The 72,089-nt window shown below is 48.6% G+C and overlaps 2 protein-coding genes across 3 annotated transcripts; both read left to right on the top strand.

Moving 5' to 3' along the window:
• The first annotated feature begins 16,151 nt into the window (after positions 1–16,151).
• Positions 16,152–35,218, top strand: LOC142302859 (E3 ubiquitin/ISG15 ligase TRIM25-like). 2 transcript variants are annotated; one of them, XM_075343966.1, is made up of 2 exons: positions 16,164–17,357; positions 34,449–35,218. In XM_075343966.1, the coding sequence occupies exons 1-2, from the start codon at positions 16,164–16,166 to the stop codon at positions 34,581–34,583; spliced, it is 1,329 nt and encodes a 442-aa protein (XP_075200081.1). In that variant the 3' UTR covers positions 34,584–35,218. The 2 variants fall into 2 exon arrangements, with proteins under 2 accessions (XP_075200082.1, XP_075200081.1); XM_075343967.1 differs by lacking the exon at positions 34,449–35,218 and having other exon boundaries at positions 16,152–20,626.
• A 2,521-nt stretch (positions 35,219–37,739) lies between these two features.
• Positions 37,740–54,962, top strand: LOC142302854 (E3 ubiquitin/ISG15 ligase TRIM25-like). Its single transcript, XM_075343962.1, has 3 exons — positions 37,740–38,010; positions 48,931–49,057; positions 50,146–54,962. Exon 3 carries the CDS (start codon positions 50,148–50,150, stop codon positions 51,747–51,749), a length of 1,602 nt encoding a protein of 533 aa, XP_075200077.1. The 5' UTR covers positions 37,740–38,010; positions 48,931–49,057; positions 50,146–50,147; the 3' UTR covers positions 51,750–54,962.
• The last annotated feature ends 17,127 nt before the right edge of the window (positions 54,963–72,089 follow it).

The raw sequence follows: 72,089 nt of genomic DNA, 5'->3' as shown, positions 1-72,089 counted from the left end.
CTCAAAGGGGGCACAATAACAACAGGAACCTTTCTAGAAGCAGCCCAGGAGCTGCAGAGGGGAATCTTTTATTTTTATTGTGAAATTTCTGCTGACATGTTCCCTTTAACTGGTAGAGGAGCCAGGATAAAGCAGAGCTGAAGCTGTTGGGAAGCTAGGACCCAGCAGCTCTGCTCCACAGGCAGGAGACCACTGATCGGTAACTAATAGAAGCCTGCAGATGCCACTCTGCATAGGTTATTGTCACTGCTATCTGCAGGAGATAAGTGCTGATTGCACGGTCTCCTCAGCTTCCTGACTCCCCGCGTGTCTGCAGCAGTGAGAAGCCGCACACAGGGAATCAGAGAACAGCTGCAGACAAACGCAGGCTCCGGGACTGGGGGGGTCGGCTCTGGTGCAGAGGGGGGGGGGGGCTCTGGTGCAGGGGGGTGGGGGCTCTGCTGCAGGGGGGGGTCGCTCTGCTGCAGGGGGTGATTCATACCTCAGCAGCAGTCACAGGAGTAGGTGCGCGCTCGGCTCTGTAATGAATAGTAGAAGGGAGAAACAGCGAGGCGGGGCTACAGTGGGTGGGTGGAGCCGTGACAAACAGCCTCACGGGCGGGACCCGGGATCAAAGGCTCAGAAGAGGGACTGTCCCGCTGTATCCGGGACGGTTGGGAGGTATGGTCACTGCTCCCGCTCCCGCTGCTGCTGTGTGCACTATAGACATACAGTGCAATCTACACAGCGCTTTAGGGATTAGGGACTACTTGTAATTTCAGCCCTTTTCATGGCTGCATTACAGCCGTTCATAGCCATTGTTGCTAGGCAGGTCTGTGCCAACGCTGTGCAGGGGTTTATATAACAGCGTCTGGCTACATCAGCTCAGGCAATTCCTTGGGGCATTGTTTCATTGTCTGGGATACTAACTTAGTGTTCCTTTGCTGTGCAGATAGCTACAGCACCTGTGTATTCTACACACCCGTTCAATTTTGCTATGGAATTTTAATTGCAAACAGTGCTGACACTTTTAGGGGCTTACTAAAATTGTCTGGGATACTAACTTCGTGTTCCTTTGCTGACCAGCTAGCTACAGCACCTGTGCATTGTACACACCTGTCCATTTTTGCTACGCAATTTTAATTGCAAACAGTGCTGACACTTTTAGAGGCTTACTAAAATTGGGATAATACCTTAGGGTTTCTTTGTTGTTAAGCAAGGTACACCACATGTGCATTCTACACTCCTCTCCATTTTTTCTATGTAATTATTAACTGCAGGTAGTCCAGCCAATCTGTGAGGAAGGTGCAGGCGTGGATATAATCTTGCCTTCATCCAAAGGTGATTCTCTCGATGTCTGAGAGAGCTCAACACCACCAGCTGTTTCCACTTCCAAAACAACTGACGACATGACAATCACACTGGCTGTTGCGGGTAAAGGGGTGTAAGGTCTGCGTCAAAAAGCATGTGTGACTTCTGTCCCCACAGTCACAGAGGATGAAGATCACGCAGATGCCATTGATGGGGCAGACGGTGGTAGCACCGCCACGCTAGCTCGCATTGTAGCATAGTGACCTTTCCACAAAGACTTATGCTTCCTTTTAAGTCGTGTGCAGGATGGGCTCCCCAGTATACAGCAAAACCACGCAACAGGAAAAGGACTCTAGGCAGTTGGGTTGATAAATGATTGTTTAACTTTCCCAAAAGAAACAATAAGAACCATGCATAAAACTGAAAGAATAGAACAATATATTCACAATTCCAAAAGCCTACACCCCTATGCTGCGGCACTCGTAATGGTGATTTATACCCCCTGCTCACCAACTTTTGCCTAACCAAGGGACTGTCTAAACAGTTGCCTACTACCTGGTAATCCCTCTGCGTAGCAGGAGTAATTGTGTGTGTGTATGTTTGTGTGTGTGTGTGTGTGCGAACACGACTTACCAGCGGCGCTTCACAAGAGCTTACAACTTATCTACCTAAACATAGACAAAACCCATTACCCCCCCCTGAATACCCTTGTTAGCTGAAGCCTCACAGATAAGGCAGATGATAACAGTGTGAAGGCAAACCACACAGCTCAGCAACACAGTCCTGGAAATCTTGTAAAGCAACAATCAATGCAAACATGTGTCGCTGTCCCTCTAGGATTTTAACTGTAACTGACAAATTGACAGAGCAGAGGCAGCAAGTCTTATTGTCTATATAGTCGGCCTAAGCAGAACAGATATATGTTTTGCTAAGAAAACAAAGTATTGCATGCACGCATTACTGTCTGGTCCCAGCCTACCGTACCCCGGCACTGTTTTGTCCAGTTGCCATAAATACAGAGTTTACGATCCTCTCCCGGTAAACAGTATAGACAGCACCGGAAGAATGTCGGTCTTCGGCACAGGATGCTGCTCACAGGAGTTATGGTCCTCCTCACCAAACTCCAACACGAGTCCCCTCACAATTCATCGAAGTGTTTCCGTGGTGGCTCCTTGCTGTAACGCACACCTTTAGCTTTTCCTTCACTTCACAGACAGCACCTCCTCTGCTCTTCAAGTCCATAGCCGAAAACCATTTTGCTATTGCAATAGTGACCAAACAATCAAAGGCAGATGCAGAAAAAAAGCAGCAACTTGTGGGTAGTCTGCAACAATGCATGCAATAAATGGCAAATAAGCATGTTGCATTCACAGTGGATAAAGCTTATCAATACACCCTCACGCTATCACTTCATATCCATGTGACACTTCAAGAACAAAGTACTCAAAGTAGTGAGTTTTTGGCCTCTACTTAGAAATTGGTGACAAATCTTACAGATGACATGACTTGGGTGATCTTTTGTGATGTAAAAAAAGCCCCAGGTTAGGCAAGGCTTACAGCCCATGCGACCTGCAGAGCCACTACGACTTCTGCTCAGAGGCAGAGTTGTGGCTGAGGATTCAGTTGTTGACGTGCTTTCAGTACTTTGTCTCTGTCCAGGAAGACGCAACGTAACCTCGTCGTCAGTAGCATCCTCCTCCACCTCCTCTGCTGACCTCATCGACTGGGTGACTTTGGTTTGACAGTAAGTGGGGTCTAAAACCTCATCATCACCCTGTGTGTTTTCACTCCCCTCGTCCTGACTCCTCCGAGCCAACCTCTTCCTGCCCTGACCGAATAGTAAAGTTGTCGTTCCAATCAGGAACTGGTGGAAACTTGAGAGCTGTTAGGAAGCAAGTGCAATTGGGTTGACACCACAGAGGAATAGAGTATTTGGGGTATTGAAGTTGAGGTGGAGGAGAGGCCACTTGATGGAGCACTTGAGATCCATCGAAGCACCTGCTCTTTTAGTGCCTCATCTACATTTGGTAGTGATGGTCGTGTCTGTGAAAAAAGGGATCATATCAGATTATCCACGGGAAGAAGTAGACCTCTTATTTTGGCTGGTAGTTGGTGTTACGAATCGGTGCCGCCGTAGACGCAAGCAGCCTGCTGCGGTGTCAGTTGCGCCCAGGCGTCAGCTGCCATTTTTTGCCTGTGCGTCGGGTCGTCCAGCTGGCTACTTTCTCCTCCACGTCTAAGTGTGGAGAGACGGCTAGTGCGCGTGCGTGTGCCGATTTACCCCAGATACAGCCTAAAGGGGGCTTTACACACTACGACATCGCTAATGCGATCTCGTTGGGGTCACGGAATTCGTGACGCACATCCGGCTGCATTAGCAATGCCGTTCCGTGTGACACCTATGAGCAATTTTGCATCGTTGCAAAAACGTGCAAAATCGCTCATCGGTGACATGAGGGTCCACTCTTGATTATCGTTACTGCAGCAGTAACGAAGTTGTTCCTCATTCCTGCGGCAGCACACATCACTCCGTGTGACACCGCAGGAACGAGGAAGCTCTCTTACCTGCCTCCCGGCCACAATGCGGATGGAAGGAGGTGGGCGGGATGTTACGTCCCGCTCATCTCCGCCCCTCTGCTGCTATTGGACGGCGGTTCAGTGACGCTGTTGTGACGTCGCTGTGACGCCGCACGGACCGCCCCCTTAGAAAGGAGGCAGTTCGCCGGTCACAGCGACATCGCTAGGCAGGTCAGTATGTGTGACAGGTCTGGGCGATGTTGTGCACCACGGGCAGCGATTTGCCTGTGTCGCACAACAGATGGCGGCAGGTACCCACACTAGCGATATCGGTACCGATATCGCAGTGTGTAAAGTGGCCTTAAGTCCAGTGTTTCACCTAGTGAGCATGCTCAGCATGACTGTGCAATTCCCGAGGCTGTCTTCAGTTCGTGCTACTGAACATGCTCCCACACTTAGTGAGAAAAGCCTCTTTGCACAGGTACTTGGACTCCGTGCCATGTCTAAGTCCTGTGTTGGACCTACAGAGCATGCAGAAGCTGATAGTCTGTTTTCTGAGACTGTTTTTCAGGCTAATGAGCATGCTCAGGCACTTAGTGCATCATAGGCTAGGTCCATTAAGGAACTCACTGGCCATGTCCGTGAGGTGGCAGTCCATGATAGTCCAGAGGGCATCAGTGTCCTGATGATGTGGCCACTCCGGACTAGCTCGCAGAGGCCAGCCCCTATGATTTGGCACCTCATCATTGTTCATCAGACGATGACTGGTGAGGTGTTTGGGGCGTGGTTGCCATGAGGTCATCATTGAAGTGGCGGTTCCGGATAGGCCGCTGGTTATGTCACTGATGACGTGGCACTCTGCTTTTGGCTCCTGGAGGTGCATTGTGGTCCACCCTGGGTTGGGGCGGACCCAGGTTAGAAAAGGGGCTGGAGACAACAAGGAGGTACGCAGTCTTCTATTATGCTCAGACAGAGCACACCTCCATGTGTGGAACCCATTGTTGCTTTAGGCCAGAGGTAGGCAGGGATAGGGCGTCGGTGCAGGACGCCACCACACTTGGTAATGCAGAATGGTTACAACCAACTCCTGTCCTACCAGTCCTTCTACTGCAGCACAGTGGCATTAACTGGGCTGCTGCTGCTGCGCCTGCTGTCCACAGGTGTGCCCCCTACGCACAAGGACAGCGTACCCAATGGCCACTGTGTTGTTAACAGGGAGTTCCTGGGCTGGGTGTGTGGAATCTGTGACGCTAACAGGGTTCCCAGTCTCCAGATCCGAGTGTCGTCTAACTCGGTTCAGGCTACTATTTGTTTCAGAGCCACCCAGCTCTGTATCCTCCGCCTAACCTTCGGGTTGCCAGCATCTACTTTTCCATCTAGGAGCATGGTGGACCCTGACTGCCGATTGGGATACATACCACCTTAACCAAATCTGCCAGTCCCCCCCGTAACAGATGGTGTTTCGTCAGCAAATGTTACTGTTGCTTAAAGGGAACCTGTCATCAGAAATTTAGCTATAAAGCTAAAAGTTTCCCCCTCTGCAGCTCCTGGGCTGCATTCTAGGAAGCTTCCTATAGTTTTTGTGGCCCCTTTTATTCCAAAATAAATACTTTACAAACTTGTACCTTTTCGTATGCAAATTTCTTAAATCTTCCATGGGGGCAGGCTGCCTGATGTACGTTGCTGTCCTGCTGCCGATTTACGCCGCCCCCAAACGCTGAATTTCAAACCTCAGGACGCCGCCCCTGGGCGCCCGTGGTCCCGCGCATGCTCTGTGCTACTGTAGCGGTGCCGTGCACTGTGTGCACGTGTGACCGCTAGTGACACTTTGCGCGGGTACGAGGTTATGGGCGGCGCTGTGTCATCAGCAAGTGCCGCCCATAACATCGTGACCGCACTTTCCCCTCTTCCTCCAGCGTTCTGCGCAAGCGCTCGCCGGCCAGATGATCGGACGTCACCTCCTTCCCATCCTGCTCAGCAGCAGGAAATAGATGGGAGGAGCGGACGGAGCAGTCGGTGCCCGCGCAAAAGCGTCACCAGCGGTCACACGTGCACGCAGTGCACGGCACCTCTACAGTAGCACAGCGCATGCGCGGGACCACGGGCGCCCAGGGGCGGCGTCCTGAGGTTTGAAATTCAGCGTTCGGGGGCGGCATAAATCGGCAGGAGGACAGCAACGTACATCAGGCAGCCCGCCCCCATGGAAGATTTAAGAAATTTGCATACGAAAAGGTACAAGTTTGTAAAGTATTTATTTTGGAATAAAAGGGGCCACAAAAACTATAGGAAGCTTCCTAGAATGCAGCCCAGGAGCTGCAGAGGGGGAAACTTTTAGCTTTATAGCTAAATTTCTGATGACAGGTTCACTTTAACCACCAAACCCACGGACACAAACGTTTTCCCCTTTCCAACACACCTGTTCCCCTTTCCACCAGCATATGGCCTTTTTCCACTCATTTTGTAGATGACCAAATTTGCAACTCTGCAGGGACACCCTACTCAGCACAGCAGCCAGCCCTCGGTCCCTCAGATGTGGACAAGTGAAAGACCATTTCCTCCTAGCCATGACAAAGCGTTGAGATTCAGTCTGTGCAGCACTGGTGTTTAGTGTAAAAGCCAAACTAAGATTGCATACCAGCTTCTGCTGATACTCCTGCATACATGCATCCCTTTCTATGGCAGGACTTATTTTGCCAAATTTTGTCTTGTAACGGGGATCTAAGACTGTGGCAACCCAGTAGTCAGCATTACTTCGAATTAGGAAAATCCGAGGGTCATGTTGTAGGTAGTGCAGCAAGAAGGCGCTCATGTGTCTTGCACATCCATGAGGACCAAGTCCTTGCTGTGTTGGTGTTGGTGGCGGTGAGGTGAGAATCATGCCTCCTTCCTCTGCCCTTTCCCCCCAACCTCGCACAACAGAAATTTGAGCAAGCTCTCCCTTATCTGCTGAGTCTTCCATGCCCATCGCCAGTTCGTCCTCCATTTCTTCCTGGGCTCCTGCACCTTCCTCAACAGTTTGCCCTTGTTAATCCCTCTCCCCCACCGTCCCATGCCTGCCGCCTTGGTGCTGCTGACCGTTTGGACCTTGTAGATCTTGTTATCCCTTCCGCATATGACTCCTCCTGTACTTCCTCCCCTTCCTCTTGTCCCACTACCTGACTATGAATACTGTTTAGAGTGTGCTCCAGCATGTAGATGACCGGAATTGTGATGCTGATAATGGTAACGTCAGCGCTAAACATCTTCGTCGACATTTGTAAACTGTGAAGAAGGGTGCATAGGTCCTTGATCTGAGACCACTCCATCAGCGTGATCTGCCCCACCTCTGGATCTCGTTAGCCCAGGCTATACGTCATAACGTATTGTAGCAGGGCTTGCCGGTGCTGCCACAGACGCTGCAACATATGCAGATTCAAATTCCTGGGTGTTGGCACATCGCATTTCAGGCGGTGAACAGGCCGACCGAAAGACTTCTGGAGCGATGCAAGTTGTTCAGCTACGGGGTGTGACTGGTGGAAGTGAGCACATAGCGAGCGTGCCCTCTGCAGAAGGCCATGTATGATGGGATAGTGGTTTAAAAATTGCTGGACAACCAGGTTCAACACATGAGCCATACAAGGCACATGTGTCACATTGTCACGGCGAAGGGCCGCACCCAGGTTTGCATCATTGTCGCACACGGCCTTCCCTGCCTGCTGGTTGAGTGGAGACAACCATTGATGAAACTCGGTCTCCAGAGCTAACCGTCCACAACTCCTCAGCGGTGTGACTCACATTTCCCATACATTTCAAAGTAAAGATTTGACCGCCTGATGGAGTTGAGCTCTGCTGCCAGCAGAGCAAAGAGGTGTGCGGGATTCCTTGTGCACAGTTACAACACAGGTGGCCTTACCAAACAGGTTTTGAGCGGAGGTTGAGGACCTAGACGAGGTTGAGGAGGCAGAAGCAGTGGAGGATGTTGAGGAGGACCTTTACATCAAATACTTAATTAACCTTTTGACAAGGGATTGTGGGAAATATATCGATTTGCCTTACATAATTCAGGTTTCAGATCATATACATGACACAGATATAAAGATGGCCACCATTTCCTGTTATCCACACCTTGCTTGGAATGCAAGGAATGTCCAGATGAAAGAAGACCACCATATAAGGGAAGATCCCTGGTCAAGCTAGAAGACATCCCAGACCAAACCATCAGCATGGATGCACCAGATGACGTCCCTCCCATCGTCATGGTTTCATCCACTGGAGTCAGACCTGCCCATCAACAGCAACACGGATCTCCCCATTCGCTAGCCCATGAACTGTCCCACTAAATGGGCATATCTGAACTTGTGTACGCCCCTAGCCTATATCAAGAGGATGCATGAGTCTCCTCTGTCTGTTTTGGTGCCATTTTTCTACTGTGACCAAGAAGAGACTTCATATCCGACTGTGTCTGGTGTGAATTCTTTTATGCATGCACTTGGCCAATATCAATTCGGCCAGGCAGTAGGCAACTAGTGATCTCTGGTTAAGAGTTCACCTTAACAGAGGAATTTCTACATACAGAGGAAGGATTGACACACAACTCGTGGGGACGGCAAGACTTGTACAGCAGATCCTTCTCCATCTCTCACCATAGTTACCCAGTGCCCAGTCAGCGACATGTAACGCCCCCTGTCCATGCTTACTGGTCCACGTATCTGTGGTGAAATGCACCCTGTCACACACAGAGTTTCTCAAGGAAGCGGTGATGTTGTGTGCGACATGCTGGTGTAGCGCAGGCACACTTTTCTTGGAAAAGGAGTGGCGACTGGGCATCTGCTCTTGGGGCACTGCAATGGGCATAAGGTCTAGAAAATCCTATGTGTCAAAAGGGTGGAAAGGCAGCATTTCTGTAGCCAACAGCTTTCAGATGCTGAAAGTCAACCTCTTAGGGGTACTTTACAGCTAGCGATATCGAGCGCGATAGCACCTGGCCTCGACGCACGTGCGATATTGTGTGATAGCTGCCGTAGCGAACATTATCACTACGGCAGCTTCACACGCACTTACCTGGTCGGCGTCGTAGCTGTGACTGCCAAACAATCCCTCTTTCAAGGGAGAGGTGCGTTCGGCGTCACCGCGGCGTCACGAAGCGACCGGCCAATAGAAGCGGAGGGGCGGAGATGAGCGGGACATAACATCCCGCCCACCTCCTTCCTTCCGCATTGCCGGTGGACGCAGGTAAGGAGATGTTTGTCGTTCCTGCGGTGTCACACATAGCAATGTGTGCAGCCGCAGGAACGACAAATAACATCGTACATGCAGCAGTAACGACATTATGGAATGGAGCGACGTGTCACCGATCAACGATTTTTGCCGTTTTTGTGACCGGTGATCGACGCTCCTAGGGTTTACATGCTGCGATGTCGGTAACAGCGCCGGATGTGCGTCACTAACGATGTGACCCAAACGATACATCGTTACCGATGTCGCAACGTGTAAAGCCCGCCTTAGGCATGTCATACCCCTCTAAAATCATGTAAAACACAGCAAGGGGACTCCAACCACAGTCTCCCTCTTTTCCAAAAATTGGGCCACACACATCACTTCACTGGCATCAGTTGTCCCTCAGTTGCAAACTTCGCCTGTTGATTTGCATGAAGCACTATCAAAAATCCACCAGCCTTTCGTCTCCCCAGGATGACACAGGGGTAGAAAAGTCCTCTCTGATCCATGACTTCTTCATCTTGGTTCATTTTTTTAAAAAAAGGGGACTCCAACCACAGTCTCCCTCTTTTCCAACAATTGGACCACACACACCACTTCACTGGCATCAGTTGTCCCCCAGTTGCAAACTTCGCATGCTGATTTGTATGAAGCACTATCAAAAATCCACCAGCCTTTCGTCTCCCCAGGATGACACAGGTGTAGAAAAGTCCTTGTGGATCCATGATTTGTTCATCTTGATGAACGTTAGTCTGTCCACATTGTCACTGGACAGACGCGTGCGCTTATCTGTCAGCACACACCCAGCAGCACTGAATACACGTTCCGAGAGAACGCTGGCTGCGGGACATGACAAGATCCCCAAGGCGTAAGTGGTGAGCTCAGGCAATTTATCCAGATTGGAAGCCCAAAATGAGCAAGGCTCAAGTTGCACAGTAATGGCATCGATGTTCACTTGCAGATACTCCTATATCTGTGTCTCCTTCTCTTTTAACTCGTCCAGCTCTTTTGTTTTCGCATGAGTATATGTCCTTGTCACTTTTCCATGTGTTTGTGGTGTCTTGTGAGTTGTTTGTCCCCTTTTGGACACCTTAGAAGGTGTTTTCTATGTGTTTGTATGTGTTTGTGTTTGCCTGCCATTGTTTCCAATTGGGTTCGAATGGGTTCATCGAACTTGCCCGCCGTTTGACGAATCGAACTTGAACGGTAGAGGGGTGGCTTATCTCTAGTGATGTACCTAAAAAAATGGTTTTGTAACTTTTGTTGGAAAAATGAGAAATTGCTGAACTCTGAACCCTTGTAACTTCTTAACAAAAAAAATTGTTTCCAAAATTGTATTGGTGTAAAGTAGACATGTGGGAAATGTTATTTAGTAACTCTTTTATGTGACATACCTCTCGGATTTAGGCCATGTGCGCACGTTGCGTTCAATTCCGCAGCGTGTAAGTCACTGCCTGTGCGTCTCAGAACGCAGCCGAAAAAGCTGCGTTCTGAGACGCATTCGGCAGAACGCAATGTGCGCACATTCCTGGAGAATTCATGTGTTCTGGATGCTTTCTCTGCCATAGTCAGAGTGGGAAAAGCATCCAGAACGCACATTTTTCACTGTGCGGTCCCACTCGGCTCTGCAGCATCCCCATAGACTTGCAGCAGAGCCGAGTGGGACCGCACTGTCAAAAAGAGCATGGCTGGCTGCGAGACAGTGCCGCGCGATCAGAATGAACGCGGATGAACTTCACCCGACTTCATTGTGATCGCGCGGCTCTGTGTGCTGCAGCGTGATTTGCGGTCACACATGAAGGACTCACCTGTGATTTCAAATCCCCTGAGTTACAGCAGTGAGCCGCGCGATCAGCTGTGCTTTCACTCAGGGTAAGGCGGCGTCACACGGTACACTATATCGTGTGATATGTCGTCGGGGTCACGGAATTCGTGACGCACATCCGACATCGTTAGATTTGTCGTACCGTGTGACACCTCCGAACAACTGTTAACGAGCAAAAATACTCACCTTATCGTTGCTTGTTGACACGTCGTTCATTTTCTAAATCTCGTTCCTCCTTCTGCGAGCCAGTTGTTCGTCGTTCCCGTGGCAGCACACATCGCTCCGTGTGACACCTTGGGACCGACGAACACAGCTTACCTGCGTCCCGCTGGCAATGAGGAAGGAAGTAAGTGGGCGGGATGTTACACCCCTCCGCTTCTATTGGCCGGCCGCCGTGTGACATCACTGTGACGCCGAACGTCCATCCCACTTCAGGAAAAGGATGTTCGCCGTCCACAGCAACGTTGCTAGGCAGGTAAGTACGTGTGACGGGGGTTTAACGACTTTGTGCGCCACGGGCAATGAATTACCCGTGACGCACAAACGACGGGGGCGGGTGCAATCACTTATGCGATCGCACGACATATCGTCCCATGTGACACCGCCTTAACTCGCGGCCACAGTTGCAGTCCTCCACCTGAGAGCGGTGGCTGCGAGTAACCTCAGTGAGCACAGCTGATCGCGCGACTCACTTTAGTTGCTGCATGGAGCTCACAGAAGCGGCGGTGTTCTACTGCCGCTCCTGTCAGCTTCCAATGTAGAAGAGCTGAAAGCGTCGTGGGACCTTGCGTGGATTACGTCGGACCTGGAGTTTTTTTGACGGGTTAATAAAGTGGTGAAAGAGGGTGTTTTTTTTGTCTTTCATTCCAAATAAAGGATTTTTTGAGTGTGTGTGTTTATTTTCTTTAACTTACAGGTTAATCATGGAAGGTATCTCGGGGAGACTCCTGCCATGATTAACCTAGGACTTAGTGGCAGCTATGGGCTGCTGCCATTAACTCCTTATTACCCGGTTTGTCACCGCACCAGGGCAATTCGAGATGAGCCGGGTAAAATCTCGGGACTGTCGCATCTAATGCGGTAATTCCGGGCGGCTGCTGGCTGATATTGTTAGGTTGGTGGGCTCCCCATAACGTGGAGCTCCCCATCCTGAGAATACCAGCCTTCAGCCGTGTGGTTTTACCCTGGCTGGTATCAAAATTGGGGGGGACCGCACGTCGTTTTTTTTTTTTAATTCGTTATTTTTTTTTCTGCTCGATATAGACACGCCCACCGGCGGCTGTGATTGGTTGCAGTAAGACAGGTTTCACTCAGCGTGGGGGCGTGTCTGACTGCAGCCAACATAGACGCCGGTGGGCGGAGGAAGCAGGGAATACGAGATTAATGAGCGGCCGGCATTTTCAAAAGAGGAGAAGCCGCCACAGTGTGAATGCCGTGCAGCGCCGCGCCGGTGATCGTGGCTCGGTGAGTATGAGAGAGGGGGTAGGAGGGAGAGACCGACATGGACAGAGAGAGAGATAGAGACATAGAGAGAGACGACTGACAGAACGACCGACAGAGAGAGACCGAAAGACCTGCGCTTATTATGTCAAAAACACATGCAGTTCGCTTGTAAAAAGTGAAATGCATTCTTTCTTGAAAAATATGCGTTTTGACATTTCACATTTACTTCAATGTTATTAAAACGCTGCCAAAATGGCAAAAACAATTGACATGTTGCTTCTTCAAACGCAGAGGGTTTTTTTTGACAAATTTTAAGCAACTAAAACGCTGCGTTTGTAAAAGCATCGTGCACACAAAAAAAAGCTCTATTTTTCCATAGACTTTGCCTGGAAATCAAAACGCAAGCAATTTTGCATTAAAACGCTGCAGCTCAAAACGCTGCTGAAAGGCAGGAAAAAATGCAAAGTGCGAACATAGCCTTATGGGTAGAAAATTGCAAACTTCTGATATTTTTACAAATAAATGCTAAAAAATAACAGCGTAAGTTTACAGCTATCATGAAGTACAATATGTCATGAAAAAACATTGTCAGAATCTCCGGGATCCGTTGAACCGTTCCAGAGTTAGAACCTGTCAAAGTGACACTGGCCAAAATTGTAAAAAATGGCCCGGTCATTAAGGTGTTTTCAGGCCCGGGGGGGAAGGGGTTATTTTTTTTTCCTTCTGTCAGCCGCCAAAATTTAAAATACTTCCTTGAAAAAAAAAAAGCCCTAGTACGGCTGTATCAATAGAAAAATAGTAATCTTCCCTTTACTACACATGAAATCCTAGGTGCCATCAAAATGACTAAGTCTAACTCTGCCCCGGGCCCCGATGGGCTGCCATACGAATATTACAAACAATTTACATCCACTCTGTCCCCCTTTATGTCAAAAACCTTCAATTTTTGGCAAAATAAAGGGTCAATTTCCCCAGACAACTTAGAAGCGATAATTATCACGCTACCAAAGCCAGGGAAACCTGCAGACACCCCGGGTAATTTTAGGCCCATTTCACTCCTAAATTGTGATGTTAAAATTTATGCCAAACTAGTGGCAGATAGACTTCATAAAGTGATCCCGACCTTAGTGGCTCCAGACCAAGTTGGGTTTGTGACAGGGAGGCAATCTAAGGATGGCACCAGACGGATGCTTGACTTGATTGGACTGGTGGAGATATCGGGTGAACCCAGTGCATTCCTGTCTCTTGATGCTGAAAAAGCCTTTGACAGGGTGCACTGGGGATACCTGGAGAGAGTTCTAACAAAATTCGGGTTCTTGGGGAACATCAAGTCATCCATTCTAGCCCTCTACTCTTACCCAAATGCGTCAGTGTTGGCATCGGGGTTTCTGTCATCTAAATTTCAAAGAAGTAATGGCACCCGCCAGGGGTGTCCATTGTCTCCCGCTATTTTTGCTTTAGTGGTAGAACCTCTGGCGGAAGCTATACGAAAAAACATAGCCATTTCTGGTATAAGAGTTGGGGAATTTGAACATAAACTTGGTTTATACGGAGACGATGTGATCATTTCCTGTTCTAACCTTGCAGTGTCGATTCCAGCAGTGGTGAACACATTATCAAACTTTTCTAAAGTGTCGTATTATAAGCTTAATGCGGCAAAGTCTTTGATACTGCCGTTTAATGTACCGGCGGAGGCCAGGAGTGCGCTGGAGGGGGCCTTTCAATTCAAATGGTGCGACAGGGGGATACCTTATTTGGGTATTAAGCTGACACCATCGCAGATGTTAATTAAAGAAAATTTGGAACCTCTGATCCAAAATTTAGAAAAGGAATTGGGAAGGTTTGAAAAAATATCATTGTCCTGGATGGCCAGGATACAGTCCTTTAAAATGGTTTTCTTACCCAAAATATTGTATGTGCTCAGATGCCTTCCCATCAAAATTTCTCACAAAACCCTGATGAAACTTCAATCGTTGACTAACAAATTTGTCTGGGGTAATAAAAGGGCTAGGGTCGCAGGTAAAGTGTTATACCCCCCATATGACTTAGGGGGATTGGGCACCCCAAACATAACGGCATATTATAAAGCCTTACTAATTGAATCACTAAAGGAATGGTGGCGTCCAGGTAATTCACATAGATGGGCTCAGATTGAAAATTTCCTGTCCCGCCAGGGCTCGGTCAGAAGAATGATGGAAGCAGAATATTTGAGCCGTTCACGGTTCTCCCCGTGTGTTCCCACCATGTCAGCCTCCCTGGAGGTCTGGCGAAATGACTTGATTCATAAGATTCAGATTCCTCTTTCAGAGATTTCCCTCAAGTCGTTGGAATCTCAAATCCCCTTTTTGAATCTGGCCAGGTGGGAGGGATCGGGCATTACAGTGCTGGCGGATCTATTTGGGTGTTAACCCCTTTAATGAAATAGTACGGGAACACCCCTCTTTAAAGGGCTGTTTCTATCAACACATCCAAATTAGTCATTTTCTGGCCTCTAAATTTCCTCCAAAGTCAAAGCCTCTGTTACCTACAACAAAAGCTTTGGTATTTAAAAAGATAATTAAATCCAAAGGTATCTCCTCGACATACAAATGGCTCAATAACCCCCCCGAAGAGCAAAAATCTCCTTATATGAATAAATGGGACGTGGAGTTGAGTGTCTCTACCTCACCTTCAAACTGGCACTCGGCATCAGCAAATATCCAAAAATATTCCAAGTGTATAAATCATCTGGAGCAACTGAAAAAAGTACACCTGCGATGGTATCGGTCCCCAGCCAACTTAGCACAGTTCCTCCCAAATTATTCGCCACATTGTTGGAAGGGCTGCCTCCAAAGGGGTACTCTTGGTCACTGCTGGTGGGCTTGTCCCAAGGTTTTCTCGTTCTGGTTGGAGGTGTTTGGCCTGATGGGTGAGCTGACAGGCAATCGTATTAATCCGAATCCGGCTCTGGCAGTGCTAAACGTGGGTATAGAGGAGTTCTCTTGGGAATCCAGGGGTTTATTAGTTCACATTCTAGTAGCTGCCAGATATTGCATAAGTTTGCACTGGAAATCCCCAAAGACGCCTACATTAGTTGAACTATATAACCGAATTAATCTCCAATGCCAATACGAGTTCTGTCTGGCTCACTCCATCCGCGCCAAAAACAAAATACTTCAGATTTGGGACACGTGGTTAAACTCTGTATATGCATCCCCTGTCAGGCATCTGTTTCCAGGGCAAACTGTTGATAATTAAAAACGGGTCAAATAGGCTCAAAGTGTGTGTTACGCAGGGAGTTCACCCATACCACATGTCAATAGTCAAGGTGTTTAAATCTCTGTTGTTGTTACTGCTCGGGCTACCCCAAAACGCCATCCAATTCCCTCCCTCCCCCTCCCTGGTTGCTTCCTTGCAACCATCCATGGTTCTCCCCCTCTCCCCCACCTCTCTCTCCCCTCCCTTTTCTTATCTTCCTTTCTTACTCTCTGGTTCTGGTTGTTTGGATCCCTCATTTTGAGGATTAAAGAGTAAATTGGTAGGTTGACTCTATACGTATTGGGTATTGATTAACCTAAAAAAGTTGCAACTTGCATCAGACATGATTGGTGGTGGTGTGACAGGAAATGTGAATCATAATCAAAGGTGATACTACCACATGTTACAGCGTTGTTTTCTTTGTGTATTATTGCCAATGATACCTGAATTTCTCCTTTTTTGTAATGTAACTTCCTACAATAAAAATTGATTGGATTAAAAAAAAAAATAGAAAAATAGAAAACTTTGGCTTTTAGAATGCTGAGATGAAAAAGAAATGCTGCAGCTTTAAGGGGTTAAGTGAATGGGTGTAACTACAGTTTTCTTGTTCCGGATCATCCACTTTCAGTTTCATTTCTTCCTTCTTCCGTCAGCCATGGCGTCTGCTATTCTGAATGACGAGCTGCTCTGCTCCATCTGTTTATCTATTTTTAAGGATCCTGTAACGCTGAGATGTGGACACAACTTCTGCCGGGTCTGTATTGATCGTGTGCTGGATACACAGGACGGGTCTGGAGTTTATTCCTGTCCTGACTGCAGAGAACAGTTTCAGGAGCGGCCGGCGCTGATGAGAAACATAAATCTTCATAATGTCGCAGAACGTTTCCTGGTTACTCAGCAAGAACAAGAGATCACCGGGATCTGCTGCACTCACTGTGTGGACTCTCCTGTACCTGCTGTTAGATCCTGTCTACACTGTGAGGCTTCTCTGTGTGAGAAACACCTGAGGGTTCACAGCAAATCACCAGAACACGTCTTATCTGACCCCAGCACTTCTCTGGAGAAAAGGAAATGTTCTGTTCATAAGAAGATCCTGGAATATTACTGCACCGAGGACGCTGCTTGTATCTGTGTGTCCTGCAGTTTGATTGGGAAACATAATGGACATAAAATGGAGTCACTGGATGAGGCCTCAGAGAAGAAGAAGAAGAAACTGAGAAATGTTCTCCAGAAACTGATCACAAAGAGAGAGAAGACTGAGGAAAGAGTCCGGAGTCTGGAGGAGCAGAGGAGCAAAGCTCAAGAAAATGCAGCTGGAGAAGCCGAGAGAGTCACTGCCCTGTGTACAGACATCAGGAGACGGGTGGACGACCTGGAGAAGAAGGTCCTGAGTGAGATCTCCAGGCAGGAAAAGGAAGAGTCACTGTCACTGTCTGCTCTGATCCATCAGCTGGAGATAAAGAAGGACAAGCTGTCCAGGAAGATGAGGCACATTGAGGAGCTGTGTAACATGACTGATCCACTGACCGTCTTACAGGAACCAGACACCGGGGACTTGTGTGATCCTGAGGAGGAGGGAGGTGATGAGGACACAGGGGGACATGATAAACAGCTCCATGATGGAGATGACCTGGATGTGGCTGTGATCTCACACACATTACACACATTATGTGAGGTAATATCAGGTATAAGGAGCGGGACCTATGTGGAGGATCCTGCAGACATATTACTGGATGTAAACACAGCTGCTAATTATCTCCTTATATCAGATGAACTGAAAACTGCGACCAGCACAGAAGAGAAGCAGAAACGTCCAGAAACAGCAGAGAGATTCCAGAAATATCATCAGGTGATGAGCAGGAGGGGATTTACCTCAGGACGACATTACTGGGATGTGGAGAGCAGTAGATCAGGGGGGTGGAGTGTGGGGATGTGTTACCCCAGTATAGACAGGAGGGGAGATCAGTCACTGATTGGCTATAATAACAAGTCCTGGTGTTTGAGGAGATATAAGAATCAGTTTTCAGTGATACATGACTGGAAAGTGATCCAGTTAACTGACAAGATCTCCAGTGATAGAGTCAGGATCTGTCTGGATTATGAGGCCGGGCAGTTGTCCTTTTATGAGCTGTGTGACCCCATCAGACACTTACACACCTTCACTGCCGCCTTCTCCGAGCCCCTTCATGCTGCGTTACGTGTAGTTAGGGTATATATTGATGATCACTATGTATATAGCTGGGTGAAGATTAGAACATAACTGGAAAGAAACATCAGAAAAATCCCAATTTTTAAACTAACTTTCTTTCTAAACATTTTTCTGGTTTTCTATGACATAAAATACATTTCCCTCCGGAGCCTCCTGAAATCTTCCTGTGTTTCCTGACACCACTGACCTTAACAATAGATTTTCCACAGAGATCACTTCTCAGCAGTCTCATTATCAACACAGGAAGGAAATTAAGTGTAAGGTAACACCTCTGGTATAAAGCTGGTATAAATCCACCATTGACAATAACTGATGGACACAGCTCCCCCTCCCCGCACAGGGATCTCTGCACAGGACACAGAGCTTGCCCACAAGTCCTCTCCTGACGATGGTCTCCTCCATCCATGTGTCTGCTCTGGAGCAAATCTTTGAGTGACATTAACAGAAAATAGCAGCAGCTCAGACAATATGGCCGCCCCCATCATCATGTACAGAAGATAAAATATAAAAATTACAATCAAATGTGAAAATCAATAAGAAAAAGAGAAAACAGATCATATGTAATAATAGCGTCTAATCCTTAGATAATGCAAATTTAGGATTATTCAGATTTAATCCTTTAAACCTACAATTTAGATTTTTGCATTATAACTTTTTCCTCCCAATTTTCTAATTCTCATATCTTTCTTATCTTTCCGTCACCATAGACGTATAAGAGCTTGTGCGTTGTGAGACTAGTTGTAGATTTTGACACCATTCATTTTACCGTATAAAGTTAGGAAAATGGGGAAAAAAAATCCAAATGCAGATTGTTCTGATTAATTTCAATATATATGCATTTTTATTTTCTATTTTTTAATTTTTTACATTTCTTTATTTTTAACTTAGGAAAAGGAGGGGGATTAGAATGTTTTTTTTTCTTTTTTAATATCTTAAGTTACTTTTTTTTAACGGCCTTGACCCTGCGATCGCTTGTTCTATGTACAGCAATGCTCCATTAATGTTGTGTAGAATAAAAATCACAGTTTATGGCTGAACATCACAGGAAAATCAGCTTGACCGGTATGTGGACTTTACGTAGGTCCTCGGCCGTCATGGTAGGTCATCAAAAAAATCCAAATGCAGATTGTGCTGATTAATTTCAGATTTATATATAATTTTTTTTTTCTATTTTTGAATTTTTTACATTCCTTTATTTTTAACTTAGGAAAAGGAGGGGGATTTGAATGTTTGTGTTTTTTTTTCTTTTTCTAACATGGTAAGTTGCTTTTATAACGTGCTTGACCCTGCGATCGCTTGTTCTATATACAGCAATGCTCCATTAATGTTGAGTAAAGTAAAAATTATGGCTGAACATCACAGGAAATCCCCGGCTGTCATGGCAGCCCATCGACACCTCATGGTCATACTGCAGGGAGGCTAATGGGCCCCGGAACTAACGCCTGAGCCGGATCTCTGGGCTCTTAAATACCACTTTTAGTGACTGACAGCAACATTTATTAAGTTCACAGTTTGATTGTTTGCTAAATGTAATCTGTCAGCAGGTTTTTGTTATGTAATCTGGGAGCAGCCTGATGTAGGGGCAGAAAGCCTGATTCCAGGGATGTCACTTACTTGACTGCTTTGTGTAGTTTTGATAGAATCCCTGTTTTTGTTCCTGTAGAGGTAGCAGAACTAGGAATGCTGAGCTGTGTATAACCCCGCCCACACCACTGATTGGCAGCTTCCTGTGTACACTGTATATTGTCAGCAATCTGCCAATCAGTGCTGGGGTGGGGTTACACAGACTAGCTGGACTAGCTGCCACATGGGACCTAGTCCTCTAGTGATAATCTCCTGCTGATAAAACACTGATTGAAATTACAGCAAGCTACTGAGCAAGTGACACGTCCCTGGAATTAGACTTTCTGCCCTTACATCATGCTACTGTCAGATTACATAACGAAAACCTGCTGACAGATTCCCTTTAAAGACAGATACTGTGGAAAAGACCCAACATTTCCCCTGTATACAACAGGCTCAGCTCCGGTGTTAATTATTAGAAGATATAGATGATATATTCCCCTTAGGCGAGATCTCCTGATGATCAGCCGATCACTGCTTCTGCTTCCATTTAGTAAATGTTTGTTGTCTTGACTCTGACAATTGGATCCATTTGCTGTTATGATGACATGAGTTGCTGGTGACAGATCCTGTTATTTTCATCCTGTGTAGTCAGCACATTGAGCACATGAAGGTGGCGTTTTCTGAATATTGATATCACTAGTAGCATAGCAGAGTACTATGAGGCCGGAGTCACCGCTGCCGGCTCCTGCCTGTACCCTGATAGCTATAGCTGTAACAGCCGCTACTTTCAGCCATTACGAAGGGGAGATCACGACGTAAAGATTTATACAGCTGTCATTAAAGGAGATTTCCACTTCTAGAAAAGTGATCCCTAATCCTTTCCCAGCATGTAAAATCACAAACATAGACAGTACTCCCCCTCCCCCGGTCCAGCGTCAAGTTGCAGCGATGTGCGTTGCAGTCATGGTGTCACCGCTGCAGCCGAAACACAGAAACCAAAGCTGCGGTGGAGAACTGGTGCGAACAGCGGGAGGGCAAGTACTAACTGTATGTTACAGGTTGGGAAACGATTGGGAACCATTTTTCTATAATTGGAAAACCCCTTTAAGTCCAAAAAATGCTGCAAAAGTCTTTAAACATTTAGCTCCCCCTAGTGGTGGCCAGAATTACCGTACACCATCATACAGTTATAAGAATTCTCATAAAAATATGAGGATCTGACAACAGCTTGTTAATGGTTTCCAGATGGAAAAAATTAAAATATTTTTACTGTAATAAATAAAATAAATGACTAATTATAAGACAAATGATTGTATAACTACAGATAAAACTGCTGATAATAAATGGTATATTATTTCACATTACTGCTGGTATTTTTTATTGTGTGTGCGGCTCGGTGAACTGGGGGCAATTTTATAAAAATTTCTCCTTACTAAATGCTGCAGTAGTCATCTGGGAGGGGCGGCTTCAGGGAAGAAATATATTCACCTAATGTAACTACAGTGGGATATGATTTCTCTAAGTACCGTATTTTTCGTTTTATAAGACTCTCCGGATTATAAGACGCACCCCAAATTTGAAGGAGGAATATAGGAAAAAAACATTTTTACTGTTAAAATTAGGGTCCGCCTTATAATTCTAGTGCGTCTTATTTTAGCTATCCAGGGGACAGCGGCAGTGTTGTCGCAGCTCAGAGAGGTCACAGGAGGCAGGGTCGGTGATGCTGTGGGCTCGGAGGAAGGGGTGTCCCGGCTCAGGAGGGTCAGTGGCACGAGGGTCGGCAATACAGCGGGCTCGTGGGGTGTCGCGGCAGCTGGCGCCATTGATCTGCTGGTGGGCTGCAGGCTCCGTGGAATCTTCGACTGTTCACACAATGGAATTCAAGAAAATGGCTGCAGAGCGAGCGCTTGCACAGATTGGCCTCTACTTCCATTTTCTTGAACTCCATCGTGTCAACTGACAACTCAAAACAGCCAGCAGCCCGCTGGCAGATTAATGGTGCCCGCAGCAGCAACACCCCACGAGTCCGCAGTTTCGCTGACTGTCCACTGACCCTCCTGAGCTGCTCCGCTGCAGTGACACCCCCCTCTCCGAGCTCTCAGTATCTCCGACCCTGTGACACCAGTGCCGGTAAGGCTAAGTTCACACTTCCGTTGTTTTGCATCAGTCACAATCAGTAGTGTAACTGATGCAACGGATGCGTTGCGTTGCAGATAGTGGCACAACTGATGCTGCAAAAAAAGATCCTTTGTGTTTTTTTCTTTTTTACTGGGTTTTTTTTTACGGCCGCCGGGCGATCAGCTGATCGTTCACAATAGCCAGCCACCGGGCGATCAGCTCATTGCTCACAATAGCTGACCAACCGGGCGATCAGCTGATCGTTTCGGCCGCTGGAACTGAATTTACAGTCATCATGGTTTTTTACTGTGCGCATGCTCACAGTAAAAAAAACAATCAGCCGCAGACAAAAAACGTTGCTCCCGCCGGATGGTCAGTCAGTAGACGACTGATCCGTCACTCGGCGGATGCAACGCAGTGCTATCAGTCACAATCCGTCGCTAATAGAATTCTATGGGGGAAAAAAAAGGATTCCTGCAAAATATTTTGCAGGATACCGTAATTCCTCAAGGCGGCGGATTGTGACTGATGCAAAACAACAGAAGTGTGAACTTCGCCTATACCATACCCGGATTATAAGACACACCTCCATTCTTCCCCCAGTTTTGGGGGGAAAAAAGTGCGTCTTATAATTCGGAAAGTACGGTACAATGTGCAAACAAACATCTAAGAAAACTATGGGCCGGATTCATCATTTGTGATTTCATGAAGCCAATTTTCTTATTTTGTCTTTTTTTGACGAATTTATTTTGCCCCAAAGTTTTCAAAATTTTGCACACAGTTCATGAATTTAGCAGAAAATAAAAATGCTCCATTTATTGCTTTAACTAGTATTTGTGACTAAAAAAAAGTCACGAAAATGTGTCAAGGGGAAATCTTGTCTAGGAACCAGGGACTAATGCCGGCGTCACACGGTACGATATAACGGGCGATATGTCGTTGGGGTCACGTCGTTAGTGATGCACATTTGGCATCATCAGAGATATCGTACCGTGTGACACCTCCGAACGACTGTGAACGAGCAAAAATACCTTATCGTTGCTCGTTGACATGTCGTTCATTTTCAGAATGTCTGTCCTCCTTCTGTGCTCCGGCTGTTTATCGTTCCCGTGGCAGCACACGTCGCTCCGTGTAACACCTCGGGAACGACGAACACAGCTTACCTGCGTCCTGCCGGCAATGCGGAAGGAAGGAGGTGGGCGGGATGTTACGTCCCGCTCATCTCCGCCCCTCCGCTTCTATTGGCCGGCTTCCGTGTGACGTCGCTGTGACTCCAAACGTCCCTCCCCCTTCAGGAAGAGTGTGTTCGCCGCCCACAGCGACGTCGCCTGGGGGGGTAAGTGAGTGTGACGGGGTTAACTACTTTGTGCGCCACAAGCAACTAATTGCCCGTGACGCACAAACGACGGGGGCGGGTGCGATTGCTTATGCGATTGCACGATTTATCGTCCTGTGTGACGCCGGCATAACGTGAGATGTACCATAAAAAAAGCAACATCCGGCTGGAGCTCTTTTCAGGGGCCTCTGTATCCCTCTTTAGTAACCTTTAGGGTAGGATTCCACTTGCGAGAAACTCACGCATATCTTGCACTGCATCACCTGTCATGGCCTACTTCTCTCGACAGGAGCGGGTCGGCTTCTGTATTTCTATGCAGCTGACCCGCTCCTGTCAGGAAAGAGGCAGGCCGTGCCGGGTGATGCGATGCGAGATAAGCGTGAGTTTCTCACAAGTGGAATCCTACTCTCATAATGAGTGTTGCCTACCCTCACTTCCTAGCTAGCTAAGTCACAAGCCTTTCTCCTAGGCTCCACAGCTTTTTCCTCCTCTGCCTGTCTCTATGTGTCTATTGCCAGGAAATGGGAAAACTATGCTCCCTATGTGCCGTCTGGTGCAGGGTATAGCGACGCCAGGGGGGAGTGCTTGATTAATCAGTCAAGAAATCACACGAGTCTCTGGTAAAGTAAGGTGCTGGTGGCCGGTGCCGCGGCCGGTTGCATTCGGGTCCCCCACCCAGGCTGGTGGTCTCTATAATTTTCCTCTGCACTTACTTTGTGTAAGATGGACTTCCTAGTCTGGAACTCATGAGTCCGCTCCCGGCTGGATGTGGCCTAAAGAGCCGAGTCCGCAGATGCTGGCCCGTGGGATCTATGGGCCCTGGCGGTGACCTCTTATTCCTTTCGGTGGGCTGTTGTCTTCTATCAGGGACTTTGGGTGGGACAGGACCTATAATCCTGGCCTTAATCGGTTGGTTAACCAAGCCGCTTATTTCCGGTCCTGGTTTCAGGGTCCGAGTACCCTCCTTTGTGCTCCGGTTTCTGGGTCTGTTCCCTGTGTCGGTACCGGCGGGCTACAACCCTGGCCCGGTACACCTCTGTTCTGCCAAGCCGTCTTCCCGTCTCCTGCTGACGGAGACCACCGTCTGCCATCTAGCCAGTGGCACCAGGGCTCCTACCCTGGCACCGTTCAACTTGAACTTTCTCTGCTGGAGCTACACTTAGCTTCAGCCCACACTCCTCTCTCCTTGAACTCCAAAACTACACTAACTACTGTTTTCCCACCCCAGGCTGTCTAGACCCCTGGGTGGGCTTGTCCAACGGCCTGGTCACGCCCACTGGTGTGTCTATCTTTTCCTAAGGGCCCCTTCACACGAACATGAAAAAAGGTACCGTTTTTTCACGTACGTATTAAAGGGGTGGTTTGCTCCCAGTGTACCGTGTTTGTGGCACATGCGTGTTCTCCGTGTGTTATACGTAATAAAACACGGAGAGCGGAAAGCCCCGCCTTACCTGTGTCTTCCGGAGCTGTCTGTGGTGCTGAATGACAGTGTCCGGCACAGGCCACGCCCTGCTGACTCTGCTTCCGGCCCCCAGTGAAGATGTGTGTCAGAGTTCCGGGATTTCCAGTTCTCTTTTGAAAGAGCTTGCCCTTTGTTAACATGGAGTTTGCTGTTCTGTTGCCCTACTTCCTGTCCATCTGTTTAAAAGGCCGCCCCTAAGCTTAGTCCAGTGCCTGAGTATACTGCTTGCTGTGTACTCCTGCTTTGCTGCTCTTGGTTCCTGATTGATATTTGGATCCTCTTGAAAAACAACCGACACCGACTCTGGACTTCACCTGGTCTCATCAAGCTGTGCCCGGACTCCGTCTGCCGTCTTTGGTCAGCACTTCTGCCTGGTTCCTTCCGGTTCGTAACCACTCTGGACTCTCATCTTGTACGGACATTTTTGGACTCTCCCTATTGCCCTTTGTGTCCCGGCTGCTGCGCATTTAGGCCTTCTGGGGTGATTGCCAGACAGTCCCTGTATAGGGGTTCGCTCTTGGTGGTCTCCCTGGGGGAGTCCGGTGCGTGGCCCCGGGAATTCCCCTTCGCTCCGATCCTGGAAGGTATTTCCTGTGTTTTATGTTCTACTGTGTTTTTGTTCCGTTTATGTACATATTGTTGGTTACATCTTATAAACATCTTTGCACCAAGAACTCGTCTCTGGTTGTCATTGCCCTAACGCAGTCGAAATCCTCAGTACATATAATAGTATTACATTATACTCAGGCCAATAAGAGGATTTCGCTGGGGCAATGACTGAGACACGAGTAGATCAGCTGTTTTCCATGATTAACTCCTTGCAGCAGGAGATGGAGGCGGTGCAAACTAAGCTTAGAGATGTGGAGGTACAGCTGGGCCATGATCACCAGGTACTGGGTCCGGCTATTCAGGATTTGCAAACCAGAGTGGAGGCTCAGGAAGCCGCCCCCACTACGTCCGTATCAGCTGCCGGTATGCCTAGGTTACCCCCATTTCGTTTCAGTGGTGATCGTAGTCAGTTTTGTGGATTTGTTAACCAGTGTATACTGTTTTTTGATGTACATGCTGATTATTACCGTTCTGACCGGTCAAAAGTGTTATGTATAATCATGTTGTTAACCTCACGAGCACTGGCTTGGGCTAATCCTATGATAGAGAATCGTGATATCCGTTTAAATCATCTGGATGACTTTCTAACAGCAATGGCGCAAATCGATACCCGCTTGACGGAACGTAGACAGGAAAAATGGGCAGCTGTAAACCGGGTAACCAACTTTGCGTTTCCTTCCAGAGAACCCGCTCTCAGGACGCCACGGGAGGCCGAGGATGTTCCTATGCAAGTGGACTCTCTACAAAAGCGAGAGACCAACGAACGTCGTGAACACCGGCTCCGTGAGCGTTTGTGTTTCTATTGCGGTCAATCAGACCATTTTCTGATTGACTGCCCAAAACGTCCAAATCGCCCAAATAAGGTATTGGCAGCCATGGCAGAGTGTGACAACACGGACACAGAGTCCGATATCTCTGAGGCAAGTGGACACCTGGATGCTGTATTTCCCTTGACTGTAATGTCAACTTCACCTAAGGACTCAGAAGTGAAATACACCCATTGCTCGCTTCCCATTCAGATACGGTGGGAGGGACAGTTAATTCCTACATCTGCTATGATAGACTCTGGGGCAGGGGGAAATTTCATGGACTCTTCTTTTGCCAGGAAACACGGTATCCAGACTCAACAAAGATCCTCACCGGTTACCATGGAGACGGTAGACGGTTCTCCATTAGTTTCTGGACCAGTTGATCGGGAAACAGTACCCCTAGAATGTGTGATGAAGCCAGGTCAGCAGGAGACCCTTGTTTTCATGATAATTTCTTCTCCCCATTTTCCGATAATTTTAGGAATTCCGTGGCTGCGGTCTACAAATCCAGTCATCGATTGGGAGACTAAAGAAATATCCTTCCCACCGCAGAGTGGTCCGACCATTAGTCCAACTGTACCGGTTCCAGCAACACCGAATGCGGAGGGCACTGTACAGGTACCTGTTCTACCCCCGGTATATCATGACTTCGCTGATATATGCGACAAAAGAAAAGCAGATCGGCTTCCCCCGCATAGACCGTATGATTGTCCCATAGACTTACTCCCAGGGGCAGAGATCCCGTTTGGTCATGTCTACCCGTTGGCGGCACCTGAGGTAGAAGCACTAAAAGATTACATTGATGAAAGTCTAGCCAAGGGATTTATTCGACCTTCTACCTCACCAGCAGGGGCACCCATCTTTTTTGTGAAAAAGAAAGAGGGGACTCTGAGACCTTGTATCGACTACCGGGAACTAAATAAGATAACCATCCGGAACCGGTATCCGTTACCGTTGATTCCTGAGCTATTGGAGAGAGTCCAACAGGCAAAGATATTCACTAAATTGGATCTCCGTGGGGCATATAATCTACTCCGCATACGTCCCGGAGACGAGTGGAAGACAGCGTTCAGATGTCGGTATGGACATTATGAGTATCTAGTGATGCCTTTTGGACTTTGTAACGCTCCTGCGGCTTTCCAACACCTAGTCAACGATATTTTTAGGGATATAATGGACCAATTCATGGTCATTTACCTGGATGATATCTTGATCTTTTCTGATTCCCTACAGGAACACCAGGAGCACGTCAAGACAGTACTTGCCCGACTGAGGGATAACCACCTGTATATTAAACTGGAGAAGTGCGAATTCCATTGCTCAAAAATACAATTTTTAGGATATGTCATCTCTCCTCAGGGACTGAACATGGAGTCTGGCAAGATACAAGCAATTCTAGACTGGCCGGAACCGGGAAACATCAAGGAGGTACAACGCTTTGTCGGTTTTGCCAACTTTTACAGACGCTTTATCCGTAACTTTTCAGAGATCGTCCGTCCTATTACTCTGTTAACCAAGAAAGGACAGAAGTTTGTGTGGTCCGCCCAGGCCCAGGAAGCTTTCAATCGTCTCAAGGTTTGTTTTACCTCAGCACCAATACTAATACACCCGAATCCCGCACTCCCCTTTATTGTGGAAGTCGACGCTTCCGATTATGCCTTAGGGGCTATCCTTTCCCAAAGAACTGGGGACAAGAGTCTCTTGCATCCGTGTGCTTTCTTTTCTCGCCGGTTGTCCCCTGCAGAAAGGAACTATGACATTGCGGACAAGGAATTGTTGGCGATTATTGCAGCTTTTAAGGAATGGAGACACCACTTACAGGGAGCAGCGCAGCAAGTGATAGTTCTCACAGACCATCGTAACCTGGAATTCCTTAAATCTGCCAGGTGCCTGTCTCCACGGCAAGCCCGTTGGAGCCTGTTCCTTAACCAGTTCAATTTTATCGTTACATACCGTCCAGGTTCACGTAATGGGAAAGCCGATGCCTTGTCCCGAATCCACGCCATGGACTCCGTGCCTGGAACCCCGTCTCAGACCGTGTTATCTGATGCCAATTTCGTTGGAGTAATCCAGGACCAGGACTTGTGGAAGGACATCAAGCAGGCCTATGATGGTGACGTATTTCTTGCTGCCCCCCCGAATGATGTGACTCTTGTCCTTCGGAATGGTGTGTGGTTGAGAGAGCGACGTATTTATGTCCCGGAGGCTGTAAGACTTCGGGTTCTCAAATTGGTCCATGACTCCGTGTTGGCAGGTCATAGGGGGGTACAGAAGACGCAGGAATTTCTGAGTCGTTTTTTTTCTGGTGGCCAACCTGTTTAAAGGATGTGGAAGACTATGTCCACTCATGTGTGGTTTGTGCCCGGTGCAAGGTCCCTCGTGTGGCTCCTACGGGACTCCTTCAACCGTTACCCGTTCCATCTCGCCCTTGGGGATCCATCTCAATGGATTTTATCGTGGAGTTGCCAGTCTCAGGCGGTAACAATACCATTTTAGTGGTGGTAGATCGGTTGACCAAAGCTGCTCACTTTATTCCATGTACCGGTCTTCCCTCAGCCGCAGAGACAGTGGATTTGGTTATCCAGAATGTATTTCGATTGCATGGGGTACCAGATGAGATCATCTCTGACCGGGGCGTGCAGTTCACGTCTAAATTCTGGAAGGGGTTTTGTTCGGCACTCCGTATTGATGTCTGTTTGTCCTCTGCATACCATCCTCAGACAAATGGGCAAACCGAACGGACTAATCAAACCCTGGAGCAGTACCTACGATGTTATGTCAGCCATCTGCAGGATGATTGGTTGAAGCTGCTTCCTTTGGCGGAGTTCTCGTATAACAACACTCAGAGCAGCTCCACTAAGGTAACGCCCTTTTTCGCTAACTTGGGTTACCATCCGAATGTTTTGCCTAGGTCACCGGTGGCGGTTTCGGTGCCAGCGGTGGAGGACAGAGTGACGGAGCTACGACAGAATCTGGAGGTTTTAAAGGACACTTTGGCTTCGGCTCAGGAGCGTTACAAGAAGTCGGCAGACACTCACCGGAAACAGGCACCCATGTATAAGGTAGGGGACTCGGTGTGGTTATCCACCAAAAATCTGAAATTGGGCGTTCCTTCGCAGAAGCTGGGGCAGAAATTCATCGGTCCGTTTAAGATCACCGGGATCGTGAGCCCTGTTGCCTGTCGGCTGAGGTTGCCGCACCATTTGAAGGTACACCCGGTCTTTCATGTTTCTCTACTCAAACCTGTCTCCCCTAATACGTTTCATGGTCGTATCGTGCCTCCTCCTCCGCCTGTGATGGTTGACGGCCAGGAGCAGTTCGTGGTTGAGGACATTATTGACTCCCGGCTCCATCGGCATCGGCTTCAGTATCTGGTACGTTGGCAGGGGTACTCCCCCGAGGACGATTCCTGGGAACCTGTGGGTAACATTCGAGCTCCCCGGAAGGTTGCTCAGTTTCATCGACGGTACCCGGACAAGCCAGGCCCTGATCCGTCCTGAGGCCGTTTCTGGGGGGGGGGGGGAGTACTGTCAGAGTTCCGGGATTTCCAGTTCTCTTTTGAAAGAGCTTGCCCTTTGTTAACATGGAGTTTGCTGTTCTGTTGCCCTACTTCCTGTCCATCTGTTTAAAAGGCCGCCCCTAAGCTTAGTCCAGTGCCTGAGTATACTGCTTGCTGTGTACTCCTGCTTTGCTGCTCTTGGTTCCTGATTGATATTTGGATCCTCTTGAAAAACAACCGACACCGACTCTGGACTTCACCTGGTCTCATCAAGCTGTGCCCGGACTCCGTCTGCCGTCTTTGGTCAGCACTTCTGCCTGGTTCCTTCCGGTTCGTAACCACTCTGGACTCTCATCTTGTACGGACATTTTTGGACTCTCCCTATTGCCCTTTGTGTCCCGGCTGCTGCGCATTTAGGCCTTCTGGGGTGATTGCCAGACAGTCCCTGTATAGGGGTTCGCTCTTGGTGGTCTCCCGGGGGAGTCCGGTGCGTGGCCCCAGGAATTCCCCTTCGCTCCGATCCTGGAAGGTATTTCCTGTGTTTTATGTTCTACTGTGTTTTTGTTCCGTTTATGTACATATTGTTGGTTACATCTTATAAACATCTTTGCACCAAGAACTCGTCTCTGGTTGTCATTGCCCTAACGCAATCGAAATCCTCAGTACATATAATAGTATTACAATGTGTTGTTCAAATTCACTGGGGGTTGGATGGAGGTGACAGCCGTGGCAGAGACTGCAAAGCTGGTGGAGGTATGTGCTTTTTTATTTTTAAAATGACACGTGTGTTTCTCCGGCACGTGTCACATGGGCCCATATCTACACTACATCCGTGTGGTACGTGTGCGGGCCGCGTGACACCCATGCTGCCGGAGAAAAATGGACATGCCTCTGTATGGAGCACACTGGCACACGTCTGCTCCACACGGAGGCACGGGCCAATGGCTGAACACGTGCGTGCACATAAACCCATTGATTTTAATGGGTTTACGTGTGCCCGTGTCTCCGGTACATGCGGGCACTGACCTAGCACGTACCGGAGACACCTGCGTGTGAAGGGGGCCTAAGGGGGGGGTGACTAGGGTTTCAGGTCGACTGTGTGTTTCCTAAATGAGGGAAGATGTTGTGCGGGGGCCTATCTGTGACTACCTAGTTTTGCCAGGGCGTCACACCTATACTATCAGGCAGCATGGGTACCCCATTCAGAAATGCTCGATCTAGCAAAATATAAAATCAATTGATCTGATTGTCACACAGCGTGGCGAGAAAATAATCCTAACTGAGCTGCGCCTATGCTCTGGAACACACTACCAAGAGCAATCCGATTAATTCCCAACATCCACAGCTTTAAGCGGGCCCTAAACATGCATTTCTTTAGACTAGCCTATCCCCTCACCGCCATGATCTAATCTAGTCCCTTTCTGCCCTTCATAACAAAATTTTTACTTCCAATTCTTGTCCCCTGTAGCTGTATGAATTCTGGCCGATGACAGGTCCATGCACCTGGTTTTGAATCCCCTATTAAATCGATGGCTGGACCATATATGACGAGCTTTTCTCCCCCATTCACCTTTTGTGCCTTCCCTATTACCTCATAGACTGTAGCTTACGAGCAGGGCCCTCGCTCCTCCTGGTATCTTAATAGTGTGATTTTGTATTGTCTCATATTGTCTGTACATGTCCCCTCTGAACTGTAAAGCGCTGCGGAATATGTTGGCGCTATAGAAATAAAACTTATTATTATAACTCAAATAGTTTTTTTTTGGTCGCAGAAACATCCATTAAGATGCAAAAACAGGCGATCAAAACATCTCATCTGTGCAAATATTGTATAAGTAAAAATGTCAGCTCAAGACGCAAAAAAAGAAGCTGTCCCTGAGCCCCAGATCCTGAAAAATGAGAACCCACAGGCCTCGGAAAATGGCAACAAAAGCACAATTATTTTTTTGGGCAAAATTCTGAATTTTTTTCACCACTTAGATAAAAGTGAAACTATCCATGTTTGGTGTCTACAAACTCGTACCGACCTGGGGAATCATAATGCCATATAGTGAACATGTTAAATACCCCCCGCCCCACCCCCCCCTGCAAATAACTGTGGATTTGCACTTTTAATATTCTCTTTTTTCAGTACAATATATGGTTAAACGAAAGGTGTCATTCAAAAGTACAACTCGTCCTGCAAAAAAACAAGCCCTCATATGGGTATATTGACATAAAAATAAAAAGGTTATGGCTCTTGGAAGGAGGAAAAAACGGAAAATTGCCAAGGGGAGGTGGTTGAAGGGGTTAATAGTAATATTTCTAAAGGGTATGAACTATCCCTCTTTCGTACACTTGTTAGTAACATATCTGGCTTTGGGAAAGCTGGGTGATTACTGTACCTATTTCTCGGCTGACACAGATTTCCCGGTGTCCGGATTAGATGCGGGGCCCAGGATCCTGGGGTGACTGTGACTCCTGCACCCCGGATAGTTATACCGCTCTCTGTAATATCTGCTTGGTTCAGTAGCCGATGTATCAGTCTATATGTAATACACAGATATTTCCTTGTATATTGGGGCTGTTGTATTATTATGTGTGTGTGAGTGTAAACTCCTCAAGATTTGCAAATTAAAAGGTTTATGTCTGAATCTATTTCTTTCTTCTCTATAGTAGCCCGGCCATATCTCCAGATCCTCACTGCGTCATTCCTTACATTTCTCTGGCTCCATCTCCTCCATACACGTTTCTGTGCTCAGTGTGAAGTGGGCGGTCCTTCACTGGTGGCCATGTGACCTCTATAAACTACATTTCCCACAAGCCCCGGCTTCTTCTCCAGACTCACTGCTCTCATCCGTGTAAAGCTATATAAGCTGCTCCTCCAATGCTTTGTGATAGGAGTTGTGATAGGAGGTTCTGTGTATAGGCCGACCGCCCTCCATCCTACAATTCTGTATGTGTATTAGATATTCTCCCCTATGTGTTTACAGCTCTGAAGGATCTCCATATTTTCTCTCGCAAGGTCTTGTTGAAAAAGTTACATTCTAAAAACCCTTTGTCTTACAACCCTATTGACCGGGCAGAAAAGGAAGCTCTCCAGGCTTTGGAAGACCTCCTGATTGAACAACAGGTAGACCAACAAGGTGGTTTTCCACCTTCTATCTTACCACGATCCACACGGTTTCCCCCCTTGTCCCTCTGTTCCTCTGTTGAGATTTTTACCAGACTTGTTTCTGATGAATTCAAAGTCCTATCAACAAGACGTAGATTTGACAATCTTAACCATGCACAGAGGAGAGCACTTCGTGACTTGCAAAATCTGGATGATGTCCAGATAAAACCGGCGGACAAGGGAGGCAACATTGTGGTCTGGCCCAATAGCCTATATGAGAAAGAGGTATATCGCCAGTTACGCGATAGACGAACCTATTCTAGATTGGAGTCGAGCCCTCTGGTCCCCTATTCCGATCTACTCCACCGGATACTGCTTGGAGCTTTCGAGGATGGTATTATTACTAAAAAAGTCTTTGATGGCTTAGTTGTAACCTTTCCTAAGATTCCGACATTTTATCTTCTGCCCAAAATCCACAAAAGTCCCAAAACCCGCCGGGGCGTCCGATCGTGTCCGGCATTGATGGTCTTTGTGATCCAGTATGTCGATTTATAGACTATTACTTAAAGCCACTTGTTGAGACCTTACCATCATATGCCAAGGACACGACGGACGTCTTGAATAGGGTTGACGGGATTTTTGTGGATACTGATACCCTTTTGGTGACAGCAGACATCGAGGCCTTGTATACGAGCATTAATCATGAGGACGGCTTGGAAGCGGTCCGCTTCTTTCTGGGCAACACCAACCGGGATGGCCATTTCTGTGAACTTATACTCGAGCTGCTCCGCTTCATTCTTACACATAACTTTTTTATTTTTAAAGATCGTTTTTATTTACAGACACGCGGCACTGCGATGGGCGCGGCCTGTGCGCCTTCGTACGCCAATCTGTTCCTCGGCTATTGGGAGAGGGGCATTTTTGGCGACGAGGGCGTCCAGGCGGCTGCCCATGCGCAGTGCTGGATTAGATACATCGACGATGTGTTTATTCTTTGGCAGGGTACAGCGGAGCAGCTCACCACATTTATGGATACACTTAATCAGAATTCCATTAATCTCAAACTCACATTTAAATTTGATTTACAGCAGATTGATTTCTTAGATATTTCCATTGAAGTTGACCCATGTCGGCAACTACAGACCGATGTCTTTAGGAAGCCGACATCGGTCAACTCCCTTTTACATGCTTCATCTTCCCACACTTCTAGTACTATTCAGGCTATCCCGGTTGGTCAGTTTCTCAGGATGAGGCGGATCTGTTCTACCTCTGACAACTTCAAGGCCCAGGCTGAAGCTCTTAGCTCTAGATTGGTTGCTAGGGGCTATAGTCACCGCTCCATTAAAAAGGGTTACAATCGGGCTCGGAATACCCAGAGGCGGGAGCTCCTACAGTCTTCCGGTCGAGGGGATAGGGGGTTCGGAGAGGTTCGTTTTATTTCAACATTTAATCATGAGTGGTAAACTATGCGCGATATTCTTAACAAATACTGGCCAATCCTGAAGAGCGACCCTAGCCTGAACTCTCATTTACCTGACCATCCACTTATGACGGCACGACGTTCCAGGAATTTGAAGGACTATCTTGTGCGCAGTCACTATGTTCCAGCTGTGTCCCATCCTTTTGGCCAAACTGCCCCCTTACATGGTTGTTTCCCATGTGGCCACTGTCTTGCGTGCACCAATGTCTCCCGCAGCAAGACCTTTATGACTGTAGATGGCAGCCGCACTTTTGACATCAGGTGTTACATTTCTTGTGCGACCTCGAATGTGGTGTATTATGCCACCTGCGGCTGTCCGAAGGTCTACATAGGTCTGACTTCACGGGAACTCCGAATCAGGGTCCGTGAACATGTGAGGGACATTGGTGCGGCCAAGACGGTGGTGGATATTTCTACCCTTAAAACCCTGCCCCGACATTTTCGTAGTCATCATGACTGTAACAGCAAGTCACTTATGATTAAGGGCATAGATGTAATTCATGTTGGCAGCAGAGGTGGCAATATTAGGAAAATTCTTGCCCAGAAGGAAACAAAGTGGATTACCATCTTGGGTTCCATGACCCCAGCTGGCCTGAATGAGTCCCTTAGCTTTGCCCCTTTCTTGTAGTTCCTCCCTCCCTCCCTTCCCTCTTTTTCTGGAGAATTTGCCTTTCCTTTATTATCCAGGACTGGCACATGTTCCAGAATTTTATGTTTTTAATTGTTCTTAATTTTTCTTATTTTTCTATTTTTCATAGTTCTTTTTCTCCGTCCTGTGTGATCGGCATGCAACCACCACTGTCGGTTTGAAGAATCCACTTCTGAGTTTTTTGGACTCTGTATGTGTACTCGCCACGGATATCGAACATCATGCCTACTACTCTATGCATTGATTCTCACTCTTATGATTGGACCAATTCTTATATGTTTTTATGTGGCCTACTGTTGTTGCCCGGCGGGTATCATCTATGTCTTTATACTTAGCACATTATCTTTAGTTGTTATCTTCCTGACGTGGATGGTGTGTTTGTGCGCATGCGCGGTCTGCGCTTGGCGTCCTGGCTTGCCCGACGGCGTCTCCCAGGGAACGGCGTACAGGATTGGGAGCTATGCCTCCTCTCGTGCGCGCCCTGCCTGACGCCGTGCGCGCATCCCCGGCCGCCTGCGCCGACCGCGCATGCGCCGACTTCTTCACCATTCATTGGTTAGTAAAGATCATGTGACTGGTCACCTGGCCTATTTAGCACTTCCGGTAACGGAGAAAACCATATCCCTCACGGTCTGATGAAGCGTGTTACTCCTTACACGCGAAACGCGCGTTACCCTTCCTAGGGGGGTATCCAGACCTCTGTCCTCTGCACTACTGGCACTTTATTATTTTTCTACTCCTGGTTAAATTGGCTGCACTGGGTATGTTCTTTAGACTGACTATGTATTTATGCTGTTATTGTATTGCAATTTACCAGTTCAGCCATTTGTGCAGTCTTTTGTACTAACTGTGATATTATCCATTGTGCCAGGTTGTTTGTCATGCCTTCTCATCTTCTCCACGACATTTTTTGTAATGAATTGCTTACTATTTAATAAATACTTGTTACCTTTTGCATATTAGCCACTCTTTGTCCTCCTGTTTTTGAATTCTGTATGTGTATTAGATATTTTCCCCTGTGTGTCCTCTCCTATCTCTTTGCTGCCCATAGCAACCAATCACAGCGCAGGTTTCATTTTACCAGAGCGGTTTAAAACATTAAAGCTGAGCTCTGATTGGTCGCTATGCGTAACAGAGACAGTTTCTCTTTCAGACAGTGTGGATGAAGGCCCAGTTGTATTTATATTGTATGTATAGGCAGGAGGCGGCCATTATAACAAATATTCATGCTTTATATGAGGAAAAAACATTAGTGGTTTAGTTGCTGGTATGTCTGTGCTCGTTCGGCTTTACAGCGCTTTATGAGAGGATACTATTATGTGTGTGACAGGAGCGGGCGCACAGAGTCAACACGGGCACTGTACGAAATGTGAAATGTGCGCACTATTGGATCCAAAGACCTCAAATTTGGACTCATCAGACCAAAGCACAGATTTCCACTGGTCTAATGTCCATTCCTTGTGTTCTTTAGCCCAAACAAGTCTCTTCTGCTTGTTGCCTGCCTTAGCAGTGGTTTCCTAGCAGCTATTTTACCATGAAGGCCTGCTGCACAAAGTCTCCTCTTAAAGGGAACCTGTCACCTAAAATATGCGTTCTGACCTATCAGCAGACGCATGTGTGCCCTAATTACACCTTCCTACCCATCCCTGTCTTATAAAATTGTATAATATGAAAGTAATAAAAAACGTTATTACCTTCATATTTCGTATGTAAATAGCAGGGAATATGGTCACAGGGGCAGCGCCTTGCCCCTGCATACTTTCCGTGGTATCACGCCCCTGTGGGCATGATACCATGGAGTCACATGAGCAACGTCACCGTCTCTCATTCTATCCTGCACGCGTTTACACTTACTATTGCCGCAGGCTTCCCTTCCGGGTTCTCCTTGTCAGTTTCAGACGCGTAGTGCGCGTCTGAAGCCGGTGCGTGAACACCCGGAAACGAAGCCTGCCTCAATGCACGCAGGGGTGTGATACCACGGAAAGTATGCAGGGCAAGGCGCCGCCCCTGTGTCCATATTCCCTGCTATTTAGATACGAAATATGAAGGTAATAAAACGTTTTTTATTACTTTCATATTATACAATTTTCTAACACAGGGATGGGTAGGGAGGTGTAATTAGGGCACACATGCGTCTGCTGATAGGTCAGAACGCATATTTTAGGTGACAGGTTCCCTTTAATAGTTGTTCTAGAGATGAGGTGTAAGCTGCAAAATACGGTGTGTGTGTGTGTGGGTGTATACACACACACACCGTATTTTGCAGTTTATAAAATGCAACGGATTATAAGATCACAAGTTTAGATAAAAAAAAGGGGTGTCCATCTTACAATTCGGTGGTGTCTTACCGTGAAGGGGTATCAGCCGTGGTGGAGCGGGAGTCACAGGAGGCAGGGGCGGTGGTGGAGCAGGGCGGTGGTGGAGCGTGGGTCACAGGAGACGGGGGCGGTGGTGGAGCGGGGTCACAGGAGGCAGAGGCGGCGATGGTGGAGCAGGGCGATGCTGTGGCGGTGTGGAGGGGGTAACAGATGCTTGCTGCGGGTGCTGTGAGTGAGGCAGGAAACATCCAGACACTTTCGGCGGTGCGGGCTTCAAAGAAATGGCTCCTGGCGTCTGCGCATGAGCAGATTGCGATATCGGCTCAATGACAAGCCAGGATCTCATCTGCACACGCTACCTCCGGACGCCATTTTCCTTAAAAAAACAAGCAAAAGACACAACAAATTTCAGCCAATTACACTGAGCAAAGGGGTTTAAAGTAAAAAGATGTCCAAGTATCACAATATAATCCCACCACCCCCTGCTCAGAAATAACTATGGGTGTAATTGCTTCAAGTTTAGCAAAAGTAAGAACAATTCACAGAAGATAGAACAAAAAAAAAGGATAAAACATATAATCTTTATTGTGAAAAACATAAAATATAGGGTGTAATGCAAAGGACAGGACACTAGATGGCAGCACACTGCAGGAGACCAGTGAGGGCAGATACAGCACAGCAATGTGTGACACAGATCAGGCGTCTCAGCAATAAAACACGTGTGGAGACAATATGGGGGAATAACTGAGGCACAGCCCGAGCACAGCAATGCTGCTCACATAGACCATGGCCAAACCAACCCAAAGCTATGGGAGCAGAGCCCTGCCCCTGACAGTGGCCTGATGCCCCCTCCTGCCTTATGTGCGACCCCTGCAGCCCCTGCTCTGTGAGGAAGGAGACATGGAGCTCCTGAGTGGAGAGGGACTGTCAGAGCCGGGGCCATTGTGTGGAGCAGGGATATGCCGGAGCTCACAGAGACCGGGAACAACCGAGGCTGCACTGTCCCCATGAACCTGTGCTCCAGCCACGTGCCACTATCGACATGCAGGGGGAAGCGGCCACTGCTGCGGGGGGGAGCTACCCTGCGGCCGGTGTATGAGCTGTAGTTTCGGCCATCTATGCCATTGGTGTGAGCGGCTGCTCTGGCCCTGAAGCTCCTGTCTGCAGACACAGGAGGCGGCAGCTGCACTCACTGCTCTACGGAAGCCGCACTCTGCCACTCCCGGAGCAGACCTGGGGGCGGGGCCAGGGTCATGCAGGGCTGATCTGCCGGAACTTCACTGCGAAGAGCTGACTTCCTGTTCTCCTCTCTCTGCGGCCGGCGCCATTGCTTGTGCAGACACGTGTTGGAGGGTAAGAATTCATACCTGGGTCTGTGTATTTGTGCCTTGTTTTATTACTTGTGTATGTGACCTGGCTGTGTGTGTACGCACACGCGAATATATGAGGCCTGTGTGTATGTATGTATAGTGTGTGTATATATATATATATATATATATATATATATATAAAAAATGGCCTGTGTGCACATGCATATAAGGCCTGTGTGTGTGTGTGTGCGCGCGCGCGCGCTTGTGCACACATGAGGCGTGGCTGTGTGTGTGTGTGTGCGCGCGCGCGCTTGTGCACACATATGAGGCGTGGCTGTGTGTGCGTGCGCTTGTGCACACATATGAGGCGTGGCTGTGCGCGCGCGCTTGTGCACACATATGAGGCGTGGCTGTGTGTGTGCGCGCGCTTGTGCACACATATGAGGCGTGGCTGTGTGTGTGCGCGCGCTTGTGCACACATATGAGGCGTGGCTGTGTGTGTGCGCGCGCTTGTGCACACATATGAGGCGTGGCTGTGTGTGTGCGCGCGCTTGTGCACACATATGAGGCGTGGCTGTGTGTGTGCGCGCGCTTGTGCACACATATGAGGCGTGGCTGTGTGTGTGCGCGCGCTTGTGCACACATATGAGGCGTGGCTGTGTGTGTGCGCGCGCTTGTGCACACATATGAGGCGTGGCTGTGTGTGTGCGCGCTTGTGCACACATATGAGGCGTGGCTGTGTGCGCGCGCTTGTGCACACATATGAGGCGTGGCTGTGTGTGCGCGCGCTTGTGCACACATATGAGGCGTGGCTGTGTGTGCGCGCGCTTGTGCACACATATGAGGCTTGGCTGTTTGTGTGTGCGCCAGCGCTTCTGCACACGAGGCGTGGCTGTGTGCGCGCTTGTGCACACATATGAGGCGTGGCTGTGTGTGCGTGCGCTTGTGCACACATATGAGGCGTGGCTGTGCGCGCGCGCTTGTGCACACATATGAGGCGTGGCTGTGTGTGTGCGCGCGCTTGTGCACACATATGAGGCGTGGCTGTGTGTGTGCGCGCGCTTGTGCACACATATGAGGCGTGGCTGTGTGTGTGCGCGCGCTTGTGCACACATATGAGGCGTGGCTGTGTGTGTGCGCGCGCTTGTGCACACATATGAGGCGTGGCTGTGTGTGTGCGCGCGCTTGTGCACACATATGAGGCGTGGCTGTGTGTGTGCGCGCGCTTGTGCACACATATGAGGCGTGGCTGTGTGTGCGCGCGCTTGTGCACACATATGAGGCGTGGCTGTGTGTGTGCGCGCGCTTGTGCACACATATGAGGCGTGGCTGTGTGCGCGCGCTTGTGCACACATATGAGGCGTGGCTGTGTGCGCGCGCTTGTGCACACATATGAGGCGTGGCTGTGTGTGCGCGCGCTTGTGCACACATATGAGGCGTGGCTGTGTGTGCGCGCGCTTGTGCACACATATGAGGCTTGGCTGTTTGTGTGTGCGCCAGCGCTTCTGCACACGAGGCGTGGCTGTGTGCGCGCTTGTGCACACATATGAGGCGTGGCTGTGTGTGCGCGCGCGCTTGTGCACACATATGAGGCGTGGCTGTGTGTGCGTGCTTGTGCACACATATGAGGCGTGGCTGTGTGTGTGCGTGCACGCGCGCTTGTGCACACATATGAGGCGTGGCTGTGTGTGTGCGTGCGCGCGCGCTTGTGCACACATATGAGGCTTGGCTGTTTGTGTGTGCGCGCGCTTGTGCACACGCGCGCTTGTGCACACATATGAGGCTTGGCTGTGTGTGTGCGCGCGCTTGTGCACACATATGAGGCTTGGCTGTGTGTGTGTGTGTGTGTGTGTGTGTGTGTGTGTGCGCGCGCGCTTGTGCACACATATGAGGCGTGGCTGTGTGTGCGCGCGCGCTTGTGCACACATATGAGGCGTGGCTGTGTGTGCGCGCGCGCTTGTGCACACATATGAGGCGTGGCTGTGTGTGCGCGCGCGCTTGTGCACACATATGAGGCGTGGCTGTGTGTGCGCGCGCGCTTGTGCACACATATGAGGCGTGGCTGTGTGTGCGCGCGCTTGTGCACACATATGAGGCGTGGCTGTGTGTGCGCGCGCTTGTGCACACATATGAGGCGTGGCTGTGTGTGCGCGCGCTTGTGCACACATATGAGGCGTGGCTGTGTGTGCGCGCGCTTGTGCACACATATGAGGCGTGGCTGTGTGTGTGCGTGCGCCAGCGCTTCTGCACACATATGAGGCTTGGCTGTGTGTGTGCGCGCGCGCTTGTGCACACATATGAGGCTTGGCTGTGTGTGTGCGCGCGCGCTTGTGCACACATATGAGGCTTGGCTGTGTGTGTGTGCGCGGGCGCGCTTGTGCACACATATGAGGCTTGGCTGTGTGTGTGTGCGCGCGCTTGTGCACACATATGAGGCTTGGCTGTGTGTGTATATTTATATATATATATATATATATATATATATAATATAGAATATATATATATATATATATATATATATATATATATATATATATATATATATATATATATATATATATATATATATATATACAAAATATATGAGGCCTGGCTGTGTGTGCGTATGTATATACAGAGTGTCCACCCATATCCTGTCCACCGCCATTAACTTGAGAACGGCGGCAGCTATAGGCATATAAGTGGTGTCTAGGTATAGTAAAGTAGCCATGCGCTATGCAATGAAACCACTTATAGCGCCACCTGGTGGAAAACAACGGAGTTAGCATTTTTATGTCGAAAACGGAACGAGATAGAGAAAAAAAGTGAATTACAAAGTTGCAGGCATCATCAATTCTATACGAATCGACACCTTATATACAGAAATGCTATGATATGAAACCCATGACCCCCCCAAAACATTGAATGCTGGTCACGCATATGGCGCTCATTTAACTGTGATGCTCAAAGTGGCCCCCGTCAGCTGCAATGCACATCTGGACTCTGCACAGCATACTGTATCTTGCTGCACGTTGTGCAATATGGTAGGTGACACGTTTGCACAATCATCTGTGATACGTCGTCGTAGGTCCTGCAATGTTGGTGGAGGGGTCGCATAGACCTGCTGTTTGATGTGACCTCACAGAAAGAAGTCCAATGGGGTCAGGTCAGGTGAGCGGAGGCCACTGCACACAGCCACCATACCCAATGACTTGTAGGAAGGTCTCCATGAGGTATCGCTTCACGTCCGCAGCCTTGTGAGTTTTACACATTCTAATCATAGCATTTCTGTATATAAGGTGTCGATTCGTATTGAATTGAAAATGTACATTTTTGTAATTCACTTTTTTTCTCTATCTTGTTCCATTTTCGAGATAAAAATGCTAACTCCGTTGTTTTCCACCAGGTGGCGCTATAGGTGGTTACATTGTGTAGCGCATGGCTACTTTACTATACCTACACACCACTTCTATGCCTATAGCTGCCGCTGTTCTCAGGTTAATGGCAGTGGACAGGATATGGGTGGACACACTGTATATACACTGCACAGTACCCTTTCTCCTGTCCTGTTATCAGAGAGGAGACATTGTACTTCGCACTTCTCAGGGTCATTATTGGTTTATTATTTTGTATATTCTGAATAGCGCCATGTATGTGGAGCTGTAGTTGATCATACGCTCTGAAGCGCCATTCACATGTGCCTCTTACAATAACTGTCTGTACTCACAGTATATCATACACCGGTCACATATTCTCCCGTATACTGGATGTAATATACAGGATAATATGTAGCTGGTATAATATCTGATATTCTGTACTTACACCAGTCACATATTGTCCTGTATACTGTATGTAACAGCTGATGTTATATACAGGGTAAAATGTGAATGGTATAATGATGACTGTAATAGTATAATAACTCACATATTATCCAGTATATACCATCTGATATCTGTACTCATAACTTATCATATACCAGTCACGTATTGTCCTCTATACTGTATGTAATATACTATGTGCACAGACATCAGATGTATATACAGTGCAGGATAATATGTCTCTGATACATCATATACCAGTCACACATTATCCTTTTTCCATATTTCTGTAATCAGGTCTACTACAAAGAAAGGATATAACAGACTGTCGCTTATTTTCTGCTTTGAAGATGTGTCCAATGAACTTTCCCCCCAAATTCTGTGTAAATGTTTGCGCTCTGCAGTGCGAGTGTGTTCTTATATTCACAAAGCGCCTTTTTCGGTATCCAGCACCGCTCTGCCCCTCTTCTGAGTGATGTTACCGCTTGTCAGACTCCTTGGGTCACACTATGCTGTGACCTGGACATCTTTTACAATGTAAGTCTATGGAACCTTATTCCATAGACTTACTTTGTAAAAGCCTCTGCTAGGTCACGCAGAGCGCAGCGTGACCCAGAGAGTCTGCAGAGCGGTGACATCAGTGAGACGAGGAGCAGATCTCAGTGCAACCAGGAAAGTCTGCAGAGCGGTGACGTCACTGAGAAGAGGAGCAGAGTGGTGCCGCACACAGGAGAAGGTTGCTGCAGGTGAGTATACTAACACACTGACCGTACATTGCACTGAAATTTACACAGAGAGAAAAAAGTCAATGTGCGGCTTCTTTAGGTGGACTGTTTTGTCTGTTTTATAATGGAGGCGAGTATATATGAATCAACTCTGTGGACAACATGCAATTTCCAGGCAACATTTTTTTTCCATCACTGTTTTCCGAGCTCTAGACAGATTTCTGTAGTCCCTATGTGACTGCTGAATGGTGATAGAGCGCTGTGCACACTGTCAGGATTCCCCTGTATTCCCAGTGTAGTGATAGATATATGCATTTTGCACAGTTATGGTCACGTGTTGAGTAGAGTCCCGGACACTTCTCTCAGTAGGACACTGATAGACGTGGATGAGAATTTAGTCGGCATTTGACCACCACTATATCATCATTACTTCGGCTTTATCTTTTCAAAAAACTTGTTACCTCTACTCCCTACATGAAGCAGCCGGAGGTAAATACAATAAGGATTGGCCGCTGCTCATGGGCTGCTGCTGTGTGCTTGCCCCCCAGGCCAAAATTTGGCAGCCAGCCCCTGCTCACATGTGATGTAATGCCGAAATAACCGTGGAAACTGTTCAGTAAAAGACTTGCTTAATAAGGACTGGTGGTCTCGGTGTCAGTGTACACTGCTGTCTGGTCCTGGCCTGCCAAAGGCACTGGTGACACGCGGTCTGCTAAGAGGCATGACCTGCACCACACAAGTCCACGCACCCAGCCAGGGCCATGGTTTTCATGTAGTGTTCGGGGGCGTCTGGAGTCAATCCCTCGCCCGCCCCTACCACCTCGTGCCACCCTACACGTTCTCCAGAGATGTTGTGCTTTCACCTAAGCAGTTGGTGTCCTCTATAAAATAGAGCAGATACTCTGCTGCAAAGACCGAGAATGGAGATGGCGAAGCAACCGGAATTTAAACCCCTTAGATAATATAGCTGAGAGAAGCGGCAAAGGTGTTAGGTGACCTCTGTGAGGCCGGCCTCATTCATCCATGTCTCACAATCTGAGAATGGCTTGTGATGTACAGACTGGTTACAAGTCTCCAGACCAGGGCCATCTTAAGGGGAACCTGTCACCAGTTTTTTAGCCTATAAACTGCAGCCACCACCAGTGGGCTTTTATATACAACATTCTAACGTGCTGTATATAAGGGCCCAGGCCGCTGTGTAGAACGTAAAAATTACTTTATAATACTCACCTAAACCGGTCGCTGCTGTGGATGTGGGTCAAATTGGTGTCTTCGTCCTCCGGTGCCGACGCTTCCTCTTTCAGCCATCTTTGTCCTCCATCTTCTGAAGCCGCGGTGCATGACGCGTCCTAAGTCATACAGACTCGCCGGCATTCAGGACCTGAGCAGGGCAGATCAAAGTATTGTAGTGCGCATGCGCGGGACCGGCGAGTGTGGATGACGTAGACGCTTCATGCAGGATTCAGAAGAAGGATGAAGATCGCCGAAAGAGGAGGCGCCACCACCGGAGGACGAAGATGCCCATTTGAGCCACATCCACCATAACGACCGGTTTAGGTGAGTATTATAAAGTGTTTATGTTGTACACAGCGGCCTGGACTGTTATATACAGAATTCTAACATGCTGTATATAAGAGCCCGGTGGTGGTGGCCGCATTTTATAGGTAAAAAAACAGTGACAGGTTCCCTTTAACAGCATTTTGGGCCCCTGGGCAAACCACTGTGCTGGGACCTCTACGACAACCACTTACAGGAATAAAAAGTAAATTGCGATAATATTAAATATATTTATTTTATTGGCACGTCAACAAAACTGGTGTGAGCACATTAAAAACATTGAAGTGATCAACATGATAAACACCTGAACAATGCACAAGGCTCGACAAACACAATCCTCAGTAAGTCACACATTATATGGCACACTATGGAAGTATGGATTTTGTTTTCAGAGAATTTTTCTTATTGGCTTGAATTCAATGGTCTTCAGGATGTCACTTTCCATGCACATGAGGGAAGCCAGTGGAAACGGTGATTACGAAGCAGATTTTTTAGAAGTTTCAGTTTTGAAAAAGTACGTTCTCCAGTAGAGTTGGTCACCGTCAAGCACATGAACTATCTGAATGCAATTTCAACATTTGGGAATTCAGATTTCAAATTTTTTTTAGTCCTATGCAGGAAATGTAGCGCCCCTGAACTACTCAGGGCACTACTAGGTACTGCATCCTCACCTGGATGCAGGGCCTACCCCCAGGGACCTGGAACACCAGTGCCAGTAACATCTGCACACACACAAAATCCCAGTTTCCACTCCACACCAAGGGTAATTGGCTAGTCAGACACCACAGGGATGGCCACCTAGAGAGTGGAGCCAGTCCAGGGGACTAGACATCCTGGTGGGAGGGAACAGTCAGTCAAGTCAGGAGAGTGAAAGTGAATGGAAGTGCCTCAAGCTGGGTCGTGCAATAATGACCCGAGGGTACAGGAGAGTAGTTGCCAGGATAGGTACACCCAAGTACCACTGGAACCAGAGCACCGATGGGGCACAGGGTCCTAGGTCAGGCGCCAGCTTCACGCGGCCTGGCAAATACCTGCACAATGAGGGGACCTTCACTGACCCACAGATCTGGGGGTATCGGCAGTAACAAGCGGATCAGGGTTCGGGACCACGGACCAACCTTACAGGGTCCACAATGCCCACCATACGTACGAGGAGACTGCCAAAAGACAGTTGGGACTCAGACTTCATGCTACGGGGACCCAACCACACTGAGGGTGCTGGGGACAGAGCAACTGAGTCATCAAACGAACTACAGGGACCTGAACCAGCCGTCCAAGGGTCCAGAGTGAGTAAAACTGTTAACTTACACCCCACAGTGTGGCCTCCCTTCTTCAGCAAAAGTCTCCACTATCTATTCCCCAGGGCCCGGCCCTACCTGTAGAGGGCCTACCACCACAGCTGCCATTACCACCAGCCCTAGGGATAACCAACCCAGCAGCAGCGGTTCCACCATCCTAACTGCAATCCGCAGGTGGCGTCACGGAAAAGACTTTAATCTCCCCTATAAATACTCCCCATTATAAAACGTCCCCAGGGTCACGGAACCGGGCAACGGCCAGTATTCTACCGTGACAGTATCCCCGTAAATATACGGGCCGGGAGTACCCCATAGCCCTGGGCGACACAGACGAGTCTCACAATTTTCATCTTGAGTCATGTAGTGCTTGAGATGTTCACATTCATTTAAAGTGAACCTGTCGGGTGCAATATGCACCCAGAACCACGAGCAGTTCTGTGTCTGCGGTGAACGCTGAGCTGATTGTGCACTAGACCTTTCTGAAGCTTAATTGTGTCTAGCAATGACCATCTATGAAGCTAATATTGGTGCCACCTGAGTAAAAAAAGCAGTTTGAACTATTACATGAGGTACAGTGCCTTACAAAAGTATTCACCCCCCCTTGAATTGGTCAACCTTTCGCCACATTTCAGGCTTCAAACAGAATGGTAAAAATTTTAAATTTTATGGCGAAGAATCAACAACAAGTGGGACACAATAATGAAGTTGAACATTGCTTATTTTACATTTTTTGTAAAAAACTGAAAATTGGGGCGTGCAATATTATTCGGCCCCTTTAAGTTAATACTTTGTAGCGCCACCTTTTTTGCGATTACAGCTGCGGTCTTTTGGGGTATGTGTATCAGTTTTGCACATCGAGAGACTGAAATTCTCGCCCATTCTTCCCTTGTAAACAGCTGGAGCTGAGTGAGGTTGGATGGAGAGCGTTTGTGAACATCAGTTTTCAGCTCTTTCTACAGATTCTCGATTGGGTTCAGGTCTGGACTGTGACTTGGCCATTCTAAAGGCCCTGTCACACACAGAGATAAATCTGCGGCAGATCTGTGGTTGCAGTGAAATTGTGGACAATCAGTGCCAGGTTTGTGGCTGTGTACAAATGGAACAATATGTCCATGATTTCACTGCAACCACAGATCTGCCAAAGATTTATCTCTGTGTGTGACGGGGCCTTAACACCTGGATACATTTATTTATGAACCATTCCAGTGTAGATTTTGCTTTGTTTGGGATCATTGTCTTGTTGGAAGACAAATCTCCGTCCCAGTCTCAGGTCTTTTGTAGACTCAAACAGGTTTGCTTTAAATATGGTCCTGTTTTTGTCTCCATCCATCTTCCCATCAATTTTAACCATCTTCCATGTTCCTGCTAAAGCAAAGCAGACCCAAACCATGATGCTGCCACCACCATGTTTGACAGTGGGGATGGTGTGATGAGCTGTGTTGCTTTTATGCCAAACATATTGTTTGGTATTGTGTCCAAAAAGTTCTATTTTGGTTTCAGCTTACCAGAGACCTTCTTCCAAATGTTTGGTGTCTCCCAGGTGGCTTTTGGCAAACTTTAAATGACACTTTTTATGGATATCTTTGAGAAATGGCTTACTTCTTGCCACTCTTCCATAAAGGCCAGATTTGTGCAGTGTACAACTGATTGTTGTCCTATGGACAGACTCTCCCACCTCAGCTGTAGATCTCTGCAGTTCATCCAGAGCGATCATGGGCTTCTTGGCTGCATCTCTGATCAGTCTTCTACTTGTTTCAGATGAAAGTTTGGATGGACGGCCGGGTCTTGGTAGAGTTGCAGTGGTATGATACTCCTTCCATTTCAATATGATCGCTTGCACAGTGCTTCTTGGGATGTTTAAAGTTTTGGAAATCTTTTTGCAACCAAATCCGGCTTTAAACTTCTCCACAACAGTATCACGGACCTGCCTGTTGTGTTCTTTGGTCTTCATGATGCTATCTGCGCCTTAAACAGAACATGAGACTATCACAGAGCAGGGGCATTTATACGGATACTTGATGACACACAGGTGGATTATATTTATCATCATCAGTCATTTAGGACAACATTGGATCATTCAGAGATCCTCAATGAACTTCTGGAGTGAGTTTGCTGCACTGAAAGTAAAGGGGATGAATAATATTGCATGCCGCAATTTTCAGTTTATTTTTTACAAAAGTTTAAAGGGAACCTGTCGCCATTTTTATGGCCTATAAGCTGCGGCCACCACCACCGGGCTCTTGTATACAGCATTCTAACATGCTGTATATAAGAGCGCAGGCCGTTGTGAGAACATAAAAAACACTTTATAATATTCACCTAAATCGGTCGCTGCGGTGCTGGTCGGCCTGGTGAGTGGCGCCTCCTCTCTCGGCCATCTTGCTCCTCTGTCTTCTGAAGCCTGTGTGCATGACGCTTCCACGTCATACACTCGCCGGCACTGAGGTCCTGCGCAGGCGCACTTTGATCTGCCCTGCTCAGGGCAGATCAAAGTATTGTAGTGCGCCTGTGCAAGGACCTCAGTGGCGGCGAGTGTGTATGACGTGGACCACTTTTTCCACTTTGTAATTGACCAACCTCTCTTCCTTTTGATGTTCTTCTTCTGACTGTCCACCCGTCCTTCGTTATCAGCCTGCGATCCTAACATCATTGTAGCTCATCTTACTAACAGCACTTCAGGTATCACATCCCCACAAGATTACAAGCTCTATACACATCGCAGCCAAACACTCATTTTATCGGAGATACTTTTATGTCCACAAAATAAAGCTTATATTTATATATATAATTTTATGCCAAATTGTCTATATACATGACATTTCAGCATAATTGTAAAACGTTTTGTTAAATCCATTTTTTTTGCATCTTTTGACCTCTGACATGTCATGTGCTCGACCTTGGCGCCTTTTGAAATGTGGACTTTTTTGAGATGTCTGCGCCTTTGTGGTTTTTTTTCCTGATTAATGAGGTTGGAATACCTTGAGATGCTTAGGAAATAAATCTTAGGAATCATCTTGTGTCTCCTGCATCCTTTTTACCGTATTTCAATCCGTCAAGTATTGAAAGGGTTAAGGTAAATGTCTATTCTGCAGTGATGTAACAGGTAGTTGTAATCTCAGCTGCAGCCACAACCTTCTCCTGTAAATATTCACTTTTCACTCCTCCCTATGCCGGCTATAGCTCATACTTATGCTGACTATGTTGAAGGAGCTCAGCGCTGCATAGCTGTGGTGTTTTTTCAATTGCAGCTGCGAAGTTTACTACTGAACAAACCAAGGAGTGCTTTTTGTTTTAGTCTTTTCCCACCTGTTTCTTACCTTCCAGCTGCGCAGGTGGAAGTCATGCATATTTCCTATTTTAAGCTTTCTGCTTATCCACATTGTAGACAGAATGCTGCCAATCAGTGGTCTGGGTGGGGTTATACAGAGCTCAGCATTCAGAAAACTGGTAATGAAGCTGTGCATCAGAAAAAACGTTTTCAATAAAAAATGCAGGACCCATTAAAGTAAGTGGTGTTGTTTCTATTGCAGCTGCGAAGGTCCCTACTGAAGATACTAAGGAGTGCTTTTGTTTCTTTCCCCACCAGTTTGTCTCACCTTCCAGCAGCGGAGATAGAAGTCACGTATATTTCCTACAACTCTCCTCCATCATCTCTCTTGTGACCATTGGCAGCCGATATACTCTAAAGTTCTTGTGATATACAACTTAATCTGGTGAGCACACATCCCTTATCTATTCACAATTGTTTTATGGTATCACCGTATTGTGCTTTTCTTGCTTCTTTCTCTCTGTACCCACCACTGATTGGCAGCTTTCAGCTTATGTACATTGTAGACTGAATGCTGCCAATCAGTGGCCTGGGTGGGGTTATACAGAGCTCAGCATTCAGAAAACTTGTAGCTGTGCAACAGAGGAAACAGTTTTTAATAATAAATGCAGGACCCAGTGAAGTAAGTGACACAACTCTGAAATCAGAGTTTCTGCCCCTACATCACGTTACTCTCACAAGGGGTATTAAACAACTGGTGGCAGATTCCTATTAAGGAGTTAAAGACGTGGTTCACCCATTTTTTTGCTACATCCGTATAACATTGAGAAACAATATTTCTCTCAAATACGTTCCGTTGGTAATAGTGCCTGTGAGCAGCACTATTGCGGACCGCTGTTTTCCATCGCGTGACCCCTGGGCTCCGTGACCTCGGATCTGGTGATGTCAACTTCCTGTTCACATGACACCACCGCGGCCGGCCCCTATCTCCGTGAGTCACTGGGCTGTGGGTGGCGTTTCCCTGCTCGTCACAGCCCAGCATCGCTCCGGCTTGTTTGCTCTGGAGTGAAAGAGGAGGGAGCAGGGAGATGGACTTTCATGCTGGGCTGTGTGGAGCGGTGCAACGACGCCCACTGCCCAGTCACTCATGGAGACTGCAGCCAGCCTCAGTTGGCGTGACAACACCGGATGCTGGGGGTCATGGAGCCCAGGGGTCACGTGATGGGGTAAGCGGACCACAATAGCGCTGCTCACAGGCACTATTGGCAACACAAGGTATTTGAAAGAAACCTTATTTCTCAACATTATATTGATGTGGCCCATAATGAAAAGGGGTGAACCACCCCTTTAAGTGAATAGGTGTAACTACAACATCGCTAAGTATTATCAGTTTCGTTTCCTCCTTCCCTCAACTATGAGCCACGGTGTCTGCTGATCTGGGGGTGAAGGGTTTAAGTGAATGGGTGTAACTACAACATTGTTAAATATTGAGTAACATTCACATTCAGTTTCATTTCTTCCTTCTTCCGTCAGCCATGACGTCTGCTGATCTGAATGACGAGCTGCTCTGCGCCATCTGTTTATCTATTTTTAAGGATCCTGTAATGCTGAGATGTGGACACAACTTCTGCCGGGTCTGTATTGATCGTGTGCTGGATACACAGGACGAGTCTGGAGGTTATTCCTGTCCTGAATGCAGAGAAGAGTTTCAGGAGCGGCCGGCGCTGATGAGGAACATAAATCTTCATAATGTCGCAGAACGATTCCTGATTACTCAGCAAGAACAAGAGATCACCGGGATCTGCTGCACTTACTGTGTGGACTCTCCTGTACCTGCTGTTAGATCCTGTCTACACTGTGAGGCTTCTCTGTGTGAGAAACACCTGAGGACTCACAGCAAATCACCAGAACACGTCTTATCTGATCCCAGCACTTCTCTGGAGAAAAGGAAATGTTCTGTCCATAAGGAACCTTTAAAGTATTATTGTACTCAGGATGCCGTCTGTATCTGTGTGTCCTGCAGTTTGATTGGAGAACATAAAGGACATAAAATGGAGTCACTGGATGAGGCCTCAGAGAACAAGAAGAAGAAACTGATAATTGTTCTCCATAAACTGATCACAAAGAGAGTGAAAGCTGTGGAAAGAGTCTGGAGTCTGGAGGAGCAGAGGAGAAAAGCTGAAGAGAAAGCAGCTGGAGAAGCCGAGAGAGTCACTGCCCTGTGTACAGACATCAGGAGACGGGTGGACGACCTGGAGAAGAAGGTCCTGAGTGAGATCTCCAGGCAGGAAAAGGAAGAGTCACTGTCACTGTCTGCTCTGATCCATCAGCTGGAGATAAAGAAGGACGAGCTGTCCAGGAAGATGAGGCACATTGAGGAGCTGTGTAACATGACTGATCCACTGACCGTCTTACAGGAACCAGACACCGGGGACTTGTGTGATCCTGAGGAGGAGGGAGGTGATGAGGACACAGGGGGACATGATAAACAGCTCCATGATGGAGATGACCTGGATGTGGCTGTGATCTCACACACATTACACACATTATGTGAGGTAATATCAGGTATAAGGAGCTGGATCTATGTGGAGGATCCTGCAGACATATTACTGGATGTAAACACAGCTGGTAATAATGTCCATATATCAGACGACCTGAAAACTGCAACCTGGACACGAAGGAACCAGAATCGTCCAGAAACAGCAGAGAGATTCCAGTATAATCAGGTGATGAGCAGGAGGGGATTTACCTCAGGACGACATTACTGGGATGTGGAGATCAGTAGATCAGGGGAGTGGAGTGTGGGGATGTGTTACCCCAGTATAGACAGGAGGGGACGTCAGTCACTGATTGGAAATAATAACAAGTCCTGGATTTTGTGTAGATATAATAATCAGTATTCAGTGAAACATGACAGTGAAGTGATCCAGTTACCGAACAAGATCTCCAGTGATAGAGTCAGGATCTGTCTGGATTATGAGGCCGGGCAGTTGTCCTTTTATGAGCTGTGTGACCCCATCAGACACTTACACACCTTCACTGCCGCCTTCTCCGAGCCCCTTCATGCTGGATTATGTGTATTTATGGTGTATATTGATGATCACTGTGTAGATAACTGGGTGAGGATTAGAACATAACAGGAAAGTAACATCAGAAAATTCCTTATTTGTAAAGTAACTTTCATTGTAAACATTTTTCTGATTTTCTATGACATAAAATACATTTCCCTCCGGAGCCTCCTGAAATCTTCCTGTGTTTCCTGAGACCACTGACCTTAAGAATAGATTTTCCACAGAGATCACTTCTCAGCAGTCTCATTATCAACACAGGAAGGAAATGTAAGGTAACACCTCTGGTATAAAGCTGGAGGAGGATGATGCAGGATCCACCATTGACAATAACTGATGGACACAGCTCCCCCCTCCCCGCACAGGGATCTCTGCACAGGACACAGAGCATGCCCACAAGTCCTCTCCGGATGACGCTCTCCTCCATCCATGTGTCTGCTGTGGAGTAAATCTTTGAGTGACATTAACAGGAAATAGCAGCAGCTCAGACAATATGGCCGCCCCCATCATGTATAGAAGATAAAATATAAAAAATTAAAATTAAATGTGAAAATCAATAAGAAAAAGAGAAAACAGATCATATGTAATAATAGCGTCTAATTATTATATAATGCAAATTTAGGATTATTCAGATTTAACCCTTTAAAGACACAGACAATTTAGAGTTTTGCATTTTCATTTTTTCCTCCCAATTTTCTAATCACCATAACTTTCTTATCTTTCCGTCACCATAGACGTATAAGAGCTTGTGTTTTGTGAGAATAGCTGCAGATTTTCTTGACACAATTCATTTTACCGTATAAAGTTAGGAAAATGGGGGAAAAAAAATCCAAATGCAGATTGGGCTGATTAATTTCAGATTTATATATACAATTTTGTTTTGTTTTTTTTGTTGTTTTTTTCAATTTTTGAATTCTTTACATTTCTTATATTTAACTTAGGAAAAGGAGGGGATTTGAATGTTTGTGTTTTTTTTCCTTTTCTAAGATGTTAGGTTTCTTTTTTAACGGCGTTGACCCTGTGATTGCTTGTTCTGTATAGAGCAATGCTCCATTGATGTTGTGTAGTGTAAAAATCACGGCTTATGGCTGAACATCACAGGAAAATCAGCTTGACCAGTATGTGGACTTTACATAGGTCCTCAGCCGTCATGGCAGCCCATCGATGCCTCATGATCATGTTGCAGGAAGGCTAATGGGCAGTCAAACTAACACCTGAGTCGGATCTTGGAGCCTAAATGCTGCTGTTAGTGACTGACAGGAACATTTATCAAGTTACCAGTTTGATTGTTGACGGTTTGCTGCTGTAAAATGTAATCTGTCAGCAGGTTTTTGTTATGTAATCTGAGAGCAGCATAATGTGGGGGCAAAGAGTCTGATTCCAGGGATGTGTCAATTACTGAACTGCTTGTGCAGTTTTGATATAATCCCTGTCTTCACTGCTGTAGATGTAGCAGAACTCGGAATGCTGAGCTCTGTATAACCCCGCCCACACCACTGATTGGCAGTTTCCTGTGTACACTGTATATTGTCAGCAATCTGCCAATCAGTGTTGGGGTCAGGTTTACACAGACTAGCTGGACTAGCCACCACATGAGACCTAATCCTCTAGTGATAATGTCCTGCTGATAAAACACTGATTGAAATTACAGCAAGCTACTGAGCAATTGACACATCCCTGGAATTAAGGGTGCTTTACACGCTGCGATATCGCTAACGAATTATCGTCGGGGTCACGGTGTTTGTGGCGCACATCCGGCGCCGTTAGCGACATCGCAGCGTGTGACACATATGAGCGACCTTAAACGGTCGCAAAAGAGACAAAAATCGTTGGTTTTGGAGAGGTCGTCCTAAAACCAAAAATCGTTTTCTGCTTATTAGCGATGTTGTTCCTCGTTCCTGCGGCACCACACATCGCTGTGTGTGACACCGCAGGAGCGACGAACATCTCCCTACCTGCCTCCACCGGCAATGCGGAAGGAAGGAGGTGGGCGGAATGTTACGTCCCGCTCATCTCCGCCCCTCCGCTTCTATTGGACGCCTGCCGTGTGACGCCGCACGAACCGCCCCCTTAGAGAGGAGGTGGTTCGCCGGCCAGAGCGACGTCACAGGGCAGGTAAGTGCGTGTCACGGGGGTAAGCAAGGTTGTGCGCCACGGGCAGCGATATGCCCGTGTCGCACAACCGACGGGGGCGGGTACGATCGCTTGCGATCTCGCTAGCGAGATCGCAGCGTGTAAAGTACCCTTTAGACTTTCTGCCCCTACAGCATGCTTCTATCATATTAAATAGCAAAAACCTGCTGCCAGATTCCCTTTAAAGACAGATACTGTGGAAAAGAGACAACATGTCCCCTGTGTACAACAGGCTCAGCTCCGGTGTTAATTATTAGACGATATAGATGATATATTCCTCTTAGGGGAGATCTCCTGATGATCAGCCGATCGCTGCTTCCGCTTCCATTTAGTAAATGATTATCTTGACTCTGACAATTGGATCCATTTGCTGTTATGATGACATGAGTTGCTGGTGACAGATCCTGTTATTTTCATCCTGTGTAGTCAGCACATTGAGCACATGAAGGTGGCGTTTTCTGAATATTGAAATCACTAGTAGCATAGCCGAGTACTATGAGTCCCGGAGTCACCGCCGCCGGCTCCTGCCTGTACCCTGATAGCTATATGACTGTAACAGCCGCTACTTTCAGCCATTACGAAGGGGAGATCACGACGTAAAGATTTATACAGCTGTCATTAAAGGAGTTTTCCACTTATAGAAAAGTGATCCCCAATCGTTTCCCAGCATGTAAAATCACAAACGTAGACAGTACTCCCCCCTCCCCCGGTCCAGTGTCAGGTCGCAGCGATGTGCGTTGCAGTCATGGTGTCACCTCTGCAACCGATACGAAGAAACCAAAGCTGCGGTGGAGAACTGGTGCTGAACAGCGGGAGGGCGAGTACTAACTGTATGTTACAGGCTGGCAAACATATTGAAACCAGTTTTCTATAAGTGAAAAACCCCTTAAGTCCAAAAAAATGCTGCATAAATCTTTAAACATTTAGCTCCCCCTAGTGGTGGCCAGAATTACTGTATATCGTCATACTGTTATAAAGAATCCTCATAAGCATGTAAGGATCTGACATCAGCTTCTTGTTAATGGTTTCCATATGGCAAAAACTGAAAATATTTTAACTGTAATAAATAAAAATGACTAATGATAAGACAAATGATTGTATAACTACAGCTAAAACTGCTGATAATAAATGGTATATTATTGCACATTACTGCTGGTGTTTTTATTGTGTGTGAACTGGGGGCAATTTTATAAAAATGTCTCATTACTACAGGAGTAGTCATCTGGGAGAGGCGGATTCAGGGAAGAAATATATTCACCTAATGTAACCTACAGTGGGATATGATTTCTCTGTACCGTATTTTTCGTTTTATAAGACGCACCCCAAATTTGAAGCAGGAAAATAGGAAAAAAATATTTTTACTGTTAAAATTGGGATCAGTCTTATAATTCTAGTGCATCTTATATTAGCTCACCAGGGGAGAGCGGCAGTGGTGGCGCAGCTCAGGCAGGTCACAGGAGGCAGGGTCTGTGATGCTGTGGGCTCGGAGGAAGGGGTGTCCCGGCTCAGGAGGGTCAGTGGCACGAGGGTCGGCAATACAGCGGGCTCATAGGGTGTCACGGCAGCTGGCACCATTGATCTGCTGGTGGGCTGCAGGCTCCGTGGAATCTTCGGCTGTTCACACAATGGAATTCAAGAAAATGGCTGCAGAGCGAGCGCTTGCACAGATTGGCCTCTGCGTCCATTTTCTTGAACTCCATTGCGTCAACTGACAACTCAAAACAGCCAGCAGCCCGCTGGCAGATTAATGGTGCACGGAGCAGCAACACCCCACGAGTCCGCAGTTTCGCTGACTGTCCACTGACCCTCCTGAGCTGCTCCGCTGCAGTGACACCCCCCTCTCCGATCTCTCTGTATCTCCAACCCTGTGACACCAGTGCCGGTAAGGCTAAGTTCACACTTCCGTTGTTTTGCATCAGTCACAATCAGTAGTGTAACTGATGCAACGGATGCGTTGCGTTGCAGATAGTGGCACAACTGATGCTGCAAAAAAGATCAGTTGTGTTTTTTCTTTTTTACTGGGTTTTTTTTTACGGCCGCCGGGCGATTAGCTGATCGTTCACAATAGCCAGCCACCGGGCGATCAGCTGATCGTTTCGGCCGCTGGAACTGAATTTACAGTCATCATGGTTTTTTACTGTGCGCATGCTCACAGTAAAAAAACCAATCAGCCGCAGACAAAAAAACGTTGCTCCCGCCGGATGGTCAGTCAGTAAACGACTGATCCGTCACGCGGCGGATGCAACACAGTGCCATCAGTCACAATCCGTCGCTAATAGAATTCTATGGGGGAAAAAAAAGGATTCCCGCAAAATATTTTGCAGGATACCGTAATTCCTCAAGGCGACTGATTGTGACTGATGCAAAGCAACAGAAGTGTGAACTTCGCCTATACTATACCTGGATTATAAGACACACCTCCATTCTTCCCCCGGTTTTGGGGGGAAAAAAGTGCGTCTTATAATTCGGATAGTACGGTACAATGTGCAAACAAACATCTAAGAAAACTATGGGCCGGATTTATCATTTGTGATTTCATGAAGCCAATTTTCTTATTTTGTCTTTTTTTTACGGATTTATTTTGCCCCAAAGTTTTCAAAATTTTGCACACAGTTCATGAATTTAGCAGAAAATAAAAATGCTCCATTTATTGCTTTAACTAGTATTTGTGACTAAAAAAAAAGTCACGAAAATGTGTCAAGGGGAAATCTTGTCTAGGAACCAGGGACTAATGCCGGCGTCACACGGTACGATATTAATAACAAATAAATGGTCTGCACTCAGGCTGAGTTGAGGATGGTGTAAGTGAAAATGGGGTAATACCCGAAAGTCATGTATGAATAAATTCACTGCACTCGTTATTGAACGTGAAATAATTTTTAATGAAACGTGGAAAAGAAAAAATATTCAACGACGTTTCGACCTACCGGGTCTTTATCAAGTCTCTGTCTGATAGGTGACTGTATAAGGTGAGGAATATAGTGCACTGAAGCACTAAGACAATTGAAAAAGGTGCCTTAGAGATAAGATGTGCAAGTGCAGTCGCACCGTTGCTGGAGAATTCTAGTGTATTAGTACGGTACGATATAACGGGCGATATGTCGTCTGGGTCACGTCGTTAGTGATGCACATCCGGCATCGTCAGAGATATTGTACCGTGTGACACCTCCAAACGACTGTGAACGAGCAAAAATACCTTATCGTTGCTCGTTGACAAGTCGTTCATTTTCAAAATGTCGGTCCTCCTTCTGTGCTCCGGCTGTTTATCGTTCCCGTGGCAGCACACGTCGCTCCGTGTAACACCTCGGGAACGACGAACACAACTTATATATATATATATAACACACATATACATACATACATACATAGACACCGTATTTTGCGGTTTATAAGATGCACTGGAGTATAAGACTCATCACAAATTTCGAGGAAAAAAAAAAAGGGGGGGTCCGTCTTACAATTCGGTGCTGTCTTACCAGGGAGGGGTGTTAGTGGTGGTGGCGGCGGCGGCGGCGTGGGGGTCATAAGAGGCAGGGGCGGTGGTGGTGGGTGGTGGAGCAGAGCAGGGTGGTGGTCCCAGATGCTGGCTGCGGGTGCTGTGAGTGAGGCAGGCAACATCCAGAAACTGTTGGCGGGCTTCAAAGAAATGGCACCCAGAGTCGGCACGTGAGCAGATTGACCTATTGGTCCAATGACAAGGCAGGATCTCATCTGCACACGCGCCACCTCCGGACGCCATTTTCCTTAAAAAAAACAACAACAAATTTCAGTCTATTACACTGAGCAAAGGGGTTTTAAAGTAAAGAGATGGCCGGGTATCAAAATATAATCCCACCACCTACTGCTCAGAAATAACTATGGATGTAGTTGGTTCAAGTTTAGGAAAACTAAGACCAATTCACAAAGTTTATAAAAAAAAAAAAAGAGTAAACATATCTTTTTTGTGAAAAACATAAAATATAGGGTGTAATGAAAGGACAGTACACTAGATGGCAGCACACTGCAAGAGCAGGAGACTAGTGAGGGCATATATAGCACAACACCAACAATTAAGTGAAACACATCAGGGATCTCAGCAATAAAACAAGTGTTTCCCCGAAAAGGACATAGATTCAAAAGAAAAAAACTCGCCAGAAAAAAGCCACCAGCCAACTCAAAATGGCAAATGCACTCACAGGATGCAGCCGGCCCACCATGATAAAGGATGGGTAACACTGAATACTGATGAGACAGCCACTCTCAACCTACCAAATCATGGAGGTTGCTGGTATTAAATATGCCCACTAAGGGGTACTTTGCACACTACGACATCGCAAGCCGATGCATGCGATGCCGAGCGCGATAGTAGCTGCCCCCGTCGCAGCAGCGATATCTTGTGATAGCTGCCGTAGCGAACATTATCGCTACGGCAGCTTCACATGGACTTACCTGCCCTGCGACGTCGCTCTGCCCGGCGACCCGCCTCCTTCCTAAGGGGGCGGGTCGTGCGGCGTCACAGCGATGTCACACGGCAGGCGGCCAATAGAAGCGGAGGGGCGGAGATGAGCAGGACGTAAACATCCCGCCCACCTCCTTCCCTCCGCATAGCCGGCGTGAGCCGCGGTGACACAGGTAAGCTGATGTTCCTCGCTCCTGCGGCCTCTCACACAGCGATGTGTGCTGCCGCAGGAACGAGGAACAACATTGTACCGTCGCTGCAGCAAAATTATGAAAATGTCGGACACTACACCGATGATACGATTACGACGCTTTTGCGCTCGTTAATCGTATCAAAAAGGATTTACACACTACGATATTGACAGCGAGGCCGGATGTGCTTCACTTTCGATTTGACCCCACCGACATCGCAGCTGCGGTGTCGTAGTGTGCAAAGTCCACCTAAGGCCTCTTTCACACGTCCGTGTCTCTGGTCCGTGTTTGGTCCGTTTCCTCACATGCCAGAGACACGGGCACATGTAGACCGATTAAAATCAATGGGTCTGTGCACACATGCGTATTCTGCCATGGACCGTGTGTATGTGTGGAGCACATGTCGCAGGCGGAGGAGGGGACGCTGCGCTCTCCCACTGCTCGGGTCCGGCTGCCGCTGCTGCTCGGTGGCTCGAGCGAAGGGCCGGATCCCGGGGACTCGAGCGGCGCTCCTCGCCCGTGAGTGAAAAGGGGATTGGTTTTGGGGATTTATTGTCTGTGACGCCACCCACGGTTGTGGTGATTTTTGGTAACACCACCGCTGCTCTGTATGGGGATCCCGGGAGCGGTGACAGGGAGCAGCAGAGTTGTTAGTTCTCCCCTCCGTGGGTAGGGGGTGGTTGTCCCGGGGCCCAGTGATGAGGTGGAGGATGAGGGATAGCAGGACGGTGCGGGGCCTGGTGAGGTGCAGGGTCGCGGGGGCAGAGCTGTGCCTCACGGCACGGTGGTACTCACTCAGCCTGAGACGGTGACACAGTTCTCGGTAAAACACACGGCTGGAAAGACGGTTCCCACGGACGGCTGCTGTTGCTTTTCCCCGGTAGTTAACGGTGACTGTCTCTTTTCCTGCACCTAAGTTTAATGATGGTAGCGATGGATTCCCACCGGTAACCCGCTCCCCGACTTGGATATGGGCCGGAGGAGCCCCTCTTTGCCCGCAGGCGCTGGCCCTGAGAAACTGGTGCCTTGGCGGTGGCGGTGTCTCTCTCATAGGGTTGGACGGTTGCCTTCAATCGGGACTTAGTTGTTTGGAGACCCGGAGGTCCCCTTCATTGACGGATTTGGCATATTCACGGCGACTCCTAGTCTTGCTGGGATCCGAAAGGCCCCTGCCAATGGTGCTGGCTTCTCCTTGTGTACCGGTCCGGTACCGCCGGGCCACCACCCGTCCGCGGTCCTTACGGTAACTCCGATAGGCCACTCCTGCAGACGGTCACCGCCGTCTGCTAACCTTGCTGTCTCGGTCCGGGGCACACACCCGGACCAACTTCAGGCTCTTAGCTGTCACTTTCCTCCTTCCACTTTCACCTCTCAAACTGCTCTCTTTCCTCTCCAAAACTCAACTGCCTGGTTTTCCCGCCTCCAGGACTGTGAACTCCTTGGTGGGTGGAGACCAACCGCCTGGCTCCACCCCCTGGTGTGGACATCAGCCCCTGGAGGAGGGCAACAAGGGTTTCTGGTCTAGCATAGATGTGCCTAACCGGGGTGTAGGGTGTGGTGATGTCATTACCTGTAACCCCTGGCTTGTCCAGGGCATCACACACACGTGTACCAGTGTGCTCCACACGTAGACATGTCCGTTTTTTTCCTGCATCACGGGTGTCACACGGCCCGCATACGGACCACACGGAGGTGTTCCGTGTGACACGCCCCGGATAAAACACACGTGTCTGAGAAAAAAATAACAAATCTTTACTCACCTTCTCCAGCCCTCCTGTCTCTGCCGTTGCTGTCACTTGCTTCCGACCGCCGCTCATTATGCTCATTGCATATTCACATCACTGCGGCCGGAAGCAGCAGCAGCGGGGAGTCGGCAGGACCGGAGACCGAAGATCAGCACCAGAAAGTTCCCGTTCTCCGTGTGTTATCACGGATAACACACAGAGAACACTCGTGTGCCATAAACATGGCTCATGGAGGGCAAAATGCACCTTTGACATGTCCGTGAAAAACGTGTGTGATTTTCACGGACGTGTGAAAGAGGCCTAAGGGTGCACTCATACGAGCATGAAAACAGGACGAATGCAATGCGAGAAAATCTCGCATTGCACTCTCACCAATGCTAGTCAATAAGGGAGAGCACTTGGTCAGCTTTTCTCGCATCCAGATTCTGGCAGATTCTGGATGCGAGAAAAGCGGCAGCATGCTGCGATTGTCTGCTAGAGGCGTATCCCTCGCACCCATTCAAATGAATGGGTGCGAGAGATACATTGGACTGCACTCTGATGTTATCCAGTGCAGTGTGATATATGCACAGGCTGACAATGGGATTAACCACTCCCACTCCTCCGCAGCGCTCGTCCTCAGCTTCGCAGCTGTGACCCGATCACAAGATCGGGTGACAGTCGCATGACACTCTGCTCACGCTCGCAGCAGAGCCTGAGCCGGGGTCATTAGCATATCGCATCCGATGCTCTCACATCGGATGCCATACGCTAGTGTGAGTCCAGCCTAATAAGGTTTTACATACGGCACCAGTCACACAGGTATGTGCGTCTCACAGCCTATTGATGACGCCCTTCTATTACATCAGGCAGGCTGCCCAGCACTATTTGAGTGCACTAACATGCAGGACAGACACCCAAAAGGGGCCCGGCTGCATCCTTCGAAAAATTGTGCAATACAAATTATATACAGTAAAATGACAATAAATGTGAGGTATTGGTCCATATTTTGGCCAAGATACATAAGCTCGTAAGCCAAACGTCAAGGGTCCCCACGCTTACGAGTCCCTACACTATATTCAAAATGATTCACCGAAAAGGACATAAATTCAAAGAAAAAAACAAAACAAAAAAACTCACAAGAAAAAAAGCCACCAGCCAACTCAGGGCAAAATGGCAAATGCAGGATGCAGCCGGCCCCCCTCAACTCTCAACCTACCAACTCATCAGTATTCTGCACCTGGAAAGAGCCTTTAAATCAGTACAATCCTGCTGAATCTGGTAGGGTTGGGAGGTATGGTATTGGTAAGGGGTCCAGCACAGCAGATTCCACCAGGTCGGCATCAGTCAGTTTTCCTGTGATGAAACCACTTCAGGAGTGAAGAGGTTCCAGTGCCAACAGGAGCTCTCTCGTCTCTGAAACCTCAGGTTGGCAGCAGGGAATCTACCGGTGGAGAAGATGGCATCTCCCTCTCTCGCAGGCTTCTTGGGGGCTGAAAAGGAGAGACAGATGAAGTCCCAGTGGCCTGAGGCTTCTTCAGGGTGGTAGGAGTGGTCAGTTTTTGTTTTAAGGGGGATTTTAGGGGTATAAGTGCAGTGATTGGCTTAAAAGCAACATTTCTTTTCAAGAAAGATGGAGCTCATTGAAGTACGTCATCCTCTCAGTGCTGCCAGGCCCTATATATGGTTTTCTAATTGTGACGCCCTGGACTAGCCAGGGATCACAGACATTACATCACACACACCCCCACCCCCGGGCAGATAGTGTTTAGGAAGTGAAAGTGAGAGGAGCAACTGCGTGTGTCCGGGTTGGAGCCCGGGCACGGACAGCAAGGTTGGCAGACGGTGGTGGCCGTCTGCCGGAGAGGCGAATCAACGCGGAACCGTAGGACCGGGGTCGGGCGGTGGCCCGCCGGTACCGACCAGGGAGCAAAGTGAAGCCAGCACACACAGGCAGGGCCTGCGGACCCCGACCAGGCTTGGAGTCGCCGTTAAAGGTCAAATCTGTCAGTGACCGGAACCCCAGGGGTTCCCTAACAGCCAAAGTCCCGATAAAAGGCAACAGTCCACACCGTGAGGAAATACAGCTACCGCCACAGCTAGAGTTCCAAGGGCCAGCGCCTGCGGGCAAAAGGGCTCCTCCGGCACATATACGCTGGGGAGCAGGTTACCGGTGGGAAGCCATCGGAGCCGAACACACAAACAGGTGCAGGGAAAGACAGCCGCTATCAACGGTCCGGGGAGAGCCACAACACAGCAGCCGGCTGCGGGACCCGTCCATCCAGCCGTTTGGTTTACCAGAGACTTTGCGTGCATCTGTTGCTGAGTGAGTACACCAGTGCCATCCGGCACCGCGCCGCGCTGTACCTGCGACCCTGCACCTCGCCAGCTCTACCTCCCCGTCACCTCACCGGGCCCCGGGACCACCATCCCCTACCCACGGAGGGGGAAAACATCCCAGCTGCTCCCTAACAACGCTCCCGGGATCCCAGTCACCAGCAGCGGTGGTGTCCCTATTCACCACAAACCGTGGGTGGCGTCACGGACTCAATCCCCAAAACAAATCCCCCTTTTCACTCACGGGCGTGGAGCGCCGCTCGAGTCCCCGGATCCGGCCCACCGCTCGAGCCACCAAGCAGCAGCCGCAGCAGCGCCGGACCCGAGCGTGGTGAGCGCAACGCCCCGCCGCCCGCGACAACTTGGCGTCACGAACAGGATCGACCAGTCTACTTACCGGTAGGCGTGTGCCTTGTAGTCCCCGCTGGCGGCATCCGGCCGAAAATTTGGAAAGTCCGCCATCTTTGGGCGCGAAGATTTCCCGCTCGAGCGTCTTCCCGAGCAGGGAGGGCGCGAAAGTGAAGCCCCGCCCCCAGCGGAAGGAAGTGCTAAAAAGAACCAAGGGGGGACGGATGGCGTCCGGCCGCATGTAAAACCGAGGCCATAAAAGCAGGGACGCCAGGACTCTGCCGCCATTTGGTTCCTGGAAGATACCGCTGCCAGCATGCACCGTCCATCCGGTAACACCACAGCCCCCGACCCCGCGCCCGCCACCGCCGCGTGGGTGGAGGTCTGGGCCATTCAGCTGAGCAGCCGCCTGCAGGTCCGTGTGCAGCTCCTCCTGGAGGAGTGGGAGGCCGACATCGCGGACGTGGTGGCGGCCATACGGAGACGCGAGGTGGAGGAAGATTTGGAGGAGCGGGCAAGCGACCCACGCCCCTGTGTCCCTAAAGGATTGGTCGTTCCGGCTGAGGGGCCCGGTCTGCGCCCGCTCACCCTGCTGCCTCCCCCGCTACCCGTGTTGGCTGCTACCGTCCCGCCACTAGGCCTGCTACCCCTACTACCGGTAGTGGAACCCTGCCCGTCCGCCCGAGCGGACCAGCCTGCAGAAGAAGTCCGCAGACGACCCGAAGCGCTTCCCTGGAAGCTCCCGAGGGCAGCGCCCATCTGCGAAGATACACCAGTGGCACCGGAAGTGGCCGCACCCAGTACCGTCCCGGCTCCGGCAGTCCGCCCGGCCGTGGAGGAAGGAGAAGCTGAGGGTGAGCAGGCGAGGCCCACTGTCCCCAAACCCCACGCCTCGGCTGAGGCTGCGCCAAGTCGAAGCTGCAGGGCAGCGACCCAGGCCACGTCACCGCGGGCCTCCTTGAAGAGAGAACCGGTCATCGCCGGTGTGAGGGAGGTCCAGTGGGGCCCGACCCGCGCGCAGGGGCATACAAGTGCCCCTTACTGGGACAGGGAGCTGGACCAGCTAGGCCGAGAAATAGCCGCCCGGGAAAAGCAGAAGGCCGAGGTGCTGGCTCGCACCATCAGGGAGAAAGAAAACCTGAGGAATGCCACTTTCCGGGTGCGGGGCCCAGCGCACGAGGGCCAGGTCCGACCCCAGGCGGGGGTTTGGCTTCATCTACGAACCGGGCCTGGAGGCCGAGATATTTGTGGCCCGGAGGGACGTCAATGCCCACCTGCCGACAGGGCACCCAGGTCGTGACCTGCAGCCAGGAGACCTGGTAGTCTACACCCGACATTGTGGGGAGAGGGGCTGGTTTGCCCTGGATGTAAAACGGAGGGAAAGCCGCAGTGAAAACGAGCGGTCGCAGCCCCTTCCCCCACCGTCCCGTCCGGATGTGGAGCTGGAGGAGGCATATGAAGAAGGTGACCTCAAGTGATGGCAGCGGCCCACCGTTGCAACACAGTTGTCCCCGTTGGGACCCTCAGCACCGTTATATGATTGACTGCAAATCAACCGAAGCTTAACCTGATTACCATCCGTGATTAAGGAGAACCGTTGTCCCCGTTGGGACTGGAGTGTTTTGTCCATTTGTTCAGATCCATACCGCATGAGAGACTGCTCATGGACAAGGCCGAGAACTTGCAGGCCACCCACGAACTTGTGGGCTTGTAAATAGTTAATGGGCTGATTGTACCGTTGCCGCCTCCGGAGAGGCAGATTTGGAGGATGGGCCTTGAGGAAAGGGATGGCCCAGGCCCGCCACTACCGCAACCGGTGGCGATCCTTTGGAAGGTTAGGGGTCCCCCTGGACGTGGGGTCCCCTGACATGACAGCCGGGTGCGAGGTACCGTGCCCGTTCCCGCTCGGGTGACCTGGACCTGGACTGAGGTGAAAGGGGTGCTGCCCACTTCTTAGGGGCAGCATCAAGGCTAGGTTGCTTGGGTGGGATAGCGGAAGTCCGTCCGTTATGATTAAAAATGTTTTTGTTTGCAACGTTTAAGTGGACTGAAAAATATGCGTATGTTGAAATGTTTAAATGTTTTTATCTTTTTCAGTTTTTTTTAAAAAAGAAAAATAAAACCGGTGATGGACGGGCAGCCCGTGGACGGTCTGCATTTTACCAAGGGGGAATGTGACGCCCTGGACTAGCCAGGGGTCACAGACATTACATCACACACACACCCCCACCCCCGGGCAGAACAGCACAGTCAGACACAAAACCCTTGTTGCCTCCCTCCAGGGGCTGATGTCCACACCAGGTTGGGTGGAACCAGGCGGTTGGCCCCACCCACTGAGGAGTTCACAGTCCTGGAGGCAGGAACAGCAGTGAGTTAAGCTCAGATAGTGTTTAGGAAGTGAAAGTGAGAGGAGCAACTGCGTGTGTCCGGGTTGGAGCCCGGGCACAGACAGCAAGGTTGGCAGACAGTGGTGGCCTTCTGCAGGAGAGGCGAATCAACGCGGAACCGTAGGACCGGGGTCGGGCGGTGGCCCGCCGGTACCGACCGGGGAGCGAAGTGAAGCCAGCACACACTGGCAGGGCCTGCGGACCCCGACCAGGCTTGGAGTCGCCGTTAAAGGTCAAATCCGTCAGTGACCGGAACCCCAGGGGTTCCCTAACAGCCAAAGTCCCGATAAAAGGCAACAGTCCACACCGTGAGGAAATACAGCTACCGCCAAAGCTAGAGTTCCAAGGGCCAGCGCCTGCGGGCAAAAAGGCTCCTCCGGCACATATACGCTGGGGAGCGGGTTACCGGTGGGAAGCCATCGGAGCCGAACACACAAACAGGTGCAGGGAAAGACAGCCGCCATCAACTGTCCGGGGAGAGCCACAACACAGCAGCCGGCTGCGGGACCCGTCCATCCAGCCGTTTGGTTTACCAGAGACTTTGCGTGCATCTGTTGCTGAGTGAGTACACCAGTGCCATCCGGCACCGCGCCGCGCTGTCCCTGCGACCCTGCACCTCGCCAGCTCTGCCTCCCCGTCACCTCACTGGGCCCCGGGACCACCATCCCCTACCCACGGAGGGGAAAAACATCCCAGCTGCTCCTTAACAACGCTCCCGGGATCCCCGTCACCAGCAGCGGTGGTGTCCCTATTCACCACAAACCGTGGGTGGCGTCACGGACTCAATCCCCAAACGAAAACAAATCCCCATTTTCACTCACGGGCGTGGAGCGCCCCTCGAATCCCCGGATCCGGCCCACCGCTCGAGCCACTGAGCAGCAGCCGCAGCAGCGCCGGACCCGAGCATGGTGAGCGCAGCGCCCCGCCACCCGCGACATAATAATTAAAAAAATGAATATGAAAATTGTGACTTTAATTTGTATGCAGACCACTGTAGTCTGATTCACCTAAATAAGATCCTGAGTGACCAATTGCTTCTAGAAGTCACATAATTAGCAACTCGAGTCCACCTGTGTGTGATGTTTTCTCAGTATAAGTATATGTGTTCTGTGAAGATTTCACAGGTTTGTTTAAGAACATTAGGAATCAAACAGCATCATGAAAATCAAGGAACACACCAGACAGGTCAGGAATAAAGTTGTGAAGAGGAATACAGCAGGGTTAGTTATAAATAAATAGCTCAAAATCTGAAAATGTCACAAATCACTGTGTAATCTATCATCCAAAAATGCAAGGAGTATGGCACAACTGAAAACATATCAAGACATGGCTGTTTACCTAAACTGACATCCCAAGAAGGAGAGCGCTAATTAGAGAAGCAGCCAGGAGGTCCATGTTCACTGTGGAGGAGCTGCACAGATCACAGTACAGGTGGGAGAATCTGTCCACAGGAAGACTACTACTCAGATACAAATCTGGGCTTTATGAAAGAATGCAAGAAGACTCATTTTTTTAAACAAAAAACAAACCATAATAAGTCCCATGTGCAATTTGCAAAAAGCCGGACAGGTGAAACAGATAATATGTGGAAGAAGTGCTCTGGTCAGATGACACCGAAGTAGAACTTTCTAGGCTAAATGCAAAATGTGTGTGTGGTGTAGAAAACTAACACTGCACATCACCCTGAAAACCCCATCCCCACAGTCACACATGGTGGTAGCAGCATCTTGTTCAGCAGAGAGAGGGAAACTGTGACACTAGGTACAGGGAAGTACCAAGCGAATGGTGGCAGGGAAGGGAAACCCTGTGTCTAGGGAAAGGGAAGAAGGTGACCCCTGATCAAACCTACTGCTGGTCCCTGGGGTTCCTCACCACCCTAGATAGGTTCCACACCTATGCGCCGAGCCAGATACCTGACCCTAGGATGAGATGAATAAGCTCTTTGTCAACCCCACTAAACACTATAGACGACACAAGGAGGACACACAGGGGGAAAATGCATTAACTACTTATCTACAGATGACACAGGTAGACGTTCAGCAAAGTTTTCAGCAATACTACCACAAAGGAGTACAAGCCACCTGCTTGCAACCTAGGCTTGAATGAACTGAAAATATAACCAGTACCAGTGCAAGGAAGGAAGGGGAATTTAAGCACCAAGATCATGCTGATGATCAGTAAGTGAGTGGAAGGCGAGCTCCTGCTGGGTCCTAAAGGGGAGAGATGAATCCAGCAGGAAACCTACCTATACCAATGAATACTGACAGCGAGAACAATGGAGAATCAGGGAGCATTCTGCGCAGCCAAACACTGTGACCTTCTATGGACAGAAACCACCTGACTGTCACCTGTGACAGAAACTAATCAGAACTGATGGGAAGATGGAAAGATCAAAATATAGGGCAGTTCTGGAGGGAAAACCTGTTAGAGGCTGCAAATGACTTGACATTGGGGCATAGGTTCACCTTCCAGCAAGCCAAAGATCCGAAACATCCTGCCATATCAACAATGGATGGTTTAGATCAGAGCATATTCATGTATGTCAACGGTCCAAAGTCCAGACCAAAATCCCTATGAGAATCTGTGACAAGATCTGAAATTTGCAGTTCACAGATGTCTCCATCCAATCTCACTGAGCTAGAGCTTGTGTGTAAAGAAGAAGGGGTAACAATTTCAGCCTCTAGATGTGTAAAGCTGTTAGAGACATCCCCCCAAAAATCGCAGCAGTAATTGTATGTCACAGTTTTCAGATTGGTATATTTTAAAATATTTAAGAAAAAAAAAAAAGCATAATTTCCATTTCACAACCCATTGCTACTTTGTGTGTGTGTGTGTATTACGGAAGCTCAGTGGTTAGTGTCGCGGGCGGAGGGGCCGCGCTCGCTACGCTCGGGTCCGGGGCTTCTGCTGCTGCTGCTGCTCGGTGGCTTGAGCGGTGGGCCGGACCCGGAGACTCGAGCAGCGCTCCTCGCTCACGAGTCAAAAGGGGTGGTTTGTTTGGGGAGATAGGTCGTGACGCCACCCACGGGTCGTGGTGATTATGGGCACCACCGCTGCTGATGACGGGGATCCCGGGAGCGATGGCAGGGAGCAGCTAGGATGTCGGTTCCCCCTCCGTGGGTAGGGGCTGGTGATCCCGGGGCCCAGTGGCGGTATGGGGAGGCAGGACGGCTGGGGGTGCAGGGAAGCGGAGGCAGCGCGGCGCGGTGCCGGATGGCACTGTTGTACTCACTCAGGCACAGATTCACAGAGTCTCTGGTAAACCAAACGGCTGGATGGACGGGTCCCGCAGTCGGCTGCTGTGTCTTTGCTCTCCCCGGACAGGTTGATGGTGGCTGTCTTTCCCTGCACCACTGTTAAACTGTACTGACTGCGATGGTTTCCCAACGGTAGTCCGCTCCCCACGTGTATGTACTGAGGGAGCCCGTTTTGCCCGCAGGCGCTGGCCCTTGGATCTCTAGCCTATGGCGGTGGCTTTCTATCCTCACGGTGTGGATGGTTGCCTTCTGTCGGGACTTGGGTGTTAGGGAACCCCTGGGGTTCCGGTCACTCTCAGATTTGACCTTTTCGGCGGCTCCTAGCCTGGTCAGGGTCCGATGGCCCTGCCTTTGTGCTGGATACAGATCTGCTCCCCGGTTCGCTACCGGCGGGCCACCGCCCGTCCACGGTCCTACGGTTCCACCGACCTGCACCCACTCCTGCAGACGGCCACCACCGTCTGCCGACCTTGCTCACAGTGCCTGGGCTCCGTCCCAGACACCAGCAGCTCCACTCCTCTCCACTTCACTACTCAGCTCTAACTAACTGCTTTTCCCGCCTCCAGGACTGTGAACTCCTCGGTGGGTGGGGCCAACTGCCTGGCTCCACCCCACCTGGTGTGGACATCAGCCCCTGGAGGAGGCAACAAGGATTTTTGTTTGACTGTTGTCCCTATCCAGGGGAGGGGGTGTGGGCGATGTTGTGCTTGTGACTACCTGGCTAGTCCAGGGCGTCACATTAGCATGGCAGTCTTGCAGCGCTGGGGTCCTGCGTTCAATCCCACCAAGGTCAACAAGGAGTTAGTATGTTCTTCCCGTGTTTGCATTGGCCTCTGTGATGTTCGGTTTCCTCCCACACTCCAAAGAGAGACTGATAGGCAATATAGATTCTGAGTCCCAATGGAAACACTGGTGATCACATCTGTAAAGTGTTGTGGCACTTCACTATATAAGTGAGTAAAATAAATAATTATAAATATAAATATGGCCACCGGAAATGTCATGGAGAGGAGATATGTATCAGATAGGTGGTTATCCTCTGTAATGTAAGCACAGAAGCAAGCTCCTGTACACATATTACAGAGCGAGTTAATAGGGCTGAATAGGGCCAGGCTGCTCCCATATCCCCACCCTGGGGTGTGGTACGTCAGGTAAAAGGAGACCAGTTTATTCATTTAGGCTATGTGCCCACGGGAGCTCGTACCTGTGGATGTATCCGCAGGTACGAGCGCATGTTTCCCGCAGCTGCCCGCCGGCATCCGCAGCTATTTTTAGCTGCGGGATTCCAGTGGTATAGCTGCGGTAAACCTGCGGACTTTCATGCGAATTACCTGTGGACGTCCCGGCCTCTATTTCCATAGCGGAGGGCCGGGATTTCCGCAGGTAATTACGCAGGAATAATTGAGATGCAGTTACGTGCGGCTGCGGGACATCCGCACCACGTTCCGTAGCCGCACTTTTCCGCAGCATGGACACAGACACTCCCCATGTCCCATAGGATAACATGGGGAGTGTCTGTACATGCTAAAACCTGCGGATTTATCTGGAAAATCCAGAAAAATCCGCAGCTTTTCCGCGGCAAAATCCGCAGAAACAAGCTCCCGTGGGTACATAGCCTTAATTTCTGTGTCTGGAGGTGTGCAGCCCTCCAATGTTGTGTGTCATACTAAGAACGAAAGAGTTGGACACTAAGGCCGGGGCCACACGGGGCACTACTGCGATCCCCTCGCATGACACTCGGCTCACGCTGGCAGTACAGCAAAACCAGAGCGTCATGTTAGTGTCCCTGCAACTGAGGTCTGACTGTGCAAGCGGACCTCAGCTGCGGGGGGCAGACCGGTACTTAGGAGGGGCGGGCCGGCGCTGCGGAGGGGAGGGAGGGGATTATCTCCCTCTCTCCTCCGTAGCCGGCTATTGCCATTCTCGCACTGCATTCGTGGTACACCGGTGTACTGCAAATGGAGTGCGATTTTTCTCTCGCCTCATAGACTTGAATGGGTGCGAGAGAAAGAGTCTCGCATTACAATTGGAGCATGCTACAATTGTTTTCTCGGTGCGATTAGGGCGTAGAAAGTAATCGCTCATGTTCGCTGAGACATAGGCTAAAATTGGTCCGAGTGGAATGTGATGTTTTATCACACTCCACTCGCACCGTTTTTTCTCGCCATGTGTCTTAGGCCTAACTCGAGTGAGCAAACCTGCACTACTGTATCCACTATTTACTTTGTGTCTCACCTTGTGCCAGAAAAGGCTGTTTTGTGTTTGTTTTTCCTGAGTGATTTATGGATCCTGAATAAACCAGCTGGGACATTTGAGTGAAACTGTTTCCTGTATTTACCTAAACATGCAACCGAATGAGTAAAAGCTTATAATATACATATATACAAGTTCTATACACATCACAGCAAAACATTCATTTTAATTCAGATATTTTTATATAAAAAAAATCCTACATTTATATATACATTTTATGTAAAATTGTCTATATATATGACATTTCAGCATAATTTTTAAAGTTTTGTTAAATCTCTCTTTTGCATATTTTTACTTTTGAATCAAACTGAGAGTGACCTCTGACATGTCATGTGCTCGTCCTTGGCGTCTTTGAAATGTGGACTCCTTTATGAGACGCCTGTGCTTTTCTATGTTGTAATGTGTTTTTTTCCTGATGAAAAGAGTGAAATACCTTGAACGCGTAGAAAATAAACCTTAACAATCATCTTGTGTCTCCTGCATCCTTTTCAGCGTATTTCAATTCATCAGGTACTGAAGGAGTAAGGGTGCGACCGCACTTTGCTTTTTACCTGCTTTTTTGCTGCTTTTTCAACTGCAGCGTTTAATGCCAAAATGGTTGTGTTCTGCTTTTCAAGCAAAGTCTATGGGAATTTGGTTTTCTAGACCCACTATGCAGTTCAAACTGCAGCCTTTTTGTTGCAGAAGTTTGGTCAAAAACTCAGCTTTGCAGTGCAAAACCTTGGGTAGACTTTGCTTGAAAAGCAGAACATAACCATTTTGGCATTAAACGCTGCAGTTGAAAAAGCAGCAAAAAAGCAGGTAAAAAGCAAAGTGCGGTCGCACCCTTAAGGTTAATATTAGGGATGATCGAATACTAAAATATCCGACTTCGCGAATATCCAACGAATGGGTCGTTGCTATTCGACTATTCGCGAATATTCAACGCACAATTTAAGTGTATGGGAAACCCAAATAATTTAACGTTGGACCTAACGGCGAGCTGTGGTGACTGAGGAAAAGGCTGAAATGGATGGGAAAAGACAGAAACAGTATTCTCTCTCTCAAAACAGGCGCAGAAAGTCAGAAATGAAAATGAAAGTATTGGAGCGAATGTTGTTTTGTTCGTCAGATACTGAATGGTGCGAATAGTCGGCTATCCGTTGGATACCGAATGTTGAGGAGAGCCATTGAATTAAATACTTAATTAACCTCTTGACAGGGGATTGTGGGAAATATGTTGATTTGCCTTACATAATTCAGTTCTCAGATCATACACATGACACAGATTTAAGGATGGCTGCCATTTCCTGCTTTCCACACCTTGCCTGGAATACAAGGAATGTCCAGATGTAAGAAGAC

This window comes from Anomaloglossus baeobatrachus, chromosome 4 (genome assembly GCF_048569485.1).
Source record: "Anomaloglossus baeobatrachus isolate aAnoBae1 chromosome 4, aAnoBae1.hap1, whole genome shotgun sequence".
Taxonomy (NCBI): Eukaryota; Metazoa; Chordata; class Amphibia; order Anura; family Aromobatidae; genus Anomaloglossus; species Anomaloglossus baeobatrachus.
This window is presented reverse-complemented; position numbering and strand designations above follow the sequence as displayed.

Bases quoted from the DNA above. Each gene is read 5' to 3' on its own strand.
- LOC142302854 (XM_075343962.1), top strand. From the start codon at position 50,148: ATGACGTCTGCTGATCTGAATGACGAGCTGCTCTGCGCCATCTGTTTA.
- LOC142302859 (XM_075343967.1), top strand. From the start codon at position 16,164: ATGGCGTCTGCTATTCTGAATGACGAGCTGCTCTGCTCCATCTGTTTA.